This window comes from Apteryx rowi, unplaced genomic scaffold (genome assembly GCF_003343035.1).
Source record: "Apteryx rowi isolate R43461 unplaced genomic scaffold, aptRow1 scaffold_5, whole genome shotgun sequence".
NCBI classification, from domain to species: domain Eukaryota; kingdom Metazoa; phylum Chordata; class Aves; order Apterygiformes; family Apterygidae; genus Apteryx; species Apteryx rowi.
Genome location: NW_020450760.1, coordinates 429,115 through 488,455, shown reverse-complemented (window position 1 = coordinate 488,455; position 59,341 = coordinate 429,115). Strand labels below are relative to the sequence as shown.

Genomic DNA, 59,341 nt, shown 5'->3' with positions numbered 1-59,341 from the left:
GACCCGGCCGGGCGGCGCGTGCGCCCTGCCCGGGGCGGCCGCGAGCGGAGGCGGCCGCGGCCTCTGCGGGTACCTGCCTCTTAGCCACGAGCTTGGGAGGCTTCTGCTGCTCTCCTCCTGCCAGCTCTTAAGTTCCTTCAAGCAATTGCTGAAAAGCGCTTTTCTACCTTACTGGCTGAGCAGAGACCTATAAATAGTAGCGGCAGGGGAGTGTGAGATTTTTGTAAAGAAAAAGCTGGACGTGCCARTCCCCCCACCCCAACTGCTTCATGTTTAAATCCGAAGTTAAAGTCTGAGATGTCTCAGTGTACTGCCTGCATTTTACCCGAAAGCTTCTTAGGTACCTGCAGCTACAGGTTGCTATACCTTTTCAGGTACACCTAAGTATGAACAGGTAGGTACTTAACATTCACCTAACCCCCCTCGTTCCCTGGATCCAGAAGCTGGTCCTAWGCACCCTTAGAACCTGACTTACTAAATGAGGAGTCTAAGGGATGCCAGAAGGATCAGCCAGCTGCTGTGTCAGGAAAAATATGTTTTTCAGCCAGATATGAGTTGCTGCATGGCTGTGTATTTGCCAGTGTTGGGCAAAGGGAAAGGGTGTAGTGTGTAGCTTTGTGTGTGAATGGGAAACAGTTTGATTTTGATGAACTTCTATTTGGTTTTCTTTCTTCTTCACTCRGTAGGCTGTGGAGTATCCTAGGGTTTCCAGAGTCAGTGTCTTGCTATGCTGGCTGTTCAGAAGTGGGGGCACTTGAGTGCCCTACAACAGAATTTGAAGCCCCTGCTTGAAAAAACATCTTGGCTACTCATTTGTAGGATTAAAACACTTGGGGCTTCACCTAAGAGCTTCCTAGATTGGACTTCTTTTTCTAAGACATAGCTCTCCTTCTCAGAAGAGTGGCTGGCTGATCTTGACCATTGTGGGGAAGATGCTTTAAAGTTTTTCTTCTGCTTTGTTTTTCATGGCTGTCATTTGTGTTTGATCTGCCGAATAGGCCTGAAGCATGACAGTTCCAAGTAAGAAAAATCTTTCTGTATGTTTCAAATGACATGTAGTTACTTTCCTCTGTCTCTTTATATGCACCTTATACTAAAATCATTTCCTACTTCTAGTGTCTTGGCTTCCCGAACACCTTGTTTTAGGCAAATAAATGAGAGTCAGATGTAGAATTCTGTTATAAATGAACTCCTTCACCTCTTCTGATCTTGTGTGCCTTTTTTTCTTTTRCTTAGCAGTGTCAATCATTAAAGCCTGTGCAAACAATCTAACAGTTGCAATCCAGTGACGCTGACTTGCTACATCCTGATGAAGGTTTCAACCTGCATTTTGTACGCAGATTTAGCAGCAGAGCAGCTAGAGTACCTCTTTAAGAATATTTGGCAACCTTTTAGGTTCAGACAGAAGCTGGTGAAAGGGCATGGGAAAGGCAGCATAATTCAAAGGCAAAGCAATAGATGCTCATTTCTTTTACTATAGAATCAATGGATGGAAATTGCCTGTTTAGAACCTTACCTAGAACTATTAACTGTTTTATTTCAAACAAGGTAAGCAAGAGTCACTTCCCTGAATAGCATTAAACCTTTTAGAGCAGCTCAAACTGAAGGGAGCAAGCTAGGCTTCTACCTAACCAATTTCCATCTAGGCTGAGAAGCTTTTCTGTGGTCTTTCTGGTCGCTGAAGAAGACAGTTTCATTCTTAAATTGTGACAGTCATGGTAGGCCTAATGTCTTCTGCAAGGAATATGTTGATGTGCAGAACTGCACCCTACAGGTGTATGCGAGACTGATACAGACTGGCAAATAACTGGCTGATGTAGTAAAAATGGGCAGTGTACAACCTTTTTCTGCTTGAAACCTACACACATCACCTCAGAAATCTCAAAATACTGCTGTTGCAAAAATGAATACTTTGGAAAACACTTTGTGTCCTGCTTCTCTGACTTAACAGAATGTAGTTGTTACTTTTGGGTGCTGGCACCCTAGGTGTATGCCCTGTTTGTAATGATATTCCTACAGGAAAACTGTTCTAGCAAAGTCCTTTGCTTTCCTCAGTATAGAGAGTTTGTTAGGACTGCGGGTGATGGCTTCAGTATGCTGAAGTTCAGTATGCTCCATCTCCCCAGCTCTTGGGGTTTCTTGGGTATTGAGCCCCACTGACACAGTTGCATCAGACTTTTTCAGCTCCCCATTCTCTGCTCCAGTACAGGTTAGAGGGTATCTCCATTGGCACATAGTTATAGCTGTATTGTCTACAGCACTGGAGTGAAAATCGGGGTCCTCACTGTGCAGATGAGACAGAGCTGTGCTTGTTCTCGGCCACAGTTGTTTTCTTTGCTGTTCTGCCTTTGTCCATCCACTTTGTGATGCAAGGAGGGGCCAGCAAAGAAGGGAAAGGACGGAAGTTGATGAGAGGCATTCTGGCAAGTAGCACAGCCTGCCTCTTCCCAGCAGGGGTGAAGTTGCTTCAACTACACCGTTAACAAGTTTGGCTCATAAAAGATATTTTCCACGCATAGTAAAGTAGAACTGTTCTTAAGACAGTTGCACTTGAGTTCTCCCATTTTTGCTTATTGAAGCCATAAAGCAGAAATCAGTGCTAAACATGGGTGCGTTTAGGGGACTGTTTAGGTCATAAGTTGGTCATCTTGGATACATCTGTAGAATGTCTTACAAAAAAAGTTTTAAGCTCAGTACTAGCAATTACAGAAAAATCCTGCCAAATTTGTGATTAAGAGAAGAGATGAGAAACTGCCATTTAGAAAGGATTTAAGAATATTAATGTACATCAGTTATCTGGTTCTTAGAGCAAATACAAAAATATAAATAAGCAGTCTAATTCTTTGTCAATATTCAGATCAAGATCAGCATTGGACAAACAAAAAATAATCAGAAAACACTTGAAACCGTGGGCTGTGCTTCAGAGCTGGAATGATTCTGTGGCTAAGCACAGCAAAAGTGCTCATTTGTGACTAAGCTAGGAACATCCTTAACAGGAAAAGCGGGGATAATAACTGAATGAATAAAACATTCAAAGCTTGAGGGCATGTTAAGTATATTTTGTAAAATGAAATATTCTGGCAGGAATCCAAACAAAGCCACTCAAATGCTGGTGCTGTCCAGTGAGAAAGTTGGCTATGAAAAAGCCTGCTGCTTCATTTAAGGCAAGCCAGGAGAGAGAGTACGCAGTTCTTAAGGACTTTCCATCTACTTGGAAAGTAAACAGACCCCAAGCAAAGTGTGCATGGAGGCACATTAACTAATACCATCACTGTTTCTCTGTACTTTGGTGTATTTTAAATAAAAAAAACTTTACAGTTTGATGGTGAAACAAAAACAATTGTAGCTGCTTAACTTGCGTCCGAATCATGTTTAAGCAAACAGAAGAATTAGGAAGCAGAAGACAAACCTAGCCTCAAAATGATAAATAACTGGAAATAGCAGAAGTTGAACAATGAGGTTTGAGAACTTGTTTGCCATCTGAACAGCTTGTATAAAATATGTTCACTGACATTAAACTTAACTGAACAGTAWTGCCAGCAGAGTCTTGAAGTTCAGAAAAAAGTTCCTTTGATGGAAGTTACTTGAATGAAAGATGTCTCAAATAGTCAGACGTAAGAAAAACAGAGAGACTTTTGACTCTGGACATTAGAACTGTTGCTGTCTTGCCTGCATCAGGATATCGGTAGCTGAGTTCTTCGCTCAGCAGAGGAAAAAACTAACTATTTGCAAATAAAAAAACAGCTGGAACACTGTAATGTAATATAATATTATAATTGGAGTATTGCTGATCTGAAAACTCCTAATGTTCTATTGTCACTTAGAGACACAGGAATTACTAAAGCTTGAGATTAGCCAAATTCCATTTCAGTAAGTTTAGACTGTGAACGAACCTCCCTCTTCTTGGCTAATCACAGTAGCTATAACATACAGATCTTATTTATCCAACGAATATCAGAGCAGCTGAAAGTTGGATTCACAGAGGAACTCAGTTCTCTGATACTGAGTATGGTGACATCAAAAATTTAGGTGCCTTTCTGTCTCATAGGGTTGCCATCTGGGTTCCCCTTAAAATACCTGGTTGCAACCAGAACACCTGCAATGTGATCTGCAGATTCAGCAAGCCCTAAATGGACCTCCTTAGGCTAGTTTAAGCCCYAGCCATCCTTAGGGCCACTACAACGAAGAGTAAGAAGACAGTGGGGCAGGGAGAGGGTGAACAGAGCTTAAGATGTGCCCATACTCTTGCCTTTTTCTCTTCACTAGCTTAGGTGCCTTCTTGGGCTGTTGTCAGTTGAGATGTCCAGTCCTAAACACGCTGGTGGGAAGTACCTATTCCAGAGCTAGTGGTCAGAGCACTTAAAACTTAAGACACTCTTCTGAGAAGTTGAGATTTCTCTATCTTTGTATAGATCTCTGTCTATGTTTGTTAATGCTTGCTACCTACTATGGGGTTTGTTTTAGTTTTCCCTTTCTTTTTTTAATCTCTTTGTAATTGCTATTGCTCTTGACAGTGAGGCACTACCTGCAGCTTTCCAATACATTTGGGCTAATACTTTGCTGTTTCTGCCAATACTGCTCTAGGCTAAGAAGCTTAGGTAAAAATTTCACATAACTTTATGAATGTATGAAGCAATGTATCTCGGTTTTATGCCACTAGGTGGAGAGTAGCTATGGAAATGGAAAAGAGAAGGACAGCTTTGTGCTACAGCTGCAAAATTTGACCTCCTGCCCCTACTGCTGATCAATATTTGCATACAAGTAACAATTAAAAGTAAACACAAATTTTTGATGTGAAGGAAATTTGTGATGTCATTTCTCCTAAATAAAGGATTTTCTTTTATTTCAAGTCAAGAAAGGAGTAACTGCACAGAGATTTGTTGGTTATATCCTGTTTTCACATTCTCATATTGCTGATAGACTGTTTAAATTTAATTTGGAAGGATGAGCAAATATTTGTGTAACTTCACTTCTTCTCTCCTTACTGTGTGTCTCTCTTTTTTCCCAACCTGCTCCTTTATTTATTTCATTTTCTCCTTGTTTTAAGGACTTACTCCTGAGGCCAATAAGTTAGTAAGCAGCTTGAAAAACATGCCACAGCTGCATGACGAAGCGTACGCCCGGGAAGAAAAGCTGTACGACTCGCATGAATATCCAGATAAGACATTGGTGCTCCCGTAAGTACATTTTCCTTGGGGAGAGGGAGGGTTGGGAAGTGTCCTGTTAATTTTCAGAGAATTAAATCTCCAACCATTAATGTGAAGATCCCAGTATGAGATTAGCAAAAATACTTAAAAGGGCTTAAAAGGAAAAAAACTACATGTCTGGCGCTATTTCTAATCAAGTGTTATATAGCTGCTTGAAAAATAACTTTTAAATTAGACAACAAGTAAGCATTCTAGGCAGCTTAGTTCTGCATTTTTTCTGTTTCTGAATGTTAACTTGCTGCTGTGCAGACATACAAATATTCCATAGAAACTAAGAAAACTTTATATACAGCACTGTGTAAATTATCTCCAGCATATGTCTGGAAAAGTAGCAGCTAATTAATGCATCCATGAATAGRCCCCATGCTTTAATTCTGCAGGCCTTCTGTTTTTAGAAAACTGTAAAAGCTGATTGTCTTTCCCAAATTTATGCAACATTATGATAATGAGTGATGGGCTTATAATTAATCTGCATTGCTTCTTAACTGTTGGGCAATGATTAATAAGCTTATAGGTTTTATTTAGAGGGCAGTATGCTAATTTGAGATATTCCCCAGCTGTGATGAATGACTGTACCCCTGTAAACATGTTAATATTGCACAAAGGATGATTTTACACAGTCGTTCAAAAATAAATGGGACTATAGCTGTTTTGCTATAAGAGTAAAAATGGATATTCCGTAATCTTAAAGGAGAAAAATTAGGACATACAAACAAAACGTAAGGTTTATTAATTTCTTTTTATTTTGCATTCAGGTCTCTGTTAAGCTTTTAAAAGTAAGCCCTTAAAAGGGAGGTGGCAGGAGAAGGGGTAAGGGAAAAAGAAATGGACTCCTGGTGGAGTAGTATTGATGTGAACATAAAATCTTTGTTAAATATGATGGTTATACTAAGAAAAATGGAGATTTGTTACAATACTGTACTTATATCTGAATAACTTAAATGCTTTAGAGAATTTCAAATATAACAAAACTGTGCTAGTAAAACCATTTGGGGCCTGAATATACATCTCCTAGTATGTTTTCTATAAAGAATAAAAAAAACTAAAAAAAAATCATTCAGATCAAGAGCTTATTGAAGTTTAAAAAAATCATCTTGTTTTTCTGGCACAACTAAGTGCCATTTAGGGAGGTTAGTCATGGCAACTTGCCACTTTCTCTTTCGTACTAGTTGAGTGATATTTTAACTAGGCAGTTGAGAAATATTGTATGTTTCTGAGGGGAGAAAATAGGAGTCTTTTGTGAACTTTGTATATCTGTGTAATAATGCTGGTGTAATGAAAAAAGATATAAACTTATGATCTGTTTTGGAGGAGATGCATCAAAAGTGGTGGACTAGGCTGGTCTGGGGATTTAGAATTTCATAATTTTATTTAAGCAGCACTTCCGCAGGGGGGCTTTCTTTTCACAGTTTTTCAACTGACTTCCAAAGCTGCTCTTAGTCAGTGTGCATGAATATGCTATCCAACAAGGCATTTTTTTTACATGAAACCTAACCTCTTAGCTACAGTATGTCAGTTAGTTATGAATGAAAGCTTTACCCACGCTCTCTCTGCTGTAAGGCCTCGTAGGAGGAGTGGATCTGCAGATTTTATTAGTTGATGAGTTGATAATTGACTCTTACTTTTGCATATTTTATATTGCTATGTATGTATACAAAAATAGCAAGTAGGAAAATACGCTGTTACAAATGCTGAGGGAAGGTAATCAGCTTTCTTCTCTGTGCTCTAAACACCTTATTTCAGGAACTTTCTTTTGCACATTCATACAGCGTGCAGTGTCCAGATCTTTTCTATAGCCTTTGACTGTTTTCCAGTGTAAATGCTGAAGTTATCTATCACAGTTATTCATATAGACTGTTGCAGCTGGCAGCTAACTTTCCATGATCCCCAAGCAGGGGGAAGCACTGTGAATGCACTGAAGATCACCCTATTAAACATGCTCCTGGATGTCTTTGCTTGGAAGAGAAAGTAGCAAGRGCAGAGCTGGCTCTTGCTGGCCCAATATTTCTGGTTTGTTAGCTGCTTGTTGGCCATTGCATTGCTATATAGGAACACATTCCAACTGTTAAGTAAATCTCTGTTTTCCAGTGTTTTAAAAATGTTTTTGTTTCTTGTCACTTTAACCTTGTAATTCACTTTTTTATGTATGTAACTTAGACTTAGAGACATCAGTCTTAGCCTTAAACTTACTTCAGCAAACTCTCCCTCGCTTCTACTCTGAAAACTTCCTTTAAGTTTGTGTCCAGACATGCTTAGGCTTTGGTCTCCATCTGCTGGACTACATACTGCATGGTGTTTGAAAGTGTTACCTTCCTGGGCCCATGAGGTATTTCCTGGCTCATTGCAGGCCCATCCTATCGCTCGACTGGCCTCTTTTTCTTAAAATGAGTTGCTTTGTCTTGTCTTTATTGTACCTAAGGCAGTCTTCTCCCAGCTCTCAAGGCTGCATTTCTTCAGTGGCCAGTAGTTGATTGTGAGTGAGTTGTTTATAGTCCTGGGGCCTCTGTTTTCAACCTATGCTGACCTATTTTATGATCCTTGCTGTTATCACACACTTAAACTGCACGGCATAACCAGAGACAGCCAGTACCAAGTTTCAATTCATACAGCAAGCTCTCATAACACGGTGGCAACAGGCCTAGCAGGCTAGCACTGGGGCTTTACAAAGTTAGCCTGTTACGAGCAAAGGCAATAAGGTTTTTACTGGGTCTCTAGGCAACAGTTTCCTTCTTTTCTTGAAGGTCTTGACTAACCAAGAGAGCCTCTTCTGAAATCTGAGGTCAGAGAAACTGAGGAGAGTGGATCTTGTAAAGGCCACAGAAATGAAGGCCAGTCATAAGACTCTTAAGAGAAGATACTCTGCCTGTCAGGGAATGTATATTTATCAAAGCATTAAAAAGTTGTTGCAACTCTTCTGTTGACCCCTGTATGCACTGGGAGTTTCACAGACTCCTCTCAATAATTTGTGAAGCGTTTTTTTAAACCTTAACACTTAGTATCAGCTTTGTTAGAATTCAGTTCCAAATGTTAGGATTTAGTAAAGTAAGTCTGGTTTCTACTTTTCCGCCTTTGTTTTTGACAACTCCTCCCTCCCATCCCAAATTCTAAGTCTGTTAACTTTAGCGATTTGTGCTTTAAACCACATCAGACCATGAGTTTCTAAACTTGGAACTTAATGTTCCAAATTTGACAGCAGTTTTGCACCATAGACTTGGTGATGGTAGTGGGGAGAAGGGTAAAAACTACTGATTTAGTGAAATAATCAGAAGTGATGAGCTAGTGTTAGCTCTAAGAATGAAACTTTTTTCAATTCTCTTTCTTCATAGCTCCTCTAAGCAAAACAAAAGAATTGTCTACACAATCCTGGAGCTCTCGCCATTACTTGATTCTTCCAACATGACTCCAGAGGACTGGGCCAAAATTGCAAGGAAACTTGAGGTACAATGGTGTGGGATGAGATTTCATTCGCTGCTTACACGAAACAGCAGTATATCCAATATATTTAGCAAGATAATACAATCCAGTAGTGCTATGCTTATGTATTTATTTGTTAAAAATATAAATGTTAAGCAGGATGTTACACCCGGTTTAGTTATCTGCAAAGTGATAAGTATTATGCATGTAAGATTGGAGGAAAAATTTTTCCTTCTGAAATGTTGCAAACTTATTAAAGTTATATAGTTCTTCCACTGATAAGCCATGTCATAATTTTATAAAAGAAAATAAATTTAAAAATCACAAATATGATTGCAATAAGGTGTGTAATATGTAGATAGAATTGTTCTAAAGTGTTTAGTTAAATTAACTGTCCAGAAATGTTGAATAAAATCCTTAGGTGTAGGTGACTTAATTGGAGGTTGCTTAGTTGCACAGCATTTGACTGTGCAAATAGCTTAATAGTTGACTATTAATATTGAAAATAATTTCATATCTTTATGCCTCTCTTACTTTGGACACAGAGTGACGACTAGCTTTGGCTCTGCAGCTGGTAGAAAAAATGCTATTGTGGTTAGGTTCCCCATACTGGGAAATGTTTAAAGACCTAGATATTTCTGTATGTGTAGACAAACTCATTAAATCCTTCCCTAGATGAAAAGTCATCGCTTCTCTGTTCCTGTCCCCACATCTAAACTTACCTGTGTGCTTTTAAGGAAGCAGAAGTATGAAACATTTAAAATACTTCACACCAGGAATTCATACGCAGCTCTTAAGTAGTAAATAACCGTGGACCTAGTAAGATACTGCTCTTCCACTCCTGCTTGCTCTATGATGATGGGCTTTATAGTGTGAATTTCCTCCTTCCCCCAAGGGTACCAATGTACACCAACAGTGTAATAATGTTGAGAATACTGCTGAAGATCATGTAATAGTCTTACACCTTTAAGTCCTCTAATCCTGAAACCACCAAACGAGGGACGATGCTCCTGTAGAATGCGTCTTACAAGGGCCGAAGAAGAGACGAAGCTGGCGTGTTGGTGGCGAGCCTCTAGGATTCAGCAGGGTACAGCTGGGAGCAGGCCAGGGCTGAGAGTAAAGTAACAGGAGGAAGACAATGCCGTGCTGAACAGGAGAGGTCTTACCTGATTTTCTTAATTGCACATTAGTTTTCTTACAACTTCTGATCTCAGAAAATGCTTCTTTGTCATACACAGAATCCAACTTCTCTGTATGTACAAATAGATATCCAGTGTATGTAATTCAAGTGAAAAGTGCTGAGAAGGGAAAAAAAAAACCCATCAGCATTCTGACATATATAGGCACTGTCACTTTGTGTTCATTTTAGACTCTTACTTGGCAAAGCAGTAATGTGCTGAAGATTTTTCAGACTGAAACATTCAGAGATGCTTGTGTGGGATTTCTCCCTAATTCCCAGCCTGATCTTCTATGTTATGAAGCTTAAGCCAAGCTGTGTTCTATCTCATTGAATAAAGTTCGTAAGGCTAAAAATATTCATGAAGCATACTGATTAACTTGGAGAGGGCAAGTGGCTATTTCTCAGATGGCTGCCCTTGAAACTTGCTTACTGTGTTACTGCATTGGTGAATAACTACAGCATACTGTAGTTTGGCCTACAGAAAGATCTTGCAACACTGACTGTTGTTGTGCTGACTAACCTGCTAGAAATAAACTAAAATCCCCGAAACTTTCAGTAGGCAGCAACATGTAGGGGCGAGTATCATCAGTGAAGAAATAGAAAAAGGACAAGTAGAAATCTGAAGGTAGGTTTGGAGGTGACCTTATTATCAGGAGATGCCAAGGGAATGTGCCTACTGTAGCATAAGAAATATAATTAAATAAAAATCTGGCTTGATTCCATGGAAAGAACCTTTTTTTCCTTCTGGCACTTTGCATATTTGTTTAGACTTCTGTGTAATCCTTTCCACGTTAGCAAATGAAAAGTAGTAATAAAAGCCATCATTGTCTCTTACTACAATGTTTACTATGTGCATCACTTAAAATAGAGGAACCAAATCCTTTTTCCTCTAAAAGCCAGCAGATAACTTTATTCCAACAGGATGAACGGTGCCATTCATGACTTTGCATTAAAAGTTATCCGTGGATTGATCTTATTATAAAATTCCTTTTTCCATTTGTACACACCTGATGGTCTAAGGGACTATTCAAAAAACAGCAGCAAGTGCATGTACCTTAACTGTGAATAATCAGTCCTCTCTATGGCAGAATTCACATACTACTACAGACAGGTTGACTTCTGAACAGAAGAGGGCACTCTTACACTGGCAATTTGCCTGCCTGGATTAAATTGCCAACTGGATCAAATGGACTGTTATTTCTGTATGTTATGATAGCCTTGGTTTGCCTAATATGTTCCTGTAAATGGTGTAATCCCTAAAGTAAAAGCAGTAACAAGAAATCAGACTATACGACTAATTTGCATATGTTAACATTCCTGTTTAAAGCCATTGCTAAGCTTTTCTTAATTAGCAGTGTTCTGGTTTAAAAATGCTGCATTAATATGTATACATAGAAGAATCTCTTTGACTGTTCCATAATTAGAATTACTAGCTCTAGTGCTTATTGTCCGATTAACCCTTGATTATATTTAAACTGAAAATGTGGATGACTCTAAGAGGAATTATGCTTGTAGTACTTCCTTAAAGTGTTACACTGCTGCTTGTATCAGTGAAAATAATGCAGTTTGCACCTCACTTACTGATGCCAATGTGTTGATTTAATAATATGAAAAATGTCTCTCCAACTCCAGGAACACTATGAGAAGTATGATGGCTTTGTGATTCTTCATGGTACGGATACAATGGCCTATACAGCCTCAGCCTTATCCTTCATGTTTGAGAACTTGGGCAAAACTGTTGTTATGACAGGATCTCAGGTAATGGACTTAATTTGAAGTTAAAGTCAGAAGCCTCATTTTCTGTTCTTATATGCAGAACTATGTAGTATCCTGCTGATCACTGTGTACATTAGTAATGCAGTGTGACCAGGGTGAACGGTCACTGTGCTGATAAAAATTAGTGACAATTGAAGGACTCACCAGCTGAGGATCTGCCCCATAATTTTATCATTAGTGACTTTATAAATCTGTACCAAATCCGACCAGTAGTTCATTATGGCTGGGGCCAGATGCTTCAGAGAAAGATGTAAGAGCCTGTCATTGGCCATTGTGTAATAATCTGTTTATATGAGAAGCATCTTTCCAGCCTCAGGTGGCTGCTGGTTGTTAGCTGTCTCTTTTTTCTTTTAAAGCCCTGAAGCATGCAGTCGTATTACTTCAGCAGTTGTTACCCTGTCTTATGTTATTCATTGTTCTTTGGTATCTCCTATCTTTGTTGCATTCTTCCCCATTTTTTATACTCTCTAAGCATTATATGCATTTTTGATCATTTCTGTTCCACGAAGCATCTAACATGGTCTGTTTCTTTCACTTTAAAGACTAGATTTTTTAATTTCTTTCCTTTAGCTAGAGATCAGACCTTTGCATATTGTCTGAGGGGGAGGGGTTGTCTTACTAGAATAGCTTCCTTGAGCATAAAATACAGCTCTAATGACAAAAGAGAGATGAAACATAGCACTGTAACATTTCCCTTCCCCCCCTTTTCATAACTTCCCTTTCACATGTGGTCTATTTGAAGTCAAAATACAAAAGTCTAGGAAGAAGTAGACTCCCACTTACTGTCTTGACATGGGGCAGTCTGGTCGCAGAACGTCATATTCAAGATTCTACTTTCTTTTTTGCTTTATTTTTTGGAGATCTGCCTGACACATGATCCAGCAACAGAGCATGTGATTTTTTTTCATTGTTGAAAGGAGCTCTGTCTCTCCATTAATAAAAAGGCAATCTAAAAAGGCATAGAAGTCATCACTGCTTCACTCAGCAGACTGAATTTCTGTTTTTAATCTTGTCCTTTACTGTCAGTAGTAACCTGCTGGTTCAGTTTTTGTATTCTGTGAGGAAAGATGGTGCAAGAGAGCCATTCTGAAGCCCGTCGTGAGAGTTCGTATGAACCGAGGCTGTTGCTTTTTCTCTGTACAATCACTTCTCCCATGCGCAAACACTTAAACTGAGTGTGCCTGCTTTCTATTCTTGCTATTTTTCCTGAATCAGTCTCTACTTCTAAAAACAACTGCTCAGTCATTCTCATCTCTATATTATTAAGTACTCAATTATAAAAGTCTGTTAAGCACAGAAGGAAACCCTACCATCTGCTTCAGTCTAAAATAGTTTGGATGAAGAAGTAAACTTTATTTGTCATAAATCATTGTTACATAAATTATTCATGTATTTGTATTGCATAAGTTGGACTCTTTTCTGCTGTGTAGGCTTTATGTAATGGACAGTATTTAATTTCAATCTCTGTTCTTTAGGTGCCCCTATACGAGTTGAGGAATGACGGCCGAGCCAACCTACTGGGGGCGCTGCTCTTTGCTGGGCAGTTCGTGATTCCTGAGGTCTGTTTGCCTGTGAAAACTGTCTCAGAAGCTGCTTTTCTTCCTCTAGCTAGAACACATACTTAGATACTCAAAATGTCTGATAAGTAGTAAAGAATTGCACTTAAAAAGGGAAAAAATGGATTCCACTGAGGTAACGGACCCTTGCATGACAAAGCACATGCCTTTATTTTCAGAATTCATATACCATTTTTCCTACATACAATCTATAAAGACTATCAAGTCTGAAATGCAGGTTGCAGCAGACTTGAAATTCCTTTGCAAACATGTGGGATCTTAAACACTTTTAAGTCAGTTTTTGAAGTGGAAGTTACTTTGAAGTTCTAAAGTTGCTCTAGAACTGATAGCAGCATCTTCTGGTTCTGGTTCCTGAAGACTGAAGTGCTGAGGATGACACACATAATAGACAAGAAAGCATCTGCATGCTCTCAGCACCCTGCCTTTAAAAGATGGTGGCACTGCACAGGCCCAAAGCCTGAGAGAAAACTAATCAGATTACACCTAATTCCAATTCGGCCCGTGCTCACACAGCCAGTTCCTTGTAGGATAACAGCAATAGCTGACTGGCCAAGATCTTCAGAACTAACAACAACTTTGAAATATCTTTTTTCCTTCAAATTTCACTTGAGACACTTTTAAGGGATTTGAAAAGGGGCCTAGTTTTAAATGTTGTTTGACTATTTTAAAAATTATCATCCTTTTTCACTGGGCCTTTTTTAAGGTTTTGGACTCTGAATTTAGATATAATAGATAAACTTTTTAATAAGTCCATGCTGCTCCTTTCCCCTGTCCCTGAAGTGGACTTAAGCAAACTTGCTGTCTCCTAGACTATGCCTCATGAGAGAATTACGAAACTAGTTAGCTCTTAACTTGTTTTGTTCTTAAATTCTTAAACCAATGTGACAGATGTGCCAATTCTTTTTTGAAAGGGTAAGAGTTGTAAACATCTACTAGCCTCTGAGTTGCTTTAAAGATTTAGAAAACACTTTATAAAGGACAGACTGCAGTATTTATCTACTGAATCTTTTAATTACTGTCTTATTCATAGAGCTGTTTCTTTACTTGTCTTGCAGGTGTGCCTGTATTTTTATAATAAACTGTACAGGGGAAATAGGGTGACTAAGGTGGATGCTGAGAGTTTCAATGCCTTTTCCTCACCTAACCTGCCTCCACTTGCAAATGCTGAGGTTGATATTAAAAGTAAGCAACATCATCTCTTAAGCCTTGTAATTTGTGCCACATGCAATAGAACTCTAGATGAATAGAGTCCGTGCTTATATAGTTGAAAGGCTGTTTTTAAACATTGATATATATTTAAAGCCCTCTATCTTGCCTCCACTTCTTGTGCTCTGAAACTGTTTAAATATTAATAAGACTTTAAGAATTTGTGATTCAACTGCATTTATCTACTGGGGATAGATATGAGCCAGGCTGCCTTTGACTAAACATTCAGACTTACCAGAGGGAATGTTGCCCCTGTGTCATGAAAATGCTTGCTCTGAGGATAAAAAGGAGGGAGTGGGTAGGACTGAAAGAACAATGAATTTAATCCAATTAATGACCATGCTGGGCTCCGAAATCAAGCAAAAGACTCATGGCAGAGTACATGCAGCTTCAACAAGCCGATGTTGGATGCATGTCATTTTGTAAGAGGTTGTACTGGATATTTAGGACCTGTCTGAATTGGGAACACACTGAAAATAGCAGACCTAGGACATCTTCTGTGTTTTTTTTTTTTTTTCCCCCTGACTTATTCAGACTCCCTACAATTTCTGTGATTCTGTTCTTTAAGGAGAGGGAAAACCTTTTTAAAAACTGCATGAAGATTACAGTATCTGATTACAAAGTCATTAACCCATTGATGTCTGTGCTTGGATAAATGACACCCTTTCTTTGGAGAGGGGAGAAGAGAGACACATTTGGAATCTGGCCAAATGAGGAGTTGTCAAAACCTACTAAAGGACAGTTTTCAAAAATACAATGAGTTATGCAAGCTGCTCTTGGATAGCCTAAGTATATTTGAAAGGACTAGGCCTAGATGACAAACTCCAATATTACCTAAAAATATAGGTCTAGACCTCCTAAGTAACACTTATCTGATGTTCCTACATTTCTGGTGGAGGATTGCAGATGGAGAAATAAGGGGTCTGTTCCTCTTTTGCATCTGAGTTTAGATTCTCACAAGTGAAAACAAATTAAATTTCAGCCTAGTGCCCTAGTGCCTAGAGAATGCTCACTTCACTTATTTCTCATTAAACGGTGAAGAGTAAAAATACCCACAAAAGATTTAGAAGATCTCAGGTTGACTGCTGTCTCTTCAAGAAGTTACTTAACCTCTTGGTCCTTTGTTTCCCCAAACAAAAGATTTTAATCTAAATATTCCTCACCTGTTAAGGGGTAAGGAAAAAATACATTAATGTTTGTGCCTATTACTGTAGCATCTGTACAACTCAGTGAGGGGGGAGGGAGGACTATAGCAAGGGGTTCCCAAATTCTTCTGCTAGTGGCAGTAGGAACTCTAGCCCTATGCCATGCAGCATGCTATTCTGAGTGACATCTACTACTACAGAGACATCCTGCAATTTTGAAAATTAAACTTAGCACATTTACCTAATAGTGGGAGTCACTTAGCAAAGTTCCAGGATCAAAATGGTATGTTCATAGGAGTCATACAAACTGAGGAAGCTTGTAAAATACCGTAGTGGTCAATAAGACATGTCTCAGCTAGAGAGTCTGCCACTATGACTTGACTGTTGCAATAAACTGGGGAAAGTCTTCTTTCTTGGGTTTTTATGAACTGTACGAACTAGGGTATAAATACATACAGTTTTCTGACTGATCAATAATGAAATGAAGCTGCAAATTGCATGCTATTTCTCTCTTGCATTTGAATGGTCTGTTTTATGATTCCTTGTATATAGTAGAAAAATGAGAAAGTTATTAAGTACTTCCCTTGGCTGATATTGTGTCCCATTATCTTTTCAATAGACTGCCCCAATGAGATCAGTGAGGATTTCTGATTTAAAAACTGATGGTGTGATGGGCTCTATTCTTATTTGTTTCAGTTGATTACCCTGTTAGGGTAGCATCATTTATCCAAGATGACAGTGTCAGTATTGAAGGATTGTTTCATTTTGAAAAAACATAGTTTATAGAATGGGCAATCTACTAGTGCTGCTTTATTTTGTCCAAAATAATTGTTTGAAACATAGCTGTCTTCCTTGTGTCTGCTCTTACAATCCTCGTATGAAGCTTTCAGGGAGACAAGGAATCACCTGAGGCTTTTAAAAACAATCTGAACAAATCTAGCATCTTTAACTTTTTTTCAAATGACTTTATATAGTATGTCTTAACCATCCTGCAGATGGGGCTGACTCTTGCTGCTTCAGCATTATCTCGGGCAGTCTGACAACGCCAGATTTGAGTAGGCCACGTGCAGAAACTCTTCCTCGGGCTCCCCAGTTCTAACACAGCTGGGAATGAAAGTTGCAGAGAAGCTGACGGTGAAGAGGTGATAGAATGGCAGGAGTGGGCAGTGTAATGGGATAAGAGCTCAGGATCGCAGGCTGGTATGTAAGAATGAGAAGAGGAAATGCTGTTCGAAGTTAGATGTGCTGTATAAAAGCAGTGATCTGCTTCAGAGCCAGAGAGAGGAGAGAAGCTCAGTCCTCTTCCCCTCCCTTTCCTAGCTGGAGCTCTCTTCTTCATTATTCATCTCCATTTTTCACCCCATTCCTCCTTCAGATGAGGCTCCTAATAGATTTCCGATCCCATCAACCAGTTGTGTTCTTGGCCAGGTCCTTAACTGTGTTAGCAACACCTAAGAGTCCCATTATCAAGTTTTAGACCAGCAAAGGTGTCAGTTTTCTTAAGACTTTGAATTCAGCATGAGAAACTCTTGCAAGAAGTGGTGAAAAATCCTAGTAAACTCCTCAGGTGAGTAACACAGTGTTAATAGGAAATACTTTTGCAGCAGAATCAGAAAATTCTATATGAAATAATAAATTATATAGGAATAACCAACATATTTTTTAAATCTTAAAGCTTATCAAATGAAAGACCTTGCCTTATTTCTCTCATATTTTGACAAGGAGTGAGACAGAGGAGGTCTGTTTCGCTTGAATTGTGTAAAGAGTCTCAGTATATTTCATAACTGATTACTCTCCTTCATTCTCTATCATCTTAATGAAGCAAATATGAAACTTGCTGCGTTACCATGGCTGGGCTTTCTTCATCACACACGCATGTAACTTCTGGGAGTGGTGCACATGTACAGAACTGAATGATTAGAAACATAACTTTTGCAGGGGATGGAAAGAGTCCATGTAACTGTGTGCACAGATTTGGTACTGCAGCGGCAGGTTAGAAAGCCCTTTTAGGCTCATCTACCCAACAGTCTTGTTAGAGAGAAGCTATTAGTCACTGGTCAAGTCTGTGTCTTGGTTGGCAGTTCTAGTTATTTATAGTAAAAACTCCAAGTCATTTATATATTAAGGCAAATGCCAGCTCTGTTCACTGAGGTACTTTGTTTTTTTTTTTTTCTCTCGTAAGCAGGCATGTTGATTCTTGCAATGAGACCATTCAATTTAAATGTTCATTTCAAAAGGTGTGTGTCAATTGTTTTATGATAAACTGCCAAAAAGGGGGTCTATGTTTGTTTGCCTCCTGTAGGAATTTCCACCCATAGGTTGGTCTGTGCTCCCCACCCCTTGGCTGTCGCCATGAATTCTAATGAACGCTGGGGGAGCTTATATAATGGTACGACTTGCCTGTAGCCTTGCAGAAAAGGATGAGAAGAAAGTGTTGCTGTTTGTCTGGAGCTCCGCAATCATGAAAAGCTGTATTTCCTGTTTGATTTCATAACTCGGAGTTCAGTCACCACTCCTAAGGGAGGTGTCGCTCTTCGTTGCAGCACTCTCATTATGAGTTGAAACCTGGGCTGTGACATAGGCACCGGTTAACAAAAGTTTTTGCTGCTTTATAGACTGTTTAGGGCTGCTTTTTTTCTTCTTTTTTTGAGTCAGGTTGATTTCTCCCCCGCCCCGCTAACCCTATCACCATATGTCTGTGTGTGAATAATGCTGAATAAGATAAGGAAATTATCCTTTTTTTTTTTTTTCTTTAGTGAAAAATATTTAGGTTGTTTCCTTACTGCCTACCTGTTGGGCCCTGGGATATGAAGGCACCTGTGCGTTTTCTTAGTGCTGGGTGACCAGTATGCTCAAGAGACTACAACTGCCTCCCCAGGGACTGCAAAGTAGCTTCTGTTCCCATCTCTTTACCCTAGTGATGCTCAGGTGGAGAATAAAAGCTAGTCACACTTCAGAGGATTCGAACCCTAAAGAGTTTGCTTCGTGCCTTAGGTATATACCTGTCTTTCAAATTTGTTTTCTGAGCTGTAATTTTAAGAGCTCCAGTGTTTAGGAGAGAGGGGGAGATTGGGAGTAGCAGAGGATTGTTTCTGTGATTTTTACGTTTGGAAAAATAAACCAAAGGTCTTAATATCTTAAATGAAGGGTCCTTGAATAACACAATCTTTCCTATGCCAAGACATTTTGAATACAGTATATAAATAACCATTACCTCTCTATTTTATGTACATTGCTTTAAGAGCTTTCTGTTTTCCATGGAAGACCTGAACCTAGCTTATGCTTGTTCCCCAGCTTTGTATCCATATTTACATAATGCAGTACGTTGTATCAGTTAAACTCTTTACAAGCACAGCCCATCCAAGTCAGGACAGGTTACTGTTTTCTATGTTGTGCCAAACATAAATATCCCTCATTAGTCACTCTTATCCATATGATAAAAAGCTGTTCTGAACACCAACATGTACAGTTTTTTGTACTTCACCTATTTCTATGAGTTTCTTGCTTAAGGACTGTTAAGAATTCTTAAGACTTTCTTTGCTTTAACAAAAAGATTGCTATGCCTTAGGATCAGAGACTGTAGGACAACTGGTTAGTTCAGCAGAATAAAGATGCTTGAACTTAGCTATATCAGGTAAATATTCTACATTTTGGGGGGATGTAATCTTTGAGATGGAGGATGCAAAGGGTGTGTTTTCTGCCCTGCATAAGTCTCTGCCTTGCTTAGAACAATTCTGAAAAACTCTTAGATGAATTTGGACTTTTATGTATATTCGTTTGTCTTTGACTCTTGTATCACACTGGCCTTTTGTTCTGCCTTTCAAACTTTTTGTCTAATGGAAAGCTGACACCTGTAGAAATTATGCTGCTCTCATCACTGCATTTGTGATCTGCAGTACAGAGAGCCTTACGTAGACTGATGGGATTCACGACCAAAAGAATGTTAACTCAAGGACAACCTGTGGTCCTTTCTTAGTAGAGTTAGGAATTGACATCACAGTACTATGTCTGAATGCATTGCATATATCTTGAAGATGATATGTTATTTGATAGAGTGTACTCGCAGAGTACAGGTATGGGCCTGGTATAGGCCTCATTTCTGAACCTATCCTCTGATCTCTCCCCTTAGTCTTCTGCTTTTGGCAATATCTTCTCAGTGATCCATGCCAAGATAGGTTTCCTCAGTTCATCCTTCAAGTTTGTTACAGGGATTATTAGGGATGCTAGTAGTTGCCAAACTTTGTAATATGCATTCGTGAAGTCTTGGCAGAGACTCCTATCTTATGGAGGATAAAGGAAAGAAATCTTTGATACAATTTTATTGCTGTCCCTGCCCATAGAGGAGGCTGCTTTTAAAGAATTAAAGAATTAATCTGTTAGAAGGTTGAAAGGACTGGGTTTATTGCCAAACACTGTTGTCTCTTAAAAAGCAGTGCTAACTGAGTGAGCATAGTTAGCCTGACATATGGACCTCAAGCAGAGCAAGCGCATTGCTTTTTGCACCCACCCATGTATCTCCTGCAGGTCTCTAACTTGATCTGGAAGCTCATGGAGGCCTTCCAGAGCTACTTGGCCAACAACTAAATCCAGCCAGGTGATTTCAGAACTGTGCTGGCCAGCTTCTCACAGAAAAACTATAGAAACAGTCTGTGTTTCTATTCTCCATTTCCTAGAGTAATAGTAATACATTTGCTGAAGTTTGCCTGATAGGATAAACACAATGCCAAGCCAACTGCTTGTGAACTGTTTTACAATTTATGGTTCAGATATTTATTCATGCAAGTCCCAGGATTCAAAATAAGTATTTTTCAGAAAGCACATACAGAGCCACTACTTGCTGACAGCACATTAGGGCACCGCGACAGGAAGGAAAAATTCAGAATTGTCTTATAGAGGACTGCTATTTTCTGTCCTGACTTTGTGTAGTGTAGTTTTTAGTATCTCTGGTAATAGAGCAAAAGAGCAGGCTTCAATGGAGGCTCTGAAATGTCCTCTGATTTTCTTGCAAATGCCTGTCTGCTGATGGCAAGAGATTGCAATAGTAATTGGTGTGAGTAACTCTTCACATGGCTGAGAGCAAGTCAGTGTTATGCACATAGATCTTCTATCTGTTCTTGCTGCTTGGGGTTTTCTCCAAAAACTAAAAAGCTTAAATCTTGATAGAGAAACAGGTAGTCTTATGGTGTGGTCTGCTTTCATTGAAACATGACGCTCTGAGCTGTTGGCTGTCATTTGTTAAACCTCTTCCACAGCCTTCTAGGTGTCGTCAGAACTACCAACACTGTGCTTTTGCACTGGAGCAGTAAGATTTTGAAATCAATAATGCATGACTTGGCTTCTAATAATGCAACACAAACAAACTATTAGTTAAACAGCTGGCTTCTGGCTCTAAATGTATAATCAGAGTTAATTGAATCCTTGCTATTTTATTTAATCATTAGTAACTACATAATAAACTCTGGAGGTGATTAGTGGCTACAGTAACTGCATTTGTCTTTATTATGACATTCAGAACTTGTCATATCTTTTATGTTTGAGAAGATGAAGGTCTGCTCTCTAAACGTTAATTCAGGCTGATATCAGTCCAATTACAAAACAATGAAGTTCTGATTGGTGTGTGGCAAGTAAATGTCTTACTTATGCTGGAGCTGCATGCTGTTCTTCTGGCTGAGGCTTTCCGAGCACTCTGAACCGGGAAGTTTGGCACCAGCAGGACATGTTCAACATTGTGAACTGGTCAGGTCTTGTACTCAAATGCTTTTCCACAACTATGAGATTTCTCTTTTGGAGAGGTTATAATATGGGTATATAGCTTTGTGTCTGATAGATCATCCTGTTCACTAGTGGAGATTGAACTATCTCTTTTGGAAGTCTTTGCTATAAAATGCTATTAAATTGAAGCAAGTATACTTGTGGAGTATCTCTGAGAAGTGCACTGGTGAGAAATATTGATGAATAATCCTGATTTATCTTGTAATCTAAGCTATTTTGGAATTAAAGCTAAAATACAACACAGCTGAGCCTAACCTGGATGTGGCCTTAAACACATATTTCAGTGGCATTTAATAAATAAGGTGTGTTAGATTAGCTGCTCCGGCTGCTGTCTTAAATGGGCCTTCATTTCCTCTTTTTAAAAATACATTGTCTTGTATGAATCCCCTACATAGGAAACAGTTTTCAAGATAATGCTGTAAGTGCTACAAGGGTACTTAATATTATGTCTTTGATATTAAATGAGGAAGGCCATTTCTCTTTAACAGTAAACTGGGATACAGTGTGGAGAGCCAATACCAAAAAGAAATTTCGAGTTCACACCAATATGAACAGGAACGTTGGGCTTCTGCGAATCTTCCCAGGAATCACTGCTGCTGCCGTAAGTGTCACCACTTAATAAGTGGATGAAATGATGCTCAAACGCTTGTTTACTTAGCCAGAGTTTGGAAGCTGCAGTGTTGTAGCAGTGGTTGGGTTTTTGGAGGGAAAGGAAGGTATCTTGTCTTCTTCTGATAAACATTTTATAATACCAGGGCATTCAAAGACTATTTTCATGTCACAAGCTATTGACAAAAGCTTTTAAAATACCTTTAATCTGAACTGCCTGGGCCTTGGAACTGAAAATTAATTTCTTTACCAGGGCTAATAATAGGTCAAGCATACTTTTCTAGACAGGTACAAGCTACAGTGATAAGGGAAATGCTTTCTTGCTGCACATTGAAGCATATTATTAAATACCTTGCCAAAGAGCACACAAGATGGGGGGTGGGGGGAAGGGGGGGGCGTGGAGGTGACTGTGGCTTTTTCTACAACTCCTGCTTCTTTCTTAAAGTTTAGTTCTGCTCACACTGGTGGTTAGGATGACCCCCTGTATTGATACAGAGCTGAAGATGATAACTGTTATTTTGCTGCTCTGAGCCTTTAGAAATTGTTTTGCAGAACTGTGGTTTTAGGTAGTTTGTGTCTTTTAAATTTTATTCTCTAATACCAGTTCCATTAAAGTGATAGGTCTTTCATGGCTGTTGCCATCTTAAATTGAATCCAGTAGTTTAAGTAGCATTCCTCAATTTTATTAGCATTCTTTTTAGGTGAATATGAACAGATGGAAAGGCAGAGGGGTGGTATACTTGTAATAAAACTCCAACTGCATAGTCAGCCTCATGGGGGATTACAGTGTATTGCACATAGCATGTGATCAACAAAGAAACATCTAGGTTGCCTAAAATACATCTTTTTAGGAAGAGAACTTTGCTAGGCATCCTCTTACAGTGAGATACAATAGCTACCTCATTAACAACTGGCCCAGAGTGAATTAATACCTCCTTTTTTCTCTGCTGTGAATTAAATGAATTGTTTCTTGGGTCAAAAAACTCCAGGCTTCACTGCAATGTTCTTTTGTGAAAGGTGAGAAGCTATCTCCCTTAGTAAGGCAGACATTTATTGGCAAAACTCTTGTTCACTAAAGTAATGAATCTGGGCAGCTGTGGGAGTGGGGGGTTCTAATCTCAATTAATGAATTATTCTGTATTTATTTAGTAAGTGTAAATCTATCCTTTTGTTCTGCCATGGTGCAACAGTATAGCCTGTTAATTGCACTTAAAAAATAGCATACTTTTTCACCCTGGGGTCATGACTGTAGAAAATAGTTTATTTTAAAATCTGTCCCTCTAGGAATTTTAAAGGAAGCTAAAGAGTGAAATTCTTAATGTGACTTAAACGCATCCTTTGGCTTTCTTTCCTGTCTTGTTTTTAAACAGGTAAAAGCATTTCTTCAGCCTCCAATTGAGGGCATTGTACTTGAAACTTATGGAACTGGCAATGCCCCAAATAACAGAGAAGACTTGCTAGAAGAACTGAAGAAAGCAACTGAACGAAAAGTAGTGATTCTAAACTGCACCCAGTGCTTACGAGGGTCTGTTACAACAGTCTATGCTACAGGGCAGGTGAGGGTTGTGCAATGATTTCAGACTCTACTGCTGTGTAAAAGAAACATTTCACTGATGCGACTTGGTTGTGTTCTTCTAGCAGTCCCAGTGTATAAAACCAGATTTTTTAGACTATCAAGATATTGCTTATAAAATAATCATATCAGAAAAAGCTTAAACTGGAAGGATTTAAATATCTGTCTGCAAACAAGATCCTGTTACTCCTAGTCTGAATGGTCTAAATAGTCAGCTCAAATCCCAGATTACTTACTGCTGGCTCCTGTTGTGTGCAGCACTCCAGGATACCATTGCATTATATTGTTAGTATCCCTCCCAAAGGGATGCCACTGAGCTAGAAGCCAGCTCATGGGTCAGATGATCAGATAAAGTAATATTTGATAGGCCAGAAGTTATTTATTTACAATATAAGAACATCAAGAAAGCCTGCAAATCCAAGCAATATTCCAAATGCCAGCGTTTATTTGACCAAAAGTGCAACTGAATTCAGTGAGAGATTGGGAGAACAGCTTCTAAGAAAGCATCTATCTTGCAGAATGGGAATCAGTTGTTTTTAACCATGAAGGCTAGCTTAAAGCAGACTTTGGGTAGATACTCTTAATATTCAGGACATTTTATAGTGAATTTCTTATTTTTGTATTAAGACATGACATCACTGAGACTAGTAAGAGCTCAAAGCCATATGAGAGTATGTGCTGCATGTGGTAGTGTGAAGGAGGCTGATTTAACTCGCCTTTATAAAAAGGCCAACCATTAAATATCCAAGAAGCACTGCCAGAGGGTGACTCATCTCCCTGTTTTAGACACCTGTTTTTATTGGGAGCAACCACTCGTCTGGCAGAGCTAGCCCCTTCATTGACTGTAAGGTGAACTTAGGTCCTCTAGACCAGTGCTGAAACCTGCCTATTTTAACATTGTTTTTAATGCAACTTTAGATTATATTTGCTTCAAGAACATGTAATCTGCTGTTTTGAGCAGAAAGGGGAGGAGTTTATAAGAGTTTGTTTTCACTTCTTCAGTATCTGAGTGTTATATTTTCTGATATGGGTTGTCATTTGGGAGTTGGTTAAATTTTTCTCTTACTTAAGTGGGGTATTTTGAGAAGTAATTCTGTGATCTGTAGCAAATACAACAGGAATACATGGATTACATAGAACAGTTCACATAGAAGAAAGAAGTTGAGTCAATAAAAGACACCAAGTTTGTTTTTGCAAAATAACATGAAAATGAGGCCTGACTTTTATGTGATGTCCTGCTTAAAATGAACTTGCTAAAATGTTTGGGAGGAACAAAACCCTTTTCTATGCTCTGGTTAAAAGACTCTCCAAATAGACACCTCTAAAAATGGCTTTTTGCACTCTGATCCAGTGTGTTGGTATGTTTAATTAAGAGATTCTGGTCAGGTCACTAGCATTTGTCTCGCTAAACCTCTGTAACGCTATGTGGAAAAGTGTTCACTTCTGCCTTCATATTTTATGTGGAGCATGTATTATATTGCTTCCTCATCCACTGAGGGAGGCTGTCCTGTTTTCTTGGCATCTGTTGAGGAGAATACTGACAAAGCCAGATCCTACAAAGGTAGTTCATGCTTGTTCTTTCATTGACTTAGTCTTCTCATAAAGAACTGCTCTACAGAGGAAGTATCATGGATGAATGCTGGAAACTCTGTAATGTTAGCTTTACTTTGTTTTTCTTTAAATAAAACCTTTTAACCATCTTTGCATACGGGCAGGCCATTTTTTATGCATTCAAGCTAGTCAGGTGGCTCAGCTGAGCCCATGGTTTCCCTTGAAGTGTTTGTTTTAATTAACTAAATGTCTGACCTCTGATCCATCTGCACAGCAGAAAGTTATAATTGAGGGAACTTTACGTATAGGAAGGACGCTGGGAGGAAATCCCTTCGTCCTCCTTTTTCCCAAGCCCACTGAAAAAGCCCCAACTGTTTCTTGGTTCTAAATGCTGGCTAACTCTCCATTTCTCACCTTCTCTGTAGATATTTTTCCATGGGAGTATTAAAAATGTCAGTCTGGGGCTCTCCGAGTTAGTTAATGAACTGATTAGGGCACTGTGTCTTGCTAAAATATTAGCTAGGCCACACCAAATTTCAAAACTGCAATTTACACACAAGGAATTTAAAAATAAATTGGTGCAAAGAACCTACTGCAAGATGCTTAACTTTGAGGCCTCTCATTATAGTAAACACGATGGTCTGTGATTTAGAGCAGCTTGAGTGTTTGCCCTGGTACGATTCTCAGTGACAGAAGATTTGAGATCTCCTTTGTCTTTGCTGCCTTGCTCACTGTGCACTTATAGAGCTTGCTGGCCATAGCAAAGGTAGTTGACTTATTTCTGCTTTTTGCTTTGGTTCAGATATCTTTTCAAGAGTTAAAAAAAAAAAATAATAAAAAGATTACGTCATCTTTTTGTAGTTTTCTTGTCCGACCTGTGCAAATTGTGTATTTCAGTTGTACGTTCTAAATCATATACTGCTAGTGCAGCCAGGAAAGATGTGAAAACACTCCTGCTGTGAGCACACTGTAGTGCTGGAATTCATCCAAAGTAATACCCCATAAAAGAATGGCAAATATGTCTGTGAGAGAGCAGCCTACTTGGCAATGTTCAGAATGCCACTGGGTTAAAACAGAGTAACTGCAGCTTTTCAGTAAAGGTAATCTGACAACTCTGCAGATAGCTGATACGGACCTGTAACCTTTCCATTTTTGCATATGTAAATGACCATGGCAAGTGTTTGGTTAAATACTTTTCAATGTTATTGCATTAAAAAGAAATTTAAAATATAAGTCATCTTTGTTCAGCTGGCTCCAGTATTTTTCAGGTATTTGATAATTAAAATTACAAAAATAAGAGTTGCAAAGGGGCAAGACTCAGTGGAGGTATGGCTGTGTATTGTATTCTGTGTGGTTCCCTATCATTCCTGTACATTTTCTGTACGCACACGTATTTCTGAATGCTATGCTAACTGGAGTCATTATTCCTTTTTATTCAGACTCTCGCTGATGTTGGAGTAATTCCTGGAGGTGATATGACACCAGAGGCAGCCCTAACTAAACTGTCATACACTCTCAGCAAGAGTGAGCTTAGCTGGGAGGAGAAGAGGCAGGTAAATATTTCAGTGTGACCTTGAAAGGCTTTAACTTTCTCATCTACTGTGCTAGCTTCTGTCTAGCTGAATGGCTTGAGCTTCTCCCTTGCATTTAAAAGCAATTGATTCCAGAGCCGTAATGTGAATGTCATGGTTTTTTCTTATGGAAAATACTGTTGGGCAAATAAATATATGGAGATTGGGAAAGAAGAAAATTCTCTGCATAAATAAGTTGAAGACCACAACCAAGCCATAAAAATGCTCTCTTTTAATTGCAGTAGTCTACCTTGGACATCTCTCTGCTAAAAACCTGTATGTGGAAATTCATAGGGGAGGCAGAATTCTACTGAAGTCAGTGAAGATCTTGTCATTGACTTTAGTGGGGTTAAGATTTCATCCAAGGCTCATTCTGAAAATAAACGGTGCCTACAGTCCCTTCCTTTACAGCATTACTCATGTCAATGTTAGATTTTGTTTCTCTAAGAAGCGGTGCATTTTGTAAATTCGTCAGAAATGGAGGATTATCTTAAAAACAATTGTAACTGATTTTAATAACCCATTTAGCAAGGTTCTTTTTATTCATTGGTGTTTAATCAAGACATTTCCCCCAAAATAGTGCTGTTCCTTAATACAGTGAACCTATGGCTCTGTGTTAAATGCCCTGACTCAGATAGGAGAGCAGCAGTCTGCCAGAATGCATGTTTCGGTGCTTGTATGCAGTGAAATCATAATCCTGACACTTTGGCTGATGACATCATGATGAGTCACTCTCTAGACTTAAGCTGGGCGTGCACATGTGTATCTGATGATGGTGGTTTGTTTTTATTAAAGTGGAAACAAACTTGATCGTTATTTCATGCTCAATGTCTTCCAGCCAGTAGCAGCTCTGAGACAAACACGTTAGGATACATTTGATCATAACTTGGGTGGGTGGAAGTACCACTTACCGTGCTTAGAAATAGTTTGCACATTCTGAGCTTTCAGTTGTTTGATAAAGCCCTTGATCTGAAAACTGAGTGGAGAAGGGGCTGTGCCTCTCTTCAGAGAAAATGGCAATAATATGCTCTGACCAAGAACATGATTAACAGTTAACATAATGCTGTGTGAAGAGTAGTGGTATTTTTCATTAACGGTGCCTAAACATTAGAAATCTGGTGCTGTGGACTCGATGTTATTTTGCTTCCAAGTGAGCATGTGTTTGTGTACGTATACTTTAGAAACCAAAGCTCTTCACTGATACTTCCTTAGCATGCTCACTAACCTGGACTCTAAGTATACTAGCCTGCTTTTTAATGTAGACTTTATTCTTGCACAGAGGAATATTTGACCTGGGACAGGAGAAGCTTTCCCAGCTGACTTTCTGCCCAGGTTTATGGATTAAAACTTAATTTGAGATCCAGTTCTGCAAAACAATATAGCTGAATTACTTAGGCGAGGACTTGGTGATATGACACCTTAGGCACCACTGGCACAAGGTATTCCTGCACCTTCATGTGCTGCCCTTTGAAATGTGCTACACAGTGTTTATGAGGTGGTGCCGGGAGCTCCTTTGTATGGCTTGAAAAGCAAAATAACTTTTGCAAGTTCTTTGAGTTAAAGCAGGATCAGTTTCCTCATTTGACTCATTGTACAGACACACAAACAATTGTTTTGGCACAGCTAAGGGAGCAGCATGCTGCATTGCCTGGGCAGGAATGAGTGGTAGAGACCAGGAGGAGAAGGAAGCTTGGAAATATGTTGTCTGTGGCAATATCTTCAGCTAAACATATCACCAAACAATAGTCTCCCAAGAGACGGAAGCTCTCCTGAAGCTGGCGTGGTTATTTTAGGATTCTCTTTCAACACAAAGGAGCAAGGAATGTGCCCCCAGACACATGCAAATGGCTGCAGAGCTGGTAGAACTGAGTAATGCACGTAGGGCTTTGCGTTGGGCACGTTTAACACGGGTGCCAATTGCTAAGGTTACCTGTGCAAAGCAATGATCTCAACCTGTCAGACTCTAAAAGCGCACCAAAGCAGTTGGTATCCCCTGAGAGTTACACGTATATGTGACTCTTCCAGCAGACAGCTTCAGTATTGTCAGTGCTTGGAGGTTTTTTTCATAAAGGGCATGCCTAGACATAAGTAAACCCAGGGCATTCCTCCTTCCAACATCGCATCTGTTCTTGCAAACTTTCACAATCCTGCTTTTTAAAATTCTAATTGAAACAACTCCGTGCTTTATAGCTGCATCAGCAACCTTTCATGAAAGAGTGCCAGTATGTAAAATTGTCAAAACTGAGGAAACCAGTTGCTTTTTCTTAATGACTGGCTTCAGTCTTCCTGTTCTCCAGATTTCACAGAACCTCGCTTTTAGAGTATTTTCATTTTGTTATTGCCATGTTTAAGCAATTTCTAGGTAGTGAACTAGCTGTCTTTTTTTTCTTTTTTTTTTTTTCTTCTTCTTCTGGTTGAATTGGATGCACCCATACTGCAAATTGTTACACTCCTGCTTTAATACTGAATGACTAGTACTACTCTAGACCCTCTGCATTCAAAGTTGAATTTATGGCCAAATTTTAACAAAATCAGGGCTAATGAACCTGTTTGAAAATCAGTTAAAATAGATGACTGTCTACAGGCAGCACTGAGGTTTGTTTTGAGGCCTAAGTACACAGTCTGTGCAGGAAGCGTTTAGGCAGTAATACTGAGTTTTGGGAATGGGCAGCATTTCAGAATAGTCTGGTCTTCAGGCTTACTCTGCCAATTATTCACTATCTTTGTGTTTTTAAGTAGGCTGTAGCTTACCCCATTAGAGATCTTTTGTCTGCATACTCTAAAAATTGGGGTGTTTTGTTATGTGCTTATCTTGGTTTCTTTGCTTTAGAGGAAGGTTTTAGTCGCCTGCCCTTTCCCCTCTTCTTTGTCTTTTTAAGCTTGTAATCTTCATGGGACAGTAACTACTTTTTAAACTTTTGTCTGCATTCAATTAGTTTCCATAATTCTTCCAAACAGTTTTCTAACTTGATCCTAAGGTTTTTTATTAGACTACTACCATATTTTTTTCTCTGCTAACAAAGGATTTGATTCCTCGTTTTTCAGATGCTGAGTGAAAATCTAAGAGGAGAAATGACTGTTGTACCCACAGGAGACAAGATCTCTCTGAGAGATAGCAAGTTTATTCAAGTGATTGCCAAATCTCTGAGTATCAGCTGCAAGGAGGTATATACTTAAATATTTAAAACTGAACTCATGTAAAGCTGTAAAGTCACTTAAATGAATCCGACTTAAAAGTGAACAACAAAGGCAAGAAAAAAATGGAGTACTGGGTATTTTTTATTATTTTTATCTTTTTTTAGTACTGAGCGTTCCAGCTAACCAGTTGGGCTAGGGAGAAAGGACACAATGACAAGCATAACATTAAAATGTTTTTAATTAAAAACATATTAACTTCTTTGTTTTTTCTTCTTGTAGCTTCAGCTTGAGTTTGTTTTCTTGGCTGGCTGGGTGCGCAATCACAAGCCTCAGACAGTTGCTGTAATTCAGGGTATCGATATGAAAAAGTGTTTTGTATTTTTGTGGTCAAATGCATCGACAGTTTGGAGCAATCCAAATAATGAGGGGTAAAACAGCTTAATTGGACATGCAGTCAGAGAAGGCTGCTCCTAAGGAAGGCACTACACAAGTGTAATTTGTGGTGTTTAATATTAGTTCCTCCCAGTCAGAAAATAAGAAAATATAATACTGGTTGTTCAGTGAAGAGCATTGCGAGATGCAAGCATTTGCTCTTGGCTTGGTTTCAGGGAAAGTGGGATTTTTAGTAGCTGATGAATACTTGTGTGGCTGCTCTTTAGCGTGTATGAGAAATGGGAGAATATTTAAGGGGTCTGTGGGATTTGTCAGTTTGGAGGTTTGGAAGTACAGGTTGCACAAATATCTGAGGAATCACATGGATAAGGTTGATCCAGTCTTGAGGAGAATGGACTGTATAGTCTTTTCCAACTCCTTCCAGCCCTGTTTCTCTTACTGTACTGTTGTGTAATTTTGGCAGTTGTGTAAATTTGCCAGAGATGGCAATTAGTACGTGCACCTAAAATGATATATATAGATATCAAGTAATTAGTGTTGCTTGGAAGGGAGGAATATAAATCTTCACAGATGTGGGACCTACAAAATGTAAAAATAAACATGAGACTTCTTTCCTTCCATGAACTAAATGCTACCATTTTTAAATATCCAAAAGTTTAATTTGGAAACTTTACATGAAAGCATAAGGACAGTGTTTTTATGTCTTGGACATCAATCGGATTAGAGACAAGAATGATATTAAGTGTTTATTTTTATTTGTTTCTCAGGAGTTAGAAGCCGTAAGAGATGCGTTAATTCCACCTTTGGCTTGTGCTGCAGCTAAACTGGGTGACATAGATGCACTAAGAGCCATAGGAGAAATGGTAATTTAAAACTAACATTGTTTGTACAAAATATGAATTTTTAAATAGAACCATAAATGACTAGCCATGCTCACTGGGAAGCAACTACATAAGTCTTAAAATCAAAGTGCTTTGAAAAATCAAAGTGCTTTGACTAATACGATTGGTTTCTAGGCACTTCAGTCTTTGCCTTTCAAAACTGGTACGTTCTTCCCTCTATCTGGTTCTCAGCTGTTATATTTTCTTTTGAACAGTGAAAATAAAGGTAGATTAATATGCAAGTTCTTATCTGCTAACTTTGGAACTCTTTAAAATGGTTWGTGCCGATTTCCTTCACTTAACTTTCTTCATGTATATTCATAGTATCCACCTTTTGGATGTAAAACTTTCGTGATTAAACAAAGAACTTGAAAATTATGTTATTTAAGCAAAACACAGTTCGGTGCTAAATCAGGGTTTCGGCTCTCCCCATAGCCCTAGCTGGGGTTATACTTAAAAATTATAATAATTCCCCAGTATTGCTTTCTACACCTCTTTTTTCTCTTTTTTTTTTCCTGTTTGCCCTGGATTACCCTACTCTTGAGACTTTGGTAATGAGCCTAGAAAAGGGATAAATGTATCTTGAAAATAACAATAAACTAAGACAAGTTAAAGTAGCAAACTGCCTGCATAGGCACAAAGCTGCTGTATGTTGTACTGCAATAAACAGCATAACTGAAGGGGCTGTAATGAGATAATGTGCGGGGGGGAGGGGGGGCATGGGAAAGGTGGAATAAATATCTTACTGGTGCTGAAAACAGCACTACAAGATAAAATTTAAGTAAGTTTGACAAGCTTAATATTTTGGTGGCTGAATTAAAATGTGATGTAGGCATCTATTGTTCTACCAACTATTTCATGTGCAGCCATTATCTTTTTAGCATGTGAAGGATTTGTGCTTTTGTAGGGTGGAAACTTGAACTGTGAAGACTACGAGGGCCGAACTCCACTTCATATTGCAGCCTCTGAAGGGCATTTACCACTAGTCGAGTATTTGTTGATGTCTGGTGCAACTGTTTATGCTAGAGACAGATATGGATCTACCCCACTGACAAATGCGATCCAGTTCAGGTAACAACAGTAATTTATACACCACTCTATGTAAAGCTTATAAACCTTATATCTGTTTGCATTTTAGTCCATCCCTGTTGGTAGGTTTAGGTATCAGCAATCATATGTAAATGACAGCAATTTAAAAATAATCTCAAATGAAAGCGAACAACTTTGTACAGATGCAGAATTTTAGCACTAAGGTAACTTATTGCTGCCTTCCCACCAAGTTTTTGTCCGTAACTTCAGGACTCCACTCTTTGCTATGAGGCTTCCTTGTAAAACATAACCAGCTTGAATACTCATTTTGACTGTCAGAAGGGAGAGTGCAGGACCTGAGCTGTTTGTTTTCTTTGCACCCTCTCCTTTCTCATCAAGACAAGACTGTTTCAATTGGCGCAAACTACACCGGTAGGCTGACATGTTTTAATCTTTCCCTTCTACCTGTGCTGCTTCTAGTTTCTTGCTGGGTGACTGGTTCTTTGATTTTTGTTTTCCACCCACTCATACGGGATGGATGCATGGCTCTGCCTGGTTTGTGGATTTCCTCTTCCTGTTGTTCTGAATGTCAACAATTCTTGAATGGTAGGCACGGACATGCCATTTTGCTGGCCTTTTCCAGGTTGTATGGTCTTAAGGAGTGGCCGTGGCACACAATATTAAAGTCATCCATTACAAAAGATCAATTCAAAAACACTTAGTTTTTCTACTCTGGGGATTCATAGAGCCATTGGTCTTCCAACTTGTTAGAAGCTGTATGCCCTAATCTCTTCATGCATCTTTGATCTGCTTTCAGCTCCTTATCTCATGTTCCGTCTGTACATGGCAGGCGAAAAGCTTTCTTCCAAAGAGGAGCTTGGAGTGATAGAATTTCAATAGTCTTCATGGGTGTCTGTCCCCAGATATTCCTACAGCTTTCAAATGTTGACAAGTTCACCTGGTCAGTCAAGCTGGAGTTAGCTCTCAGGGAGGTCTGACAGTCCTGTTGATGCATTGGTTGCAGGAATAACTTGAAGATTTTTCCTGTCTCAGAGACTTGATGTAGAAAACTCAACAGGCCCTATTAACTTGAGACTTGGAGTCCTGTGTGGACACACTGTGCTATTGCCATACTACTGCACGGTCCCTTATGGCTTATAGTTGTTGCATTATTTTAATAAGCCCTTCAGTGGCAAACCCTTTAAGTCTTAAAGCAAAACAAGCCCAACAGCAAATCAAACAAATAACCTCACAGTTGAACAGAGGTGGCCCTAGTCCAATGTGAGAAAATGCTAAAGCATTAGATACCATTAGATGTTCCTGCAAATCAGGCACCTACTCTTTTTACCGCACCCAACTACTGCCTGAGGAATTTCACATGAGCTTGTTGTTTGGATTCCTTAGCATTGCCACTCCTATATTAGACTCCTACTATGACTCTTAAGCTCTTTAAAGCTGCACACCCATTTCAATATGGGGAATTGTAAAAGGAAACTGCACCTTAACCATTTTCAGTTTCTCTTTTTGTTTCTGCTGTTGGAATGAGTTGACCTAAAACTAATCTCATAAATTTGTATTTAAGATCTGCTGTATGCTCACACTGCATTTCACACTGATAAGCACATAAAGCAGAATTGTAGAGATCAGGCAGCTGTATATGTGTATAGTTATATACCCACTAAAAAGATTTCTGCTACAAAAATATTTAAATTCTATTTATTAAACAGCTGTGTGCTGAAAGTGAAGAGATTAACCTGATACAATGTACTAAGTGGCAGAGGGGGAAGGGCTTAATGAACAGTCAATGCTTTAGACTGTTTAATTTTGTAACTTTCTCAATTTTAGTGAATATTGCATCAGCTTAATCCTATTTTCTGAGAATTAATTTTTGTTTAATTGGAATAGAATTGCAGTGCAGTATCCACTTATCTTAAAAATAGCTTTCTTTCAGTTTTGTATGTCACATTTCTCAGTGGCTTGCCTTTTAACCTAGCATGCAAATATGTATAATGATGACTGATTTCTCTTTTCCGTTTAATAATTTGTAAAAATGATCAGGAGTTATGTCTCTTCTTAAAAGCTTCTTAACATAGCACTGTCAGCTTGTAGACCAGCAATCTGATCTGTAGTCTCGTACATGATCAATGATAGTCTTTTAAAATTTTTGACTTTAAGTGACTCTTCCTTTATTTCTTATTTAGAAAGGGACTTCACATCTTACTATCTAAAGAAACGAACTACTGCATTTCCGCTTTTTCATTTGTAACTGTGCAATTTGTCTGTAGTCTCATTCACTTTATGCATGTACCTAAACAGACCACTGTTAATTTAGGCCAGTTGCTTGACGTATCAAAATTAGTAGTGTTCCTTTAACTTCTTAGAATACCCTCAAGGGATAATTCATTTTCAAAACAATAGAATAATACATTTTTAATAACAGAAACTCTTCTAAGCAGGAAAATGTCCTGAATAAAAATTGTGTATATTTTACGTAGTAAAAGCATTTCCATTTACTTATAGTACAGTGGTAAAAGGTTGAAAATGGGGAGTTGCTGGTATAGTGCTGTGAGAACATCAGATTAGAGGCAGTAAAATTACCTCCCACGTAAATATGAATTTAAATGCGTGATATTTTGCAAGGTTACATTTACATTACTTCAGGAAACCTAAGGTGGAGTGAAAATCTAAACACTACTGACTCCAAAAGTACACTGAAGTCTGTCCTTACAGTATTTGAGTATAAAATTCCTGCTGCTACCACATGGAAAACTGAATGAGGAAAACTACGCCAATCCTGCCATAACCATTCCAGTTGCTAGGGAAGCGAGCATTAAAAAGAATGAAGCCTGTGAAGTCTGGATATACATTACACCTGCATTTCTTTAAAGCGAGTTGGTGGAAGGTGTACACCCTAAGGCCCCAATCCTGCAAACTCTTACGTGCATGTTAATTTTACATGTATGATTCATCCCTTTGAAGTCGATTCACTTTTATTAAGTGTCTGCCAAGGCAAGGCCTAAGATGATCATATTGTACAGCACTTGATTGCTCTAAATCCAGAGTACTCGTGAAGTGGTAGAGGTTCTGATGCCTTTACCTGGAAGTCAGACTTGATCACAGCAGTGACTATCTGAAGACTACACCAAGCCATATGTTTTGCTTTTGACCCATTAAAAATAGTGGATATAAATTGGCTTATTATTTTCAGTGTTAACAATAATGGAATCTAGCAGGGTGAAGACCCTGGAAACGCTTCTTGTCTACTTGTTTTTTTCCTCCGGAGAGAAGACATATGACAGTGGTAGTATTAAAAGGCTAATTTAAGCCACATATGCCAAATAGCATTGTTTCGAGAGCATGTGTCTGACCAACATCCACAGTTAGGTAACAGATGTAGGAGAGCTTAGAAAAGGAAGAGCTGGGCATAGTTCACAGGTGACGATAGCTCCTCATGGCTCTTGTTTATCAGATGGGGCTAGACTGGACAAGCAGCTGTGCACCCCAGGGCTATCACGGTGACGTTGGCCTTTCCTCTACACCTTGAACTTCGATTATCCTGTGGTTGCTCTGCTGCTGGTTATGGGCTGTAACCTTAGAATGGGAATCATGTTTGAACTGTTACTGGGCTTATGGCTCAAGAAAATAGTTAAACTTCTGGTCTGAAAGTCAGCTAAACTGTGATCATTTTGAGGCTTTATTAAAGCCACAGAAAAGCAGCACTTAAGGAAACAGCTTCTAGAGACAAATAGCTCTCCTGCACCTGAGACAAATATTAAATATCGTAAAATTCAAAGCCAGCCTCTTGACAGATAGAAGAAGTGGTACTCTGGATAGAGCTTGAGTTTCTTTACAGTGTAGATACTGGCTGCATGCAAATAGAAACAAGCCACTGTGTGACTTAGCTCCTGCATAGTTTTCATGTTGAGTGATGGGAACATGAGAGGTGGTCCATTTACTTTCTTGGACAGAGCTGCTCTTCACAGTCATAGTACTAAATTTAACACTTTTAAGTTGTGCATTACTATTTGTCCTTATTTTTTTTCTCCCCTAAACAAGCTCCCCCTTACCCCTCCCTTCACGAGCTGTGGTATGGAACCCTTTGTCTCCTTCCCATCGCACCAGGAAACAAGATTTTGAACTTTTCGTTGTCCTCAGGATAGTATACTTCTGTTTGTAGGTGTCATATTGTAAGCACTTATTGTAAACACTGTGAGTTTCAATCCTTAAAAATTTCACTTGAAACCGCTTTATTTTTTTCATTTAAACATGTGGGATAAATGCCCCCGATCTGTTTGTATCACAAGTGCATAGGGAGTCCTGCTCGGAGTAGTGGTGAGTGTGTGGCACAGGGACAACGGAAGGGCGTTCTGGAGGGAGTCTTGCTACCAGTGAGGGGGACCAGTAATGGAAGAGAAAAGCCTGGCTCTTTCCTGGAGTCCTGAGATAAGAAGGATTTCATAGGGAGAGCACACTGAAGAAGACAACGCAAAACATTACCTGCTTTGCTCCCTTTTATCTTTATGTGCTGTCCCATAGCATAGCTTTTATGTAAACAAAAAAAGCACTAGTTTCATGCTGTGATTTTGAGCATAAGGTGGGAGATGTGCAGTAGGCTAGGGCAGTCATTGCAGAGGAAGCAGATGCTATCCACGTTCAATCCTGTGCTGAATATGAGCTTGAGTGATTAAATATGTTCTAGTTTAATCTATTTTAGATCAGATTCATTTTCAGCTAATTACTGTTGTGCTTAAGACTGAGCTTAGACTTCATAAATGTAGCATTCATTCTTCACTGCAGACTGAAAAATAGGAAGCAGTGCCATTACTTGCTGCCTCAAGGAGATGCTTGTGGATGACTTGCCAGGTTGTAAGGGACCCTCCTGAGAAAATATTTTAGATAACTGAACAAACTTGCAGTGCGTGCTGTTCCAGCAATGCTTTGCTATGAAACAAAGAATGACTTTTTTTGCTGTCAAGAGAAAAAAAGTGCAGTTTGAAAAATCTGTTGAGTAGGTTAAATAACCTACGATTGGAAAGGGGAAATGATACCTATAACATCTGTATAGTTGTTTTTTTTAATTTGTAAATTAATATATTAGATGTATAAACTTACATGGGCATCAGCTGGGTAACTTTAAAGTACCTTTTCATTCTCAAGTTGGAGATTCCTGAGAGAAATGATGTGATCAGATAAGCATTTAGTCCAGTTCTAAAAGGGAAAGGCGCATGGTAACCTCCAAGAAAATGGAGGTGATGAAGCTGAACATGTACGTGAACTTATTTTTTATTTTGAATTAATTCAGATGAGTTTTTAGATAATGGGTTGGGAAACCCCACATATTTTCTATGATGGTGATATGCCTAAGTCTTAATTTTGAAGTATTATGGTATCTGCAAAATATGCAACTTAAAAAAGGAACTATGAAAGTATTCTTGAACTACTAGTGTCATCATGCTTTTTTTGTTTAGCAGAAGGAAATATCATCACCTCCTTTTGGAAACTATTTCTAAACCTTTCACTAGGTCACTTTTTGAAAAAGATATTTTGCAAATTTTTCATCTATCTCATGATTTTTCACCCACTTACAGTACCTTTAGAGACTTTAACATGGCCTTTTCCATAAACCACCTCAAGCTGGTGACTAAGAAATAGGATTTAGCTGGTAGTGCTTAAATACCTAATTTTCCCTTTAACTCAAAGGAAAGGACAAGGCAGACCTTCTAAAGACTCCAGGTGGAAGTAAGTAATAAAGGTATTGGTGGGAGTGGGGAGTTAGGAGAAGATGTGCTTCTGTGGGAGGCTCATAAGAATACTCGGCACAATTTTGAAGCCTTAAAAACATGATCAGCTTCTGCTTTAACATAAAGATTCAATGCTTACTTGGCAAGACAGACAATTAAGAGACTAATATATGTGATTCTGTGATTCTGCAAAACACAGGAATGATGCTATTTGTGCTTCTGTCACTGTCTAATATTTCAAGTGTTAAATTAATCTGGGGCTACAGAAAGGAAAATAAGAATCCTTTGAAAAGAAAGGGACGCATCCCTTTCGGTTTTGGAGCTGAATGAAACACTTTCATGAGCTGAGCATGTGAATGATTATTTTTTTTAGAGAGAGGGCAAATCCTCTTACTACACCTGTCACCTTGGAAAGCACTCCTTGTTCTGTCTGGTGGTGGAGAATATCTGTATGAGAACTTTCACTAACTGTTTGTATATGTGAATAATGCTGGATTTAGGAAAAAAAACCTACAGGTCAAAACATTTTAACTGTTTTTTCTATCCTTTTCATAAAGGCGCATGGAAGTGATTAATTTACTAAGAGAAACTGGAGCTCACCTTTCAAGCCATGACTTGGAGAACATTGGAACAATACTTTGCAGGTAAATGTGATGATAAGTTATTGGCCATAAAATTGGGATGGAGGGGAATGATTTTTTTCAAAAGAGACTCTCAGAATGGAAAACTGTGTAAATAACTACCAAGGAACAGTTGGGCCCCTGGCATATGATGTGTGACTATTTCTGTGCTAGACTAATAATGAGGAAGCAAGTGAAGTGATGAAATTAAGAATCAACTCTGTGCCAGAGCAGCAGTGACTCAGGAGAGCTCCAGAGCAGGGAGTAGTGTGGGTAGGAGTGAGCTGGAAGCAAATATGCCCCTTTTTCCCAAGCACTTTCACTGTGGGGAGGGAGGCCTTTGAGCAAGGTCTGTTTTAATAGCATCTCTGTTGGAGAATAAAGCTGCACATACTGCATAATTTTTAGGATTTTTATTTTATTAAAATCCATTTTTCTCAAAAATAACTAAATCAAATACACAAATAGGTTTAACCCTGAAACTTTTGAACAAACGCTCACCATTTCTGTGTTTAATCTTAAGAGAATATAAGCCTCTGTTGAAGCTGATTTTCCGTATAGTTGCTCTTAGATAAGGTGTTTTAATGATATAAATATATATTGGGGAAAAAAAATAGAGACCAGATTTTATTTTTTCCAGTACTGGTCCTGAATAACAGGTATTTCTGAAAATTGTGAAAAGGTTTTATGTATCTCCTAGAGTGACTAGTTGTTTTTATGAGCATTCTGTGTAGGGACTTGACTCTGTCCTTTCAGTAATCCTAGCGTAGACGGGAAAATAACTTTTATCATGAAGTCCAAATATGCGCTTCCCGGAGCACCACAAGTGATAGGACAGACCTAAATTCTTCGTTTGCATTGTTTCCATCTGTCAAGCAGATTAGAGGAGTGGCTTAGAGAATGACATTCCTCTGCAAATAAATTGGCCCCTTACTTAGCCCTCTTGCCATGTGCAGAACCTGTTTGGCTAGCTGACCTGATAGTAGTAGTATGTCCAAAAAGAGAACAAGGGGATTTAAACAAAAAGTTGTTCTTATGCAGTTTGTTAAAGCATTTTAGGCAACACTGTACACACTGGATTCCTGTTGCATGACCTCTGTTGTTCAAAGCTGATATTTTGACAACAAACATTTGAGGTTTTGAGATATTTTAAACTTGTATTAATGGTAATAAGTGTAATATAAAAACTATGTAAATCTTCCACACAGAGGGTGGAACACACGTGTGCTCACAGGCTGAAGGAGGACTCAGTGTGGAATTAAGGGTTCAGGGTGGGAGGGGAGGAGAATCTCCCATGCCATGTGCAGATCAGGAAGCAGGCTGGTGGCTCTTCCCAGGGAGCCAGAAGTTGGAGTAACAGCTGTACCTTGACTGCCCATGCCATAGCCAGAGGCAGGCCCAGTAGCAGAAATCACAAAAAAAAAAAAACTCGCGCCAGGGATGCGGCCAGCCTGGAACAGTGGTCGAGCTTCAAGAAAGCACCAGAGTATCAGGGCTCCGTGAGTGCTGGCTCTTTCACGGGCTCCTCCTGCACAGCTGAGGCACTTTCCTCCTGCGGTTTTAGAGAGCCTTGCATGGCCTTTTGCGCCAAAGTGGCCTTTTCCCACAGAATGTTACTCACATCCTAAAAATGATTACATCTGAGGTACTGGTGTCTGTCCTTCTGCCAGGATGTCTCAAATACTTACTGTGGAGTATCTTCAGATGACTTGACCGATACACTCCTTCCAGGATACTCAGGCTTACTTCCTCTTCCTCTCTGTCCTACCTTTTACCTCCTTCTTTTAAGCCTTCTCTTTGCTGGCACTGGCACTTTCATGGTAGTGAACATGTTCACATGGTCAAGCTGCTTACAGAACAAACTGCTTATAACATCTCCCCTCTATCTAATTGGAACTATTTTCCTGTATCTCCTTTCTACCTTGGAATATACCTTAAGTCGCAAGTTTTACCACTCTGAATTTGTCAGCAGGGCAATATGGCAACTTCTTGAGATTTCGAATGACAAAGCTGCTTGCTTTCTGAGAAGCTCTACGTTGCTATACTAAGCTAAGTTGATTTTTCCCTCCCATACAGTTCTCTGTGAATTAGGAGCTATAATCACATTTTTTTGCCTTGTTGCTGACCTAACATCAAATAAACTGGTTTTCATGAATTGACATAGACAGTGATTTTTTTTTTTGTTTTTTTTGTTTTTTTTTGTTCTAATACTGTCTCCTCAGCTTCTTTGTCTTTAGGCTCATGAAGTTGGGGATGAATTAAAAATCAATATGCTCCTGTGGTATTGGTGATATTTGAAAGGAAGAACAGTATCATCCAGTATTGACAATTGGACAGTATCAGCAAGTATCTTGTGTAGGAAGTGAAGATGCACATAGATGCAGTGAAGATGATCTAGTTATTAACTCTTTATGGTTTCATTTGCTGTGTTTTTGAAAGAGAGATGTGTTAGTCTGGTTTTTAGAATCACTTTGTAGATGTTTGGTATCTGGTTCATGACTTTGTTTTGAAGTGAAAAATCTTAATATCAGTAATCTGTTAAAAATGTCAGAATCTCTTTTCATACTGCAGTAGTGTTGTTATCTTTCTGCAGAACCAAGTCGTGACCAGACAAATAGGGAAATTCAGACTTATCCTAAAGGCTTGTCAAGTTCCAGAGTAGACTAACAGTTGTTTTTTGTGTTTGGTTTTTTTTTTAAAGGAAAAAGGTTTGTCTAAGATTGAGCTACTTTGTTCAAGTTTGTACTTCACAAAGTTAAATAGGGACATAAAACCAAACCAGCTTTGTCTTTCATATACTTGAATTTCATAAAATGATATAATATGCAAGGATGCAGTCTTTCACAATAGCAGCTTTCAGAATAAGATGTCTCTTCCATCTGAATCTAAGGAAAAACTTTTTTTTACTGTGAGGGTCACTGAGCACTGCGACAGGTTGCCCAGAAATGTTGCGGAGTCTCCATCCTTGGAGATATTCAAAACCTAACTGGACACGATCCTGGGCAACCTGCTCTAGGTGACCCTGCTTGAGCAGGAGGGTCAGATTAGATGATCTCTGGAGGGCCCTTCCAACCTCAACTACTCTGTGATTTTCTGGGGACTGATGAAGGAGAGAGAAATATATCTCTGAAGGAACTGGGAACAAGCTTCTAATACCTGTTGTCTTTCAAAGAAATCTGATTGTCTTGACTGTGAGAGACATGAAGATACTGGCTAAAAACAGTACTCCCAAATGCGTTCCAGATAGAACAGCCCATGCCTTGTGCTGGACTCTTAACTTGTCTTCTTAGGATTTTCATGAAAAAAGAAGAAAAAAAAAACAGGGAAAAGATTTCCTTCTCTGTAAGGACAATGATATAGCTTAAAAAAAAAAAAGTCTTTCCTGGTCACTTTATATAAACACTGAAAAAGCAGAAGCACCGAAAAAGCAGAGCTGTGTGCCTCTGGGAAAGATGAGTTTCTAGTACAGGATGGAGGGAGCCGTAGTCACTCCTTCCAAGATCTAGAATTGCGTCAGCTCTTGCCATTCTAAACCCCCTGAAACCCGACCGGCTTCACTCTCATTTTGATGTATTTTAAGAGTAAAAAAGTACCCCTTAAACTGCAGCTCCTGTAACTGAGTTTGCTTGTTACTAGTTTGACAGGTGGCACAAATCAGAGAGCATGGTTGTATTATCACTGTTCTTGATACCTTAACTCTTCTGTCATTGTTGTGGCTATATGAGCCACGCTGGAACTGTGTAATGGGTACATAATCATTTTTTTCTAAACGGACGAGTGGCTGATAGGCAGCATACATGAAATTATCCACTGTATGAGGTGTCGATCGGAGTTTAGCAAAATGTGGTAAGTAGTTGTCTGCCAACAAAGCAGTTTTAAAATATTCTGGTAAGTGTGTATTGAAGTTATTTTTATTCCTTTTCTTGAAAAGAAAATGATGAACTTGCTGCTTACAGGCTGCACTTGCAGTTAGAATTGCTGCAGTTAGAATTGCCTAAATGACTTTGAGAAAGATACAGAGCAAAACTCCCTATAGCGTGTGTTGAGAAGTCCTATGTATTATTTGAGTATATGAAGTGCACTAATAGCGTGCGAGGGAAATACAAATGCATCTGGCTTAGCTAAGGAGATGGGGAATCGGAGAAAATGTTTTGTGGTGTTTTGTGGTGTTTTGTGGATTATAATCAACTTAGTGAACGGTAGGTATCTTCTATTTAGAGTTAAATCTAAATTTTCTCACAAGCTACAAATTTTTTTGTTCTCTGGATCACAGTCCCCGTAGAATGTATTTTTAACTTGATCTATAAATGGTTGCTGCAAAATTGAAGATATTTCCATGTATTTGGATTGCTCTAATACCATGGAAGGAGACCACTTTGCAGTTTTGACCTCTGACCATACGAGTTAAATTGCTCTTTCTGAACAGGCGCTATTAGGTGGTTAATTTTCAAATAAAAGCAGTAGTCCTTATTTGTTGCTCACAGTGATGCTAGTGGCATTGCCACAGGTGTGTAGGTTGGTAATATTTCTAAATGTGCTGGTCTTTGCCCAAAGGGGTTTCCACTTTGCACGTGGCTGAATGATGAGTTTGTTTGGCAAATGCAGTGCTTTCCTGGCCAGTGTTTGAAAAGCTTTTAACTCTCGCTTGCTGGGCTTTTTGTTTGTTTGTTTCTTCCTTAATTCCAGGACATTCCACTGTCGGCAGCAGGAGAGTTATTTCTGTAAATAAAAACAAATCTTGTATTCCAGAAGTGGCTGCTAAGCAGTGTCTTCTCTGCCTCGCTAACGCTTTCTCAGTTTCCTGCAGTTTCCTTAAGGGCTTCCTACTGAGCTCCCTGTTAAACCTCCTTTCCCTTCCTCTATTTCTTTATCACTTCCCAGGGGCCTTCCTTGTGAGGGCAGTTTTCACTAATGATTTCTTGATCCTTGTTTTCATGATGTCAGACTGATCCACTGTTAAACCCCGCTAACACCCTGCTGCCATCTCCCTGTCCCCCAAAGGCCCCAGCTCTTGGTCTTCTGCCCGGCCTTATGGTTTGTAGGGTTGCATGGAGAAATAGAGACCGTTTTCTCTCCCGTTTCTTGCCCAACCTCTAGGACTGCTACAAGCAAAAGCTTCTCTGACTGTCTCCTCAGGCTGCTGCAATTAGAGGCCTCCACTCCCCTGAAAACATTTTTTTGGGTACTTAAGAGATTTAATCAACAACAGAAGTGACTTCAGTCTAGCAGAGAAATGAATGTTGCAGACCTGCTTTCAGGGTTTCTTCCATAAGCTTACCTGACTGTGTGCCCCTTACGTCTTCCTGCCTTTTCCTCTCCACCAGGTCTGCTAGGCTTGTTTCTCATACGCAGGAGCCTTTCACCATCCTCAGTCCCCGCTGTCAGCAATATGCCACTCCTTCACAGCCAGCACTGTTGAAGGCAGCAAGCTGTGTACTGACTAAGTACGTTTGGAGAGGTTTCCCCTCTCATAATGAGCTCCAACCTCACTTGATTATTATCGGGGTAATTTTGCTGCATGGTCAACAAGTATGTAGCAAGCAGTGACAGCTAGTTCAGAAACCTGACAGGAGCTAGGATCTTGAGAAAGCTGAAAGTAGTCCTTGCTGCCTTGCTGTCAGTTCAGCCTGTCTGCAGACTTGGTACAGTCGTGCTTTAGCTTATGTACAGACTGTTAGCCCTTCTCTAACCAAAAAAAAGTAAAATGAACCTTAAATGCTATGGATGAGACTACCAGCAGATGTGCAAAGAAACATTCAGGTGTACATTTCTCTATAAACTTTAAGTCATTTATTTGTATAGGATTAATTTTGATCCTTTCTACTTTTTGTTAAATATGGCAGATAGAGGCAATCTTTAATAAACTTTTTTTGTCTTGCTATCCATTTAAGTCTTACAAATTACCCTATAAAACTCAAAAAAAAAAAAAAAAAGTACCTGTGTTACTATCCAAATGATAACACATAAATGTGCTACCACAACTTCTGATAGTAAACATAGTTATGCAAACTTGTTAAGGGTTTTTTTTTTTTTAGCGGTTTTAAAATAGGCACACTGCTTGCTAGCACGTCTGCTTGTGCTCTCACTGATTCAGTGACACCTTGATTTAGCTATTGTCCTGCCCCCAACTCATTTCATGAGATAACTATTGTGTTGTGAAATATGAAACTGCGTGACTTTTTTTCCCCTTTGGTCATAGTCACACCCACTGTGTGAAACTAGCCTGTCGTAAGTACTTATAGCACAGCCCTATTAATTTAAGGAACTGATTCATCAAGCTGTGTTGCTTGCTCAGCTCTTCAAAGCTGTTGTAATAGTGTAATAGTGTTCCTTTACTTACCTCCCTATCCCGGCAGCCATGTTGAGCCTGTTCTGGGTCAGTGTTTGCCTAAGCTGCCTTAACTGAGAGGACACAGTAGTACAGTGAGATGGACTTAAAGATTTAGAGCCAATGTTGCCGTTCTTTTTGCAGCCTTGCAGCTAAAGGTGACGTGGAGGGGCTGTATGCCTGGTACCAAGCCGGTGCAGACCTGGAGCAAACTGGCTATGATGGCAAGAATCCCCTACAAGTAGTAAGTGTGCCTACTGCTGTACTCCATGTGGTCTTCTAACTATGCGAGTAATAACGCACACTGTCAGACAGTGTCAGTTTGGGAGAACCAGCTGCTGCTTTGGGGGCTATGAACTGGTTTAAAATATATTTCAAACTCAAGTCTGGTACTGTTCTGAAGTAATAAAGCATTGGAGCCAGAATTTTCTCATCTATGTCAGAAGAATTAAAATTTAAATTGGATTTTAATTATTTTGTGGTAGCATATTCTTACTTCCCACAAGTAAGTATTTGCATGTCCTGGTGCACAGGATGGCAGGATTTATTCATGTTTCTACTTATAGGCAAAGGCTACAGGGCATACGGAGATTCTTGACTTCTTTAGACATTAGCAGTAAAGAAGGTAAGATCGAGTTTTAAAGAACTAAGCTTCTGAAATGTATGGATCAGCATGTATGGAGGGGGATTTTGTATTCAGGCCCTCACCAGCACCTAGGGCATCTGAGTTCAGCTGCTGTCACTGCCTTCATTTCCTGTATGACCCTGAGTACTTGGATCCCTTTTTGTAGAATGAGACTAATGTTTATTCCTCTTTCTGCCCAAGATTATAACTGCTAGACCTGGATTTGTATGGTGCATTCTACAGTATGGTTCTGAACTTGATTGGGTATCTAAATGCTACTATAACAAAAATATTGGGGGCAGCAATGTCTTGTTCTATTGGCCTGGTACAAAGAATTGCTCCTCTGTTTTGTCTGCATCTGAGAGGAAATGGCTTCAATTGGGGACTTTGCCAGCGGTGTTTTTTAGGATGCCATGCCTATAGCACTGGAGTGTCCCCTCCTCCAGCAGCACTGTGATGTGATCACGGCCGTTCTGTCGCACAGCCTCCCACTCAGCAGGTCCTACTGTGGCACCTATTGCATTTCCACATGTGCTTTCCCTCTCACTTCTTCACYGAGCTCTTTATACTAGACCATCTTCTGGCGGTGTAGTCAACCACCACTGAAAACATGAGGCAGATTCTTAACAGACGCAAATTAGTTACAGCTACACAGACAGACTGTAGAAGGCTTCCTTTCAGGACAGAGCTCTGCCAAGGGTATGCTCCGCCGGGAACGGGACAGGACAGTGCCCTGGCCTCTCTCCTGTTCAGACCCTGTGCATAGTTGCCTGGCTGTAGTCCATACATGGACTCGCAGGGTGAATCTCTTTTGTACTGCTAATATGCAAGGTGCTGCATTTCCCTAGCTGGGTGCTATGAGATGGGTGTGAATCTCATGTTCAAAGCATCAAGTCTGACAGGTCTCTCTGTAGTAGAGTTGTTTGGGCATCTGACCTTCTCCAATGCTTTGCCGTAATGGGAGACATTTAAAACACTTGCCTTTCCTTTCTCAGAACTCCTTTCTGATGCAATACACTGTTGATTTTGGTATCTCTTCTCCAGTATACTGGAAAGCCTAATGCATCAGAGATTTAAAATACTGGGAGTGGATGACACCTTTTATTTAAAAAAAATCAAGATGTAGTTAAATGTTTTGCTGCATCCATTACCACCTTGCATCTTGCAAGGCCCATTTGATCAATATCAGTGAACTCATGTACTAGAGTGGAGATTTCCAGCTGGAACAATACCATTTTTTCAGTCACTATGTGCTGGTCTAAATGAGAACACAGGACGGAAACAGGCATTTTTGCCTTTTTGTAAAGTTTTGGGGGTTATTTTGTTTTTTGCTGATATTAGCTGGTATTAGATCTAATCACAGTCTCCAGCATTTAAATGGAGGTTTTTCTGTGCCCAGGATGAAGACACTATAAATATCTTCAGAATATGGGTTATGTTGCAAATGGATTTCCGTTTTCAGTGAAATATGTCTGCAAAAGTCACTTTTCTTTTGCAAGTGGAGAGGGAATGTCTTAAATCTTCAACTCCTACATGGATCATCTCTTAATTCCTTGGGAATGAGCCATCAGTAGTGTGGGCAGTCTGAAGGAAGTCTTCAGTACTCATCAGAACTTGCTTGACAGGCTACAAGCTAAACTCTTCTTGGGAAGGTTTTGGATACTGCCCAGTTCTAAACTAAACATTTTCTCTTTTTCCATAGACTGTAGAAGATGGTCATTCATCTTCAGAAACACCAGCTTTGAATCCTTAATGATGTTAAGCAGTTACAGGGGAAGAAAGGAAAGAGGGAATGGTGACTACACATCGAGCATACAGGAAAGCTAGAATTGATGCAGCTTTAAGGCCTCACTGATTTTCTAAAAATGATTTGCTGCTTTAGCTTTTAATCACTTTTTAAATGATTCTTTTTTATAAACAATGAGGCTGGAATGTATTATCTCTTTACTGTACAAGTTCTGTTTTTAAGTAGACCTCTTGAATCTTCATATGTTAAATCAACGAGGACAGTATTGCATACGTAGCAAAATGAAATGCTGTGGTGAATTTATAGCAAGAAAAATCAGTGGATTGTATACTTCTGTGTTTAAACTAATAAAATCTCTGTGGAACAATGTTGGTTTCACTCTGTTTTTTTGCAATAGCTTGTATCACATCAGTTGCAATTACAGCAATTGTGAGTGTCAGTGCAAACAATTGAATCAGTCATGGGCATCTGCCTGCAGTTGTGTACTAATCTTCACCAGTGTGTCACTATAAAACCTCACTTAAAATGAGTAGGAGGCAGAGGCCATAAAGCATGTTTGTGGGACTAAGTGAATTGATTGTTTTGTTTCTAATAGTGTCTTTCCCACACCCTGACTGGAATATAATCAAGATTGCTACATGCTGGACACTTAATTCTTGGATTATAGAAGTGATTTGAGTATTAACAGACCTTCAGTTTAAAGTCCCACCACGCTGCGACTAAAGAAAAAAAAAAAGGCAATATACATCTTTTGAGCTGTGTCCACACTGGAATGTGTAAACCTAGAGATTACTTCAGGCAAATGCATATATTGGAGATGCAACTTTTAATTTCACCTACAGCTTCCACAATAATCTATGTGGATTTTATATCTGCTTCATCTGAAGTGAATCTTTGAAGTGCAGATCTCTTTCCCCCCCCCCCCCCTTTTTACTCTTCACCCTTCCCACAGGTATTCTTATCATGGATAAAAGCTGCATTGACTACTTGCTGAGCTTGCTACTATTTAAAGATTCCCAAGGTGTGTTGCATATCAGATCCCCCCAGAAACAGGGTAACTGTGCATGTAGTTTAAGAAAACACCATGTACATCCCAGCCAAAAACAAAAAAAAGCATAAAATGCATGTTTTTTAAGGTGAAGAGTCATGTACCTCTTCACTACAGGCACAAAAATTACAACTATGCTGTCTCATTATTAAATAATTGATGTTACATAACAAAAAACATTATTTATATTGAATAAAATTAATACTGAATTAGGTAACTGTGATCTGAGGTAAACTTCAGAAATTAGGTTTCCAATGTAACACCTTTTTGGTGTTTTATCTCTAAATACATAAATGGAACGTAAATGGAAAATGTAACAACATTTGTGAAAATTTTTACAATCACGAGAAAAAAGTTGCATTGTCTTTTCCTCCTACAGTATTTAGACCTAGTATCTTAACTCTTGCCTAGTCAATCATCTAAAAGTTGATGCACTAAACTAGGAAATCCCTTGATAAACTTTTCTGCAAGTTACCTCTTTGGGATTGGAATCTTTGTTTCTGTTTAAATGATTCTCAGGTGGAATTAATTTGTCCATAGCACCATCATTCTTTATTTCTGTACCAGAATGACTGTGGTATATACACAAGCATCAGTATTTTCCTTAAACCTTTCAATATGGACTGATTTGATCTACAGGCAACTTTCTAAATAATAATGTCCATAAAGTTCTTATATTTCTAAAATGCAACATACAACATTGATCTAAAGTACAAAACATACTTTTTTTTGAAATGAAGGATGGTATTCTGGTGTGAATGACTAAAATAGCAGGTCTCAGCAGTAAAACTGAAGGAGACGGAAGAAAACAGAGAGCCGTCTTCTTCCTGCATATGAGCCAGGTAAAGAGACTAAAGAAATGAGACTAAACTACATTTAGAAATGCAATACAATAAGAAGAGTTTAAGTTTAAAACTCTTAAAGCTAAAATGAAATGGCTTGGATCAAATTTGCAGTGAGAATAACACACTATTAGCTTCATTCTGATAAACCTTTACAAAGATATGTATCCCATTAATGTGTGTTTTCTTGCATAAGATAGTGTTCCTGCAGCTTTCTAGAAAATTTGCAATTTGCATTGTAAATAGACCAATATCTAGAAAATGCGATAATGGCAAAGGCATGAATGCAAATTTAATATTTATCTAAAAAAGAAGAGCATTTTTTTCATATATGTCAAAGTTTCATTCAAAAACTCTAACAGTCTAGGAGCATTAAGAGAAACTGTGTGCAGTGTGCTATGGTTAAAAAAGTGGCAAGAATCACCCAGCCAAGGTCAGAAACTTCCACTCTAGATGTTAGATGTTCTAGGAGGAGCTCAGTTTTTTCAGACATCTTAATTTTTCTCCTTCAGATCATTACTGAAAAGATCAGATACACTGTTCTTCCTAACCACCAGTCTTGTGCTTGGTAAAGGTTTGCAGCTTAGGCAGCTGTACAGGGCCATTACTAACGCAAGCACGCTCATTCTGCTGCCAGTCCGTTGTGTCCGTTCCAAGACAGCTTTAACTCCAGTCATCCATGAATGTCCATATAGCCTGTAATGTCCGCACCCAATTATAGTTTGTTAGACTGAACACATACTGCAGGGATCATCTGCAGGTCCTTGCTTGATAGTTTGCACACTGGACATGTTGGAATAGCATGATAGAAGCTGGCTAAAGTTAGTTTTGCACTTTTTTGGCACAGAAGAGCTAATGGTATTTTTCATTATCAGTTTTTAATGCTCATTAGAACATAAAGATGGAATTTTGGTTTCTGGCAGAAAACTGGAGGGGGCTCCCATTCTTTTCCAACTTCAGAAAAAGTCTAATAACATAAATGTTAGGACTACCATTTTCCATTCCCTACAAAAGCACCAAGAGGTGGAACACCATGCCAGGAAAATGCACAGGCTCCTAAGAGAGCGTGCTAGTGTATTAGTGTCAGAGAGCCTGATGCTGGTCTTGCACGGCAGAGGTATGTGTGCGTTTTCAGCAGCGATTAAAGAACAACAGCAAAAAGGCTTAGTCAAGAACCTGAGACTTATAGCTGCTGCACGAGTGTTGGATTTGTTCCCACCGTTGGATCTTTTACGTTGCAGAGATGCTGCTGGAATGAGCACTGGTGCTGGAAGCTCTGTTGCCTCTGCGTGGAGGAGACGCTATAAAAGCCTTCTGTAGAAGTCAAATATTACATCAATTCTACAACTTTCTTCACTTGAAGGACAACACCCAGCTTCCACTTTGTTTCTTTTTCCTAATGATCCAGCTAATACTGTCAAGGGATAGGGACTACTTGGCTTATGTCAGCACTTCTCTAATGCTGAAGGAAGCAGAGATTTGCACAATTAACATGTCCAAGTTCCTGTCTGATTTGAGTTATAAATTTTCCTTTCCTAAATGCAACCACTTTCTTTTTTACTCATGTCTGAAAACATTAAGTTTCTGTTTAGAGATTCTCATATAAAAAATTTGTGAGGGAAAGGCATTCTTAATTATTTGAAAAATCAACATGTGCTTGCTCTCTTATTGGTAAACTGTTAACATCTGCCAAGGATGGCTGACCCACTGACAGATTGGCTAGCTCTGTCTGATCAGTGCATACTGAATTAAATCAGCTGTTCTTTAGCAAGGCTCCAGTATCTCCTCATTCTTCTTAAATTCCTAAAACTCCAGTTCTGCATGTGCTAACTTAGAATTATTATTCTAGAGCATGTCTCAGTTGTCTCAAACATGGACTTCGGTGTTCAGCAGTGATAATGGCAACCCCTGATCTGCGACTAAATCCCTTTCTATTCCGTGAATTGTGTTTGTTTGGGTTTTTTTAGTCTTCTGAATAATGGGATCTACTGGGATTCTTCCAAAAAGACTGAATGATCTAGTCAGAAAATTCCTCCATTTTTTGAAGGTGGGTTCAAGCAGTGAAATGACTAATGATGCAATGTATCCTTTGTGCACAGAAGACAATGTAGTGCGCACAAATCCACTTATACACAAAATGCTGATGGAATTACGGCATAGTGGAATCCAGCTGTAGCATGTAAACCCTTTTGCTAGGCACCTGTGCTGATCCCCACACAGCACCTACCACAACAGTGTAAGAAATCAAAAAATTCTTTTAAAGTTTCCAGCATCACAATTTGTTAGATCACTACGGACCACCTGAAATAACAATATGATGGGTGAAAATAAGTAATTACAAAGAACTCATCAACTGTGCTTGGTGTATGTCATCACAAGTGTGGCTGATACATTTGTGTCTCTTCCAAGTGAGCTGTATCAGCTGTATAATCATCTCCTGGACTAGTAAGACTAGTCTTTCCACGGTTCTCTAGCAACATTTTATGACACTGTGCAGCTTGATTGCATGGTTGTAGCAACACTTTCATATTACTGACTGTTTAAGAGAAGCTACTAATGTGGAATGCTTATAAGATATTTAAAATACTCTACAGAACCATACAAATGAATCTGTGGGACTCAAATGTTGCTATCTTAGATAGTCCATGAGTCAGAATAAAATCTGGTACTACTAGCTGTATTATTTGTGCAAAGTGTCTACTTGAAAATTACTTTTAGAAACTTAATTATACATCCCATTTGTTTACGTAAAAGGAGAGAAGCAGAATCCTGCATCTCAAAAGTGTAACAGAGACAAGTATCCTGATTCCTAGCAATGAAATGAAACAGGTCTTGTCTAAACAGCACAAAATCACACTACTTAATCTGTCTCTAGTTAGAAGAGTTGGTGCAAATTTCATAGTCAAAAGCTTTGGACCTTGATGTTCAAATCTATCTTGATGTCTGACCAAAATTGCTACTGATGTAACAGAAATATTTAACAGATGGGGCATACAGCTCCTTGCAGGCTCGGTTGGTAAGGAAAGGGCAGTGCCCCTCTCCCCCTCATTCAGCCCTGCTGTCTTGCTTGCTCAGACACACTCAGACGGTGCAGATCTTACGCTGTCCCACCAGTGCTCCAAGCACCACACCAGCACCTCCCTCCTGCGCCGGGTCGCTGCACATCGCAGGGAGGCAGTTGGCCAGAGCCGGGGGAAGGTGCCAACCAACAATGTCCTGCAGCGCAGTCCTGCGGCCCCCTTGGTGCAGAGGTCCTGCCCTGCGTCAGCAGCATGTGGCCTGATGCATGGCATATCACGCGAGGAAAAGGCCGAGAGCCTTCTCAGTCATGCAGCAACAAGTCTTGCAGCCCTCAACCCCTCTGCACCCTCTCAGCTTCAAATCGTGAGCTATATATACACCTCTCTTGACCAGAAGAACAGTGGGCAGAGGAGATTGTTTGTGGCCAGAGCCAGTGTTTGCAGCATTCTGAGTGTGTGCTAGCCCTGTTGATTGCATATTTGTGTGCACAACAAATGTATTTATCTTGCCGTAGCGCCCTTTGTTCTGGATCCTCTTTGACTCTCTTGTGCTTGGTGTTCCACAGTCACAGACCCTGTTTTGAAGTGTTTACAAGTGAAATGAAGCTAAGACTATGCAGTGAAGGAAGCAACAGGTGATAAAAAAGGGAAGAGAGGAGCAAAAGAATGACAGTAACAATCATTTACATAGTCTGGTTATTTCTACACCTTGATTTCAAATAACTTAACATTAAATGATTAATTATTAGCATGTAAGGGGAATGACAGTCTGGCAGTTTGATAGCAACAGTCATGTATAGCAAAGAGAATTTCAGGTTAAAGAAAAAGGAATCTTAATGGCACTGTTTTACTGAGAGATAAGGAGTTATCACAATTAGCACAGAAAATTGCAAATTAATCCTGTCATAAGCAAGAAGCTGATGCACGGGGGAGGATTCAGTGATGGTGATCCCTGTGCACAAATGATTCTGCTTGTGTCTTTTCCTAGGCATGCATTGCAGTGAACAAAATCTTTTGGCCCAGTGGAAGTGGGATTTGGATGCATCAAATTCTTCCTGTGGCCCATCTGAATTTCTGACTCCCACCGAAGGGCCAGTTTTGAGGGACGTGATTCTCAGAACCTTCAAGGCAGACATCCAGACGGGATCTCTGCTGAACGCGGTAGGGCTCCAGGGCTTCAAGGCGAAGGTGACTGCCTCTTATCTTTGCTGACTGACAGAGCGCGACGTGAAATAAGTCAGTTTATTTACTTGGACCACTTTGATGGAGCTCTCTGCTCACAAATATGTCACCATTTACCACTTGTTTGGGAAGTTCTCCATTCAAGGACATAAAACCTGAGATGAGATGTTGCTAAAAATGACCATATTTCTTCAATGCAGTCACACTCTAACCCTCAATCTTCAATGGCTTGAACAAGCAAACACATGAAATCTGAATAGATGGTCAAATCATTAATAATGGCTTTCTTTCTAATGGCTTTATGGGACATAACACATAATTCTGCCAACTCTGAAAAAACCAGCTGGTTGGTGAAAATAAAAGATAAAGTTAGAACAAGGCTTGTGATGGTGACGGCAATTAACAAAATAACTAAAGTGAAGTGCACTTGGTGTACTGCAGCTAATCTGAAATATGAAATGTTGGGTTGAAATTTTCAGAAAAAAATAGTGATTTCAAGTGTGTCAGCTTCCAGTGTCTAACTTGATGGTAAAATGAAATGTGGCTGACATTTTTTGAAAATCAACTCCTTTTATAAAAAGTCGGGAACCTGGAAAGTGAGGCATTCAATATTAATGGCCTTGTCAAAATCTCATTCATTGGTTAATTAACTTGATTTTTTATTTCAAACAAGAAAAAATTACAGAGGAGGAGAAAAGTGAATTGATTGTGAGGAGAGAAAAAAAAGTAACCATGACACCAAACGTTCCTGAATTTGGTAAAAATACTATAGAGATTGTTTATCCAGAGTTGATTTCAAAACAGGACTCGGTGGCTTCCATTTCTCATATGCACATCTCGGACTATCGGCTTAATGGCTAGATGCCTCGTGAAACAACTGCTGTGACTCCTAAGCTTCCAGTGGAAAGTCACAGCAAAATATAATCTACAATAGGACTGCAGAAATACCCACTGATTGTTTGCAATATGCTTTTCCTAGTGTTTTTTAGTGCTCCCACTGATAAGCTCAAAAATTGTCCTTAATATCAGGCTGTTGATGCAGAGGCTGACTAACCTCTCAGGTCATGTCCATTTGACAGCTCATGCACCATCTCTCCAGCACAAGGATTATCTTCCACCCATTTTTTACAGCTGCTGATGCACAGATAATTGTACCCACTGCTCAAGTCTGTAAGTGGACAAAGCCCTGATACTCCTTCTTATTGTAGACTGATTATTAGAAGAAGTGACATGTTTAACAATGCAATAGAAAATTTGAAGCAGAAAATAGTAAATTTCAACTGTTAATTTACTTACTGCTAGCTATTGTGCTACTGTATACATATAAAGCTGGACTTGAAAAGTTCTGCCAAAGAGGGAAAAAGTACCTTAATTTGTATAACATAATTTACACAGTTTAAACTGCTGCAATGGACAAGATGTTAAATCAGAACCACAAGGAAAATGGTGAAATGCAGTATTACATACCAACCTGATAGGTATCCTCTGCACACAGACTATCTATCTCCTGCAGTGCTGAGGGATGATTAACCATCTGTTTACATAGAGTATATGAGATACAAATCCCCCCCCGCTAAATTAATAATTTTGTGATTAATCAAAATGTTGTGCATACGATGGTGGCTTTTTCCAATAAAATGTGAATTCTTAGCCTCACGTGAAGCTGTTACCCATATTTCAATTTCTAGCATGGCTTTATTTATTTATAAGTATCAAATGGCACCCCACCGTCTTTCTAAAAGTTCTTGGTTGGAAAAATGTCCCAAAGCCTCTTATTTCTCTATAAATCACTGCATGTTATTAGGCAATAATCTGAAAATGCTTCCTACTTAGGAGGAAGCATTAGGCCATCACTCAAGGTGTTTATTACTGCAAAACAAGCTAGTATTAAGCTATTATTATGCCTACATGTGACACATAATGGGCTGCTATATTGACAAATCAGTTTGAACCAACCAGCGTAAACAAGAAGTTGGCCCATCAAGTGTTTGCTATGAACATATGGAATGTTGATTTCCCAGGGAGGAAGAAAATCTATCTGCATATTTTTTTATTATTTTTACTGGGCCCAAGAATACGACAGCTACTTTACAAGCCATGTCAGACTCCAAGTTTTTGCCTAGAAAACTTACAACCTTATTTTAGGTGATAGATAATGACCAAGAACAGCAAGCTGGTAGGGAACCAATGAGGAACGGAAAAACAAAAGTAAACTCAGAGCCCAGGCTTAGCTTGCATGCTGGATTTTTTTTAAACTTTGGAATTGTCAGATAAAATACGTTGTAGTACAAGGAATAGCGCTTCAGGTTGCCCTACACTCTTCCACAACAGCACTTGTGGAGCTAGGTACCGGCAGGGAGGTACTGAGACCTTTCCCAGAAGGAACGTGAGGTCACTGAAGGATAATAATGATAGCAGCTCCCTGTCATTTTTCACAGTGTCACTTTTTCAAAGTAGAAGCTCCTTTAAATATAATCTTTCTCTCCTTACCAGACATTCATGATCTTCTACCCTCCATATTCTCCCATGCAAAGAGCACACCCTTAAGCTTACCCTTCATCTTAGCTTCCTCCCCGGCCAGCTTGGCCTCTTAGAGTCACCCCCGGCATTATGTCTCTTTTTGTGCGGCTCTGTTTGGCACTATCAGCTGATTAATACTTGGTTCCCTCTTCCGAGAAACCTTCAGCTGCCATACAAAGCACTTGACCTACCACACTCCTCATCACAGTGTGCTGAGCTCCTCCAGGTTTCGAGGGTGTCAGTGCAATGAGAGGCCTCTCCCCGTCTAGCAGGATGAGTCCACACTGGCAGGTAGCACCTGCCCTGTTTTATTGGGTTTGTGCCCCTGGACTGCAGACTCCATGGGAGACATACCTGCCGTTTGCTTAACAAGTCCATTTATTGCACTATGGCCCATTAAAAGCCAAGCACCTAACTGTTGTAGTCATATATGTGCAGCTGAAAAGTGAGGGATATAAATAAGTTTCACCATCACCTGAAGTAAGGGCTAATTACTATTCTTTCTAACACAACTGAATTTTTCTCTACACAGTTTCAGAACCAATTCTATTATTTTAATGCTTCAGTCACCTTTCAAGTCTTCACAGAGGAAGAACAATTAATACATGGTTTATCCCTTGGATACTGCTAAGGAAGTGCTACAACATCAGTCTGTTTCTACTGCCAAGCAGCTCTGTTCTTCTACCTTTTAAAGCCTTCAGCCTGTTCTGTGAGACTCTACCTAGCTAGTGGAGATGCACATCATGTTAGATTTCTTACTTTTGTAAGTGGGGGCATAGTAAGCCTTAAGATAGACCTTTACTATCTTTTATCTTACTCTTCCCTGAAAGAAACAACCTTAAACATTCAATTAACAAAACCACTGACCCTTATTAAAAAATACAAAGCACGTGATGATTCATCCTGCCTAAACCCATACAAGCTCTCGTACCCCGGTTCCCACTGGCTTCCTCACGTAATTCCCCATGGAGGGGCCATCAGCCATGCTCGCCTGAACCTGAACCAGTAGAGCAAGGAGGTCCCTGGGGACTATACACAGGACCAGTGCAGCAGTGGGTCCTCACTGGTCTGGCGGGAGAGGGCTTTCGCACTCAGTATGGACAGCAGGGTTATTATTTAGCCAAGTGGTATCGCAGAGCTGTGGGTACGGGTGTGTGTTTGTCGGGGCAGGTGAGAGTTGGCTGTGTAGTTAGTGAGGAATTATATATCGAATACAGCTAGTACGATCGTGCCGCGCACGTTGGGTACATCGCCGGTAGGAGCAGGAGACCGAAGACACTCCTAAACCAAATGACTGCTCTCACGGGGAGTAAGGAGCAGCCTTGCTTCCACGGACCTCCACTGATGTCAAGGACAGATGTGCCCTTGAATTAACAAAGAAACAGCGCACGCCTGTCTGTCAGCGAAAGGCCACTACCTTGCTGGGAGAACAGGGAGGTCCAGGAAACTCGTAAGGATTGGGGCCCCTGGAAAAAGGCATAAAATTAACTTCTGGGTTTGAGTCTGAGAGGGCAACGAAGAGGAGAAGTAGCTGGTTTTCCCCAAGTGGCCTCGATCCGGGGAGCGTCTTCGGCATGAGGTTTGCATAGGCTCCTGGAGCAACCAGTCTGCTCCTGCTCCTGCTGTGAGCACCTGGTTCACATGAGCTGCACTGGAGCGATTACGGCACAGCCACAGGGGCTTCTCACTCCCCTGCTGCGCTGTGATGCCTTTTCTTAAGGGCATTTCCTCTGGGATTGGCTGGTGTCGCCTATGTATTTTTAAAGGGCCAAAGATCACAGGAGCTGCAGCGCCAAAATTCATACGCAGCACTTATACAGCTCTTTAAACATTCAAAGCACTATATAAACATTAGTGAAGCCTCATCAGATGAGGTAAGTAAGCATTATCTCTCCTGCTCAAGGTGTGGTGAAGTGGCTTGGCTGAGGCCACAGGCTGAGTCACTGGTGGAGCAGGGTTTGCTATCCACCTCTTTCCTCTCCTGGGCCAGCGAGAGTGGAACACGGTTGGGCAACGCGAGCGGCCTAGCGCCGTCAGCGACCGACCTACCCTGCCGCGACCATGGGGAAACGGGTCCTGTGTATAGTCCCCGGGGACCTCCTTGCTCTACTGGTTCAGGTTCAGGCGAGCATGGCTGATGGCCCCTCCATGGGGAATTACGTGAGGAAGCCAGTGGGAACCGGGGTACGAGAGCTTGTATGGGTTTAGGCAGGATGAATCATCACGTGGGCCTTCAGCTCACCCCGCCGCTGCGGCTTGGGAACGGGAATGAGCGGGGTTGCATTCCAGCTCTGTAGACAGAGACGCTAAAATTGAGAGGAATGGTGTGAAGGCAATTCCCCTTCAGAGAAACGAGGCGCAGCCCCATTTTGGGGAGTTCAGTGCGTCCTTCTCCGCTGGCTGGCCAGTGCCTCGGAAAATCAGGCCCTTACCTGACATTTCTCAGTCCTAGCTGGGTCCCCGCCATTCTGAAACCGTGACTTTCACGCTGTTGGAAACCCTCAGTAGTGGCCGGGTGTCTCCCGACGTGCTTTACAGGGGGGACAGCACAGTGCCGCGGGCAGACGGGGCGGCCGCGGCTCTCCAGGCGGCCGTGCCGCAGGCGCTTGGTTCCCCCGTGCGCCAACACGGCAGGCACCACCAGGCGCCCCTTCCGACCCAACCCCCCCACTCATTCTGGGGGGCGATACCCCCACACCCCGTGCCCCATGGCATGTGTATGCCGGCGGGCAGGCGAGCCAGCTCGGCAAGCCGCGGCCTGCGCCGGACACCAGGCCTCGGGTGGCCGCCATCGCTCGTGGAGACCCCGGCCGAGCCGGCTGCTGCCGTGCGGCCACGAAACCCCCCCAGGGAACACGACAGGCGGGTTTGGGGCTTTTATTTATTTATTTAGAGGCGATGGAGCCCGGGGGTGCCGGCGGCCGGCGGCGGCAGGGCGCGGGGTGGAGTTTCGGGCTCCCTGCGGCTCCGGCGAAACCCGCCGGGCCGTTTCCCCCCCCGCGCCGCGCCGGTGACAGGGCGGAGGGAGGAAACGCGCCGCCTGGGAACAGGTTTTGTCTTTTTGAACCTGCTGACGTTTCCCTGCCCCACGCGAGCGCTGGAAACAAAACCGCCCTGTCAGTGCGCGGGCAGCCTGGAAAAACTGGTCGTGTCAGGGGCGAGGGCTGCATTCCTGGCCGCCGCGGCAGGGGACGGCTCAGGCGCCCGCCGCGGCCGGGCGGGTATAAGAGGGGCCGGCGCGGGCAGCCGCGGCAGAGGGGCGGCCGCGGCGGGGTGGCGCGGCCCGGTCCGGCCCGTCCGTCCCCTGAGGAAAGTGGCTGCTCTTTTTGCCCTCTCCCCCGGCTGGAGGGGAAGCGCGTGGCCTCCCCGCTCGCGGAGCCCCGGCGCCGGGGGATGTCGGCGGTGAGTAAGCGGGCAGCGCTGTGAGGAAGGGGGGCAGGGGCGGCCGGGCCGGGCGCTGAGTCCCCCCCGCCGCCCGCCCGCCCCATCTGTTTTGTCTCGTCCCTAGGTCCGCCGCGGCGAGAGGAAGAGCCGAGCCCGGGGCCAGGAGCGAGTGGGAAGTGCGTGCGCCCCCCCGCCGCCCCACTCCCTCCGCGGATCCTCCGCCTCCTTGGTGCAGTGGTTCTTAACAGTTCAACAGTTCTCT

The 59,341-nt window shown here is 40.3% G+C and overlaps 1 protein-coding gene across 1 annotated transcript; it reads left to right on the top strand.

Moving 5' to 3' along the window:
- Window positions 1–5,048: 5,048 nt before the first annotated feature.
- Window positions 5,049–47,432, top strand: ASPG (asparaginase). Its single transcript, XM_026079585.1, has 15 exons — window positions 5,049–5,177; window positions 8,534–8,645; window positions 11,434–11,559; window positions 13,053–13,136; window positions 14,210–14,336; window positions 21,766–21,878; window positions 23,257–23,442; window positions 26,450–26,563; window positions 29,627–29,746; window positions 30,880–30,975; window positions 31,901–32,064; window positions 38,321–38,407; window positions 44,856–44,955; window positions 45,278–45,336; window positions 47,039–47,432. The coding sequence occupies exons 1-14, from the start codon at window positions 5,092–5,094 to the stop codon at window positions 45,323–45,325; spliced, it is 1,563 nt and encodes a 520-aa protein (XP_025935370.1). The 5' UTR covers window positions 5,049–5,091; the 3' UTR covers window positions 45,326–45,336; window positions 47,039–47,432.
- Window positions 47,433–59,341: the final 11,909 nt, after the last annotated feature.

Bases quoted from the DNA above. Each gene is read 5' to 3' on its own strand.
- ASPG (XM_026079585.1), top strand. From the start codon at position 5,092: ATGCCACAGCTGCATGACGAAGCGTACGCCCGGGAAGAAAAGCTGTAC. The intron at 13,137-14,209 runs GTCTGTTTGCCT...CTTGTCTTGCAG, and splicing joins GGCAGTTCGTGATTCCTGAG to GTGTGCCTGTATTTTTATAA. The intron at 23,443-26,449 runs GTGAGGGTTGTG...CTTTTTATTCAG, and splicing joins CAGTCTATGCTACAGGGCAG to ACTCTCGCTGATGTTGGAGT.